General features: G+C 47.8%; 3 protein-coding genes across 6 annotated transcripts in view; 2 read left to right on the top strand and 1 right to left on the bottom strand.

Annotated features, from left to right (window-relative positions):
- Nucleotides 1–13,866, top strand: part of LOC119452327 (uncharacterized) — a 38,873-nt gene extending 25,007 nt beyond the window's left edge. For 3 of the 4 annotated variants that reach the window (XM_049667499.1, XM_049667501.1, XM_049667502.1), the window contains exons 2-4: nt 7,061–7,994; nt 10,452–11,400; nt 13,421–13,866. In XM_049667499.1, coding sequence (XP_049523456.1) covers nt 7,123–7,994; nt 10,452–11,400; nt 13,421–13,780 — 2,181 coding nt within the window. In that variant the 5' untranslated portion in view covers nt 7,061–7,122 and the 3' untranslated portion in view covers nt 13,781–13,866. Of the gene's footprint in view, nt 1–1,051; nt 1,187–7,060; nt 7,995–10,451; nt 11,401–13,420 lie in introns of those variants that run through there. The other variant, XM_037714549.2, reaches the window with a different exon arrangement.
- An 8,793-nt stretch (nt 13,867–22,659) lies between these two features.
- On the bottom strand, nt 22,660–51,597 carry LOC119453074 (peroxidasin homolog). The gene is made up of 13 exons (XM_037715066.2): nt 51,429–51,597; nt 48,422–48,666; nt 46,585–46,705; nt 39,608–39,837; nt 36,399–36,758; nt 35,161–35,262; nt 33,615–33,728; nt 32,634–32,761; nt 30,108–30,357; nt 29,114–29,441; nt 25,311–25,480; nt 24,411–24,519; nt 22,660–23,053 (listed from the first exon to the last, which is right to left on the bottom strand). Exons 1-13 carry the CDS (start codon nt 51,455–51,457, stop codon nt 22,993–22,995), a joined length of 2,247 nt encoding a protein of 748 aa, XP_037570994.1. The 5' UTR covers nt 51,458–51,597; the 3' UTR covers nt 22,660–22,992.
- Nucleotides 51,598–67,908: 16,311 nt separating this feature from the next.
- Nucleotides 67,909–71,900, top strand: part of LOC119454003 (dehydrogenase/reductase SDR family member 4-like 2) — a 35,471-nt gene continuing 31,479 nt past the window's right edge. The window contains exon 1 of the mRNA XM_037716021.2: nt 67,909–68,265. Coding sequence (XP_037571949.2) covers nt 68,087–68,265 — 179 coding nt within the window. The 5' untranslated portion in view covers nt 67,909–68,086. The remainder of the gene's footprint in view (nt 68,266–71,900) is intronic.

The following is a 71,900-nucleotide window of genomic DNA, read 5'->3' as shown; positions in this document are numbered from 1 at the left end:
TATAAAAAGAAATGTACGCAAGGCGGCGCCTTGAAGTTTCCTCTCGCGGTGCGAGTAAGCAGCAAAGTGAACAAGAGATGGCAATGCCGGCACTTGCGTCGCGCAAGCGGATGCCTGTGACGCGCGCAACGCTATCGATGATATTCGGCCGCTTCTCAGCCAGACCAGTCGGGCTGAGTCACTTGCGTTTCACGAGATAGCGATAATGCGGCCTAGAGCGCACACTCATCATCACTGGCAGGTCGCTTATGTTGTCTCAAGGTATAAAGCACGCGCGTGGGCACCAATATACGATGACTCATTCCGTTTCCCGGGACTGGGGAGGAAAACTGTTTTGCTTTATCAAGAACGGTTCAATGGGCCTCTTCGATTATCCGTCTCTGACAGTCCCGGACGGTCCGAAAGACTGCATACGCAACGCTCATTGGCGGAAAGCACCGTCATCGGGCAGTCCGGGACTGTCACGAACGGATAATCGAAGAGGCCCAATGCCTACATTACAGTTTCTTAGGCGAAACGTCAAATTTGCGTCACGTTACGAAAGCAAATCGGGGCCGTCAGCGCCATTTTGTAAGCGTCGCGCCTACGTCACGCCTCGAAGAAAATGGCGGATTATCCAGAATATAGTGGCTTAGATCGTGTCAAGTGATTGCCGCTCCGGCGAATCGTTTCGCGTAGTTTGGACACGTCTATAGGCGAACAACTCTATAGATGAACAACGTGAGCGGCAGGAACATGCGGCTGCCGCAATCGCATGTTGCGACGAAGACGATAAACATACGTTGTAATAAACAACTACAGTTGCTGAATCATATAAGAAAAAAAAAAAAAAAAAAAACGTCCTCTGAACGGTTGCAAAAGCTCCCGAACACGTGTTTGTTGATTAATTTCATGCTTCGAGGGACCCACGCACATCAGTCCGCCGAGCGCAGGTCACATGTTGGCCGGCTGCATGACGTAATCACCCCTTTATCCATCATGGCTTCGTATTTAGAATATAGAAGGCGCTGTTAGTGCGCTGTTTATCTGGCGGCATTCCCGCCTGCATTTCTCAGCCCCCACTGTGGCCGCGTCGAGGCCATGTGCAGCTGCTCGTGAGACCTTGATCACCTTTTAGGTGCGAAGCAACTCATGCGCCCGGGCTGCCGGCGTCCTCCTGTCGTACGTCGTCGTCGTCGTAGTCACGGTAAGCAAGCGGCTCGCGCTCGCGCTGAGCACGCGCTCGTGCCACTGCTCCCGCGTTCGTCATCGTCTTCCACAGCTGGCTGCGTTGCCGCTCATCATTCCAGCGTCGAATTTCACTTCTGTCGTAATGGGGAGGTCGCGTTTACGGGGTTATGAGCGATTGCTTAAGGCAGTATGAGCTCTTCAGCGGTGCATCTACTTGCATGCTTCGCACTTCCCCAGGTTTCACGTCAGCGGAGCTGAATTTCGCTCAATGGGTCATTTGACACTTGCGCATAAAATTTAATTCACCGTTCAAACCGAGCCTACGAGTTAACTCGTGCTAACTGTAATAACTAATAAAAACTAAAACGGTAAGAAAAGCGTCCATAATGGCCAAATAGCTGAGGGTGTTTCTCTGCGTGAGCGATCTTTCTTTCTTAATAATGAAAAGCCAAGTTAAAGCTAGGAAAGGGCCGCCAGCTTCGCTGTTTGCTCAGACTTCGCACCGCTAGTGTGAAGCTGCCCCCGTTTTATTGCGATAGCAATTATATGGACACTCAAAAGCAGATTTCTGCCGTCGCCGTCGCCGTCGCCGTCGCCGTCGCCGTCGCCGTGAGGTTCCGTATGACGTCAATGGAGATGAAATCGTGGCCGCGCGCCGCCGAACGCTGTAGGTGCGAGTGAAAGGGCGCGAGGGACGCGCTCTTTCACGGGGAGTGAACGCACGGCGGAGAACAAACGCGCGTTCTGCGCCGTGTCCTCCTTTACAATCACCTTAGATGTAGAGCAAACGCGCCTTCTTCTGACTTGCGAGAGTCCGTGGGGGAGGGGGGGAGGGGGAGGGAAGGGAGGCGGCGTTTAGCTGCGGCACCAAGTGCCTATTTATATCAGAGGCTCCGGCAACAGTCACCAACGCCGCACGCATTTTGAGCGAACGCGGTCAAAACGCCGACGGCGTCGACAACAGTTGTGCGTGTTGCCGGTGCTGCTGCATGTCCAAGTTTATACACCTGATAAAGCTACTATCATTACACCGTATAGCTCTCTACAAATTTGCTATCGCAATTGATGCTTCGCCTTTCAGGTGAAACTGCGACAAATTTTTTATTATTATTTTTTCTCATTGTGACCATGCCAGGCTGCTAGAAGCTTTTCATAGGCGTCAATATGAGCAAACGTAAGCTGCTTCCTTTAACATGGCTACATTCTTTTTGCTGTTCAGAGCCTTTAGTTTATGTGGGGTATGTTACTAAGCAGCCGTTTTTGGTTTTTTTTGCTGTGGCGCGTTCGTCGGCCAGCGTGAAGAAAGCACGCTGCCGTGGCTGAAGCGATCGTCCTGCACGCGAAATATGGCGTTTACTTGATTCTAACCAACGTTTATAGATTCCTTTTGAACCTAATCTAAAAACGTTGATTCTAACCGAAAATACTCCCAAAATGGCAGCGAGTGACGATAAGCGCCAATAAATTGACACAGCTAGTGATAGACACATCCTAGAGATCTACGCACTACCGTAACTACACCCTATAACGCGTATCTTGTTTCATTTCATGTGTTGTACTATCAACGTCAAATGAAACTTGAGCAGCGGAGTGCGTGGCCCAAGCATAAGTTAAGGTATAGATCGCTCCGTCCAGTCATCACCATTGACAGGCGCGCACATACGGTTTGTCCGCACTGCGTTCGTTTGGGAGTCAAACGGTCAAGCTAAAAGGCCAAGCGCGCTCGGCACGCCAACGCCGGTCACTGTCGCAGCTGCCAGCGATACCGCGCTTAGCGCAAGTTTGCCGATCGAAAGAACGAACGTGGTGCACAAGCGGCAAACCGCACGAGCGAATGTATCTCTAATCATGCTCTAATGATGACGGTGCAAGCTGCACCACGCGCACCGCTCTTCGCGGTTCATTTGACGCCGATAGCACTTGTGGTTTCGGCGCGCACCATGCGACTGTACTCACCTTACACTGCAATATTTTAGATTCTGATTTGTTTTATTTGCTCCCTTTCAAAAAGATACTTGCGAATCGTGGAAGTGAAAGTGATTAACATTATTAGTTATTTGCATGGTTGCTTTTATTGCCAACATTTTGCAAGCAAATGTTTTCGAATCGGCCGTCCGTATTATCAGTGCGGCAGGATCGACAACACCGGCTTAACGCGGAGATTATTTTACATTTTTTGCTACCGCTTGAACAAATCAGGCCGCACCAACCTCTCTTCCCTCGCTAACACAACTAAACACATTGGTTTTCCAACGTTTTCACTTCTGTCAACCTATTGTATGCATTACTTTGTCATTGTGGGTTGGAGAGAAAAAGGTATTCAAACTACACGAGCAGTTTGAGGACCGCCCGTTTCCGTCGGGTGGGGCAAAGACGTGTTTGACATTTAATTTCCTATTAAACTTACCAATACTTTCAGCCGAGCTGCTGACAGTGTTGCACACCATAAGGTGCACAAAAGATAAACCCTGCCATTTTGCTTTGCTCGACCATGGGAGATTGTTCAAAACACGGTTCCTCAACACCCCCAACGCCTGGCCGCCGAACAAGTTCAAATTCAATGCGCGGAAAAATGAAACGTCGTTTGCGCACGTCACTTGGCATAGCGCTGTAGCTTTTGATTACGAACGAAAAAGTTGCTTCGTGGACGAGCATTTTCTATCGACCAAGTATTTGCATTCCACACGCTGTATAAGAACATTGATTTGCACGAGAAACTAACACTGTATCAGTTGCTTACTGAAATATCTTTATGGGGACTGCATTAAAGAGATTGGTAAAGTAAATGTTAAATAGGGGGAGGCTTTATATTGAACCTTGTGGAACACAGGCTTGATTTGCGAAGCGCTACTGCGAAAGTTTTGAACTGAGATGTACTGAAACCGGCCCCGGAGAAATTTATTGAGAAGTGGCACGAACCCAACCCCGGAAACCCATAACCCATAAAATACCCAAGCTTACGTCAAGAAATAATGCGCACGCTACCTGGGGCCGTATTCTGAAACGTTCCCCCTAGGCGAAATTTCTTTTTTCGCTTTCAGGCGTGCGCGCTGATTGGCTGGTTGAGCAAAATTGACGTCGGGCTCAACCACCCAATCGGTTCATCCAATTTTGCTAAAACAGCCAATCAGCGCACGCCTGAAAGCGAAAAAAAAAATTTCGCCTAGGGGAAACGTTTCAGAATACGGCCCCAGGTTACTTTCTAAACAGAAATTCAGGAAGCCGGAAAAAGAATCTAAAAGCGCCTGAGTGCCTTTTCCTTTTATAAAACCATATTGATGTGGTAACAATGTGTTGCGAGTATAAAGGAAGCTATTCATAGTCGGGAGCATATGCTTCTCTAAAAGTTGTGTCAAAGCGAAATTGATATATGCCGATAATTTTCAACTTTGCCTCGAGACCCTTTCCTATACAGTGGTATATACGTTTTTATTCTTACTGGAATGTCATCATATGGCAACATGTGAATAATTATTGCGAGCGAAACGACCTTGATGTTGCGATAGTTTCTTCGAAGCTCTATAACGAAGATGCCTTCGGTACCTACGGACTCGCTGAATTTAAAAACTATATATAGTAGTTTTTATGTCACACTCAGTCGAGGCCCCATTTTGAAATGTCAAAGTAATCGCTTTGTAGGACAGAGAGCGTCTATAGTTATGCGGCCGATCAGGCAGATATGTTCATCTGAAGAAAGCGATAAAGCAGTGTCTGGCTCAGACAAAACCAGACGCGTGTTGAAGCGCAGAGGGCGTTAAACCGCAAAGAGGGTAAGTGATAGCTCTGGAGTGCTCAAGCGAAGCGTTACCACTTCAGCGTGGCCGAAGTGAACAGATAGTTCCGATACTGACAATTTATTTGTAACAAGAACAGCGATGCCTTCCCCTTTTCCTGACGGACGTGTGTATGAAAACATTTGATAACTTGGCCGAATATATTGCGTGAGACATTGAAATGGCATGTTAGTTCTGTCAAAACAAAAACATGAAAAAAAAAGGAGCGGGCACTCGAAGTTGAAGTGACGAAATCGTCCCAATGCTACCTATTTATAGCTACCTATATTGACATGGCTTATACGCAAGGCATTTCCTTCAGGCTCAGATATACATTTCTGAGCCCCCGGAAAATTTAGTGTTCACAAGAAAGCCGTAGCCCGTACGTGCTCACAGTTTTATCAAGGTCAGACTTCCTGCCTATTCTAAGCAGCGGCGCCCCTTCTGATTTCTTTGGAAAAAATCTCGCCGTTCTTTGTCCAGAAAATTTCCTCGCACATTAAGCATCGCATCCGAAAGTGCTCTCGGTGCTCCCCCTTTCAAGCGGGCAAGTTAAGTGCACTTACGGGAAGTGCACTTCGGGACCTTGAGTGACTTGAGGCTACGCGGTTCTAAACGGGAAAACAGAGCGTACTCGCAGTAAAACAATGTGGCGAAAGAGTATACGAGCGCGTTTTGTGAAGATGTAGATTAAAAAGAAAAGTACTTCTAAAAAGTGATTGTTTTACGTTGTATTACTAATAAAAACAAACTTTGTTTTTTCGACAAAATACAAAATATTTTTTTATTATTATACGAATGTGGCAAGTCAATGGCGGCCAAGAAAAATGCCTAGCCAATCCAGAATGACATAGCGGCGTGCGACGAGGTGGCATTTGATCCTGCTAGAACAGAATTAATACGAGTGCGTGTTAGGCTATTATTTGTGCGTAAGAACTGTTCAACCACTAAAATAGACTTCTGTGTCCTTTTTTTTATGCATTACATTTTGTACCATTGAAACCGCTGGCGACGAGGCTACGCACTCGGTCAGCAAAGTGCGTTCCGTGAACGCACTTCGACCGGAGTACACTCTGCAGTGAGTGACACTCCACTTGCGACGTTTAGATTAGGCAAAGTGCACTTAAACCGAGTGACACTCTCCGTAAGTGCACTTAACTTGCCTGCTTGACAGGGGTATTAAATTATCATTCAAATACAGATGTGGAAGCACTAGCCTGCGTTAGACCAGACAGAGCCCCGCGTGCTTTGAGCCATTCCTGCTTGGCAGAAAAGCCCTGCAACTGTACCAGAGCAGGTGGTGCGATGCCTCGGCTGCGCAAGTGGTGTACAGCGGCAACGTCCGCTGCTTTGAAATCATTGATCTTCAATTTCACTGAAAGTTCTGAAATGAAGGAAGTCAAATCTTCATTAGATTTGGATGGAAGGCCGTGGATTTCAATATTGCACCCGTGGCTGTATTGTTCCAAGTCATTCAACCCCGCGTTTGCTCTGTCAAGTGACGCTGCTGCGAGCTGGTTCTATCGCTCAGCACAGGCGTTCCCAGAACCTGAATATACGAGACACGGTTTCTTCTTGGTGGTTAAAAAAACTGAGGAAAAATACTTCAAGATACGTAAACGGACGCCACTGATTAGGTAGTTGCTAGCTACCATGCAACAGGCGTCCAAAAGGTCCAGTGGCTTAAGCATGCTGGCAACCTTATTGATTGCTACGCGCTTTTGATGCACGTACCGTGACTTAGGTGGCATGTGCGAAACTGGCCGGGCTCACGTAATTAATAGCAGCTGTGTGACAAAGCTCTCTGATTGTTAGAATTTTCATAAAGAGATTGATGTCAATACTGTACGCTAGTGCTGTACCTATACTGGTGGCATAAGTTTGAGCAGCAGGTGGAATAATCGTCAGCATGCAGTAAGGCGTTTTTGCGCGTACAATGCAGCACATTGTCTTTCATATATATGGACGAGAATTGGGAACATTTTATTGCTTTTGTGGTAGAAACTGCTTCACAACACCAGGCGGGTGCTCGTGAGGGGAGCGTGTCGACAGAGCTTTACTGAAAAACAACTGCTTATTCGCTAACACTGTTGTGCACCATTTATTTATACTTGCAGGTCTTACGGGACGGCGTTCCCTTGGCGCAACTGCCTTTCGCCACCCAGTGGACTGGTGAATCATGTATGAAGCGTCGCATGCCGAACATGAGGTCGACGTCAGATGTGTCCTCGAATGGGACACCGAATGGAACGCGCAGAGCATAAGATGCACAAAGGAGGGCAGTGTGAGCTGTCAATTACTGCAGCACCGTCCGGAATTTAATAAGGTACTTGTAGACGCTGCCCTGGAGCTTCGGGAAGACAGGCGAGGAAAAAGCAGAGGAAACGTGCTTATTGCTGTTGTCGAGGCAATCACTTGCGGGTATGTCTGGCGTGGCTTCTGGGAAGACTCGGGGAAAGCGAGAGCACTGGACCTTGTTGAACATCTACTCGCCGCGCACCGCTGCATTACAGCGATGGAATTCAACCCAAACTTGATGCTTCGTCCTTCGTTGCTGTCAGCAGTTAAACGTCAACCCTCTTTGACAAGCGTTACAGTGTCCAGAACAGTCTTTGATTCTTGCGACGCAGCTGAGGCATTGGAGGTCATCAAATGCATCTCGCAGCTCAAGAATCTTGCCTTCAAGGTTTACGATGTTGAGAAGCGATGGGTGACTGGTACGAACAGGATACCATTTGACCTAGGTATGAATTATCTGTCAACCCTCCACGTGGCAGACCTTCTACTGGACCGGTGTGAGGCCGGACGGCTCGTCCAGGCGCTCATTGAAAATAAAAGCCTCGCCGACCTCAGCGTCGGAGAAAATGTTTTCTGCGAAGACATGTTTCCCAGATACCTTTCCGCAGAAAAGTGCAGGCTGCGGAAGCTGGCGATCAAATCGTTCACCTGGTCCGACGACGGCTCACTCCTGAGGAAACTCGTCGATGCGTTCTGCAAGATGAACTTTTTGGAGGACCTGAATGTGGACATCGGCCTGGAGAGAACCATATTGTGAGTATTGCTGACATTTTCCTAACGGTAGGACACACCAATTGAACATTTCGCAACACATGTTGAGGTAGGGGGGGGGGGGGGGGGGAGTTTAGCTTTCTTAGCCATTTCGATGCACAACGAATCACTCGTATATGCTACTCTGAGTATGAGACCTACAAATATTAAGAGAAGGTGCACTACTTGGCTCTGGAAGAAAGGACTATTGCTGCAAACAGCAATAGTGCCTTTTCCGGGCTGCTGTCAAACTGAACAGCGCAGTTGCTATGGGCATTCTTCCGGCAAACGAAGCTCTCTTACCTTCCAAAACGCAGGTGCGCCATGGCAGCGTGACCGACACCTGACAGAGAAATGGCAGCCGGAAAAAATTTAAAAATCGCTAAAACAAGTTTAACCACGTCGCCTTGACGTGAGGGTCGGCAGATAAGGTGAGTTCGCGCGCCGTAACCAATCAGTGCACGGGGCGCGCCAGCGCGACAACAGCTAGGACAGCGGTGCGGGTGAGAGTGCGGTGGCAAAAATCTAACCGTGTCGCTACTTTCCATAAACCTGGGACTTTAGATAAACCCACCAACTCACGCCACGTCCTAGGCGATGGCCGCACAAGCAAAGGGTGCGGACTGAGAATTGGTGGCGCTGATTGAAATTCCGCCACACCTCTTCGAACTGCTCCGCTTTAGCTTCCATAAGACTAGGATTTACAAGAAACCGGCACTGTTGTGCGTGCCCTAAGTAAGTCAATCTGAATAAGACGCATGATCTGCTACAGACATCTGAATATTAACAACGTCAAATAGAACGACTGATGTTCAGTCGCCACGGTCAATCAGCGCGCACCGAGACATCCGAGGACGTGGACCTCAAACATGGCGTTAGGATGGATAGTTGGGCGTGTTGGTTAAGTATGATCTGAAGTGAAGGCGCGAAAACGACGACGGACGAAGAGAGAACACGCGCACACGCACGCACGCACACAGGGCGCCACTTCCAACAATGTTTAATCAGAAAAAACGCCACTATTTTATACAGGGAGAGCAATCAGTTTCTCAGTGTGCATTCGTGTTCAAGTAAAGTAGTTCTTAGCGTGATGGAGATATTGAGGCAACACTTACGCACTTATCACCTGTCTCAATGATCCTTTTGGCCTCAATTATTAAACGAACCCATTTGTCACGGCTTCTGGCAACCACAGCGCAGGCGTAGAAGTCTGACTTACATTTGCAGTCTCTACAATGAATTGCCAGGTGGCCCTCTCTCCCAATGTTGATTTTGTTATTATGTTGCTTCAGCCTGTCATTCAGGCAACTGCTTGGTTTGGCCCACGTACTTCCTACCACAATCTAAAGGAATTTCGTAAACTACTCTTGTCTGACGATCTACGTATTTGTTGTGTTTTGTGACACAGGCCGGTGCCTTGCGAAAAAAAAAAAAAAGCCGGCAGATCCCACGCCCTGTGGGAATCGATGTTATGCGAAGCCGAGTGCGCGGAGCCGACCAACTTAACGGAACGCCCAAGAGAGCACCAAGACGTAGGCGGCTCTTTCATGACCTACATGACACGCATGTCACGACATTCGTGTCATGACCTATCATTTATGTCCGAACCCATTTCAGTAACTTTTGAGTGTTAATCTCTTTTCGCTGAGTCATGCTCATGACCATGACTTCAACCAGCATCCTTTAGTGTTTCCTTCACTTAGAACCCACGTCCGAACCCATTTCAGAGGTTTTTGAGTGTTAATCTTTTTCGCTGGGTCATTGTCATGACCTACATGACATGCAGGTCATGACATTTGTGTCATGACCTATCACTTATGTTCGTCATACGCTCCTGTCATACTATGACAATTTTCGTACCTACCAAGTTAACGAAACGACCATGAGAGACCCAAGACGTAGACGGCTGTTTCATGACCTACATGACACACGTGTCGTGACATTCATGTCATGACATATCATTTCTGTTCGTCATATACTCTTGTCATAGTATATCAATTTTGGTACACACCAAGTTAACGAAACGACCATGAGAGCACAAAGAAGTAGGCGGCTAGATGGATGGATGGATATTGTCAAAGCAGCAAATGTTCGCCAAGAAATGCTTCGCATTTAAAAGGGTTGGTCATTCTGCAGAGCTTGGAAAGCTTGCACGGTTCAGAAAACACGGCATTTACGTTAGCTCGATTGGCAATCTTTTTCAAATTGTGCGACATGCGGTGTATGTAAGGTGTGACAGCTACCTTTTCCTTTTTTCGCGAGGTGGCTCCTGGTCCAGAAAAATATCTCAAATATCCTTAGTAGATAAAATTGGCTGCAATTGACCCTCTTACCAGCTAAGGAACCTCAATTTCAGCTTGTAAGAGGAGTTTATACTGAAGCCCGAATGTTTATGGCTTTTTTTTACTATTTAGGTAAGTTGTTTTTCATCTAATACGTCTTTTCCGTATGTGTTTGCAGCGCAGACACGCTCATCCTCTTTGCCAACTTGGTGACTCGAAGCGCCACACTGCGCAGCCTGGGACTACCTTGGACGATCTGCGACTGCCTCGCTAGAAGTATGGATCCCAATATCCCGCTTCCCGATCCCAAAGCAGCGCAGTGCATGCAGTTCTTGCTCACAGTACTGCAGAAAGCGGACTCGCCACTCAACCAGCTCTTCATCGACTTACGGGGCTTCGGCGAAGCCGATTGCCGCGCCTTCTTCGACGCAGTCGCCGACAGCGACGCTCTGAGGACGGTGATTGTCAACTATTTGCCCTGCGTCATTGAGCTCGACAGGGTCTTTACGCGGGAGCGAGGCGTGAACGACCGAGTGGTCATCAAGAGCCACAACATGCACTACGACACAATGCAGCTGCTGAAATGCCCGCAAATAAGCAGCATCGCCATTAGGAAAAGCTGGTCCGTGCGCCCCGACGACGTCGGCTACCAGGCAGTTATCTCGGCTCTCCAAATGGTCGGTGGCAGCAGTCACGTAACGTCGCTGAGGGTTCGGTGCGGTTGCTTCAATCGCAACGAATTCTCCGCCTTGGCGGGATGTATAAGGAACGCGTCCGTGCTCACGGATGTCGACATAAGCCTGGTGGGAGCCAGGGTTGCTTTGACAGACGAGGAGCTCACCGACGTGCAGGCGGAACTGGTGTCAGCGCTGGCCTCCAACCTCAAGCTAGCCAAAATCGGCATCCAGGACGCGCGGCTGTCGGACGGCGACTTGAACGTGCTCGCGGGTGCTGCTAGCAAGAGCATCAGCCTCACCGCATTCACCATGACTCCTCCCTGTGGTTTCACTGAAACCATAGGGAGGACTGGGAGCTGTTGTGTAAATGGACACTGTGGTACTGTGTCGTTGAACAAGGGGTTATCGAGAGAGTTCAACTTCAAGGACATCGCCCTGGCGGACATCCTGGTATGGCACAGTTCTATTCCTTCGCCATCACAAATTAAAAAAAAAAAACATTCAAAGAACTGAAGACAGCGCCCAAATACGACTTGCGGAACCTTTTTCTGCGAAATTTACGGTACTTTTGTGGTAGTGCCAGTGGGAGTATCGGTCTGTTCAAACGTTTTCTGACTTCGCAAATAATTTTTGCAAAGTCAGAAAACGCCAGAGATAAGCGCCAGAAATTCGCAATGATATACGCAGCCTTTGCTGCGTTTAAAAAATAATTGCTTACAAAATTAGATCCATAACGTCGTAAAAGGCGTCACCGTTTTGAGGTCACACGTATGTATGGACCAAACCATATCTATTCCCTTTCATTAAAATGGGTGTTCAATGATCGTGGCTCTGCAGTTCCCTCTAGTAATGTTTGTAGGAATCTCAAGGGACATTACTAACCGAGTTTAACTTAGCGAAGATTTGTCGGGGAATGAATTCACTTGTCGTTGGCACATACAATCTGTTGTACCTGTTCGTTGTATTTTGTCCCCACCTGTTTATTCAGTGAATTATACCGATAAGTACCTGTTGTAATGCGATCTCTTGTCCGGCATTCAGCCAATTTAATTAGCTTTTCTCATTAGGTTCGTGTCAAATGCTTTCCGAAGGCTTGACTCGCGTACCAGTGAAATGAAAGGAAATTTTAGTTGTACAGTATACAGGTAGATTCTGCTCACTTTTTCCTAAACAGTTCACAAATTGCCCTTTTATCTAGTATTCAGGTTTTTGTACATTTTACTTTATTTACAGAGGATTTTACGGCGTTCAGAACTACGTACTATCCAATTTGTTCAAAGTTGGGCACCGCTTTCCTAAGAAAGAGTAAAAGACCGTTCACTGCAATGCACGCAATTCTTTTTTTTTTTTTTTTTTTTGCATTGCCCTATCAAGCTATCCTGTTGGCAGATGCTGACTATTGTTGCCCATTTCGTTTGCCACAAAGCAAATGCGACGCATTACGGCCTTCGATATCTGGCAACGCGCCATTGCATCATGTTGAATGCTTGCGCCGTCTGTACACAAGCAAATTAAAAAAAAATTGTATGAGATTCCACTGCCTGTGGGAATGCGTGTTCTGCAAGTTCTCATACGCACGCAAATGGGATTGACCTGCGTTCAGGCGTATATTTGATTACACGCGGTTCTTTGCTTTACAATTTTTTTTCTCCACTACACAGCATACAGGCGCGCAGAGACGCAAGAACGCACACACGCACACCTCTTGTGTGATGACCGCAATGTGGTTATCTTGCTCTGCACGCTTTTCTTGGCGCGTGGCTGGCACACGACGTCGTTCAGATTCATGTTCTCGAAGCAGCATCCTTTCACGTTCTGCAACAGCTTTCGCCGCGTGACGAAGACACCGCTGTTCCGGTAGCGATTCCTTTGGTGCCTGGATCCCCGCAAGCAGTTTGTCGACGGCTTCCGCTACTGCTTGAACCTGGGCAAATGGAAGCTGCTGATTGGAGCTCGGTCTAACGCTAGTTGGAAGCGTCACTTGCATCCGCTGCGCCCTCTGTCGACGAGCACGTGAATGTGGTTGTGAAGTGATCGCGGAGGTCATGGCAGAAAACCAGGGAGAGGGGGCTAAGCAATCTTCGCTTTAAATAGAACAGTGAACACATGTATAGCGCGCACAGATTGCAATTTCTCAACCAGTATGAAATTTTGGGGCATAGACCATAGCGGTCGTATGTGACGTTTGCTGTGCATACAGATTTCTGTGTTCGAAATCTTATAACTGTACTCGGAATGTTTCACTCACGTTTCTATGACTTGTTATCGACCGTTCCCGAGGTCACCTCTGCTACAGAATCGGTAGAGCTGTGATCCATGATCTCAAACAGAGCTATTACCGTTACGTTATTGTTATCAATCCTTGTACACTTCTGTTGGCGCGGCCTCTATCAAACGCTTCAGTCAGAATTTTAGACTGCTTCAGGCTTATCATATATTCTGCTTTAACGTCTTATCTTTCTATATGCAGCAAGCGACACGAAGGAATGCCTCCACTGTTTCGGCCGCTGCACAGCTCGTCCTAGGCCATCAAGATGCCTTCGAAGGCGCGGATGCCATCGAGCTGATGCACGGCCACCCACGCCTCCTCGAAATGGTTATGGAAGGTGCTGATGTCACCAAGGCCGAAGCCCAAAAGATGATCAGCAGCGTCCTTGCGCGTGTGCGCCACTGTAGCCTTCACGAGTTTATGATGGCGGCCGGCGTCGTCAAGCGCAGGGTGGAGTGCCTTCGTCACCCCGATGCCAGGCGTCAGCTCGCCGACATTGACCACGACTGCTGGCTACACATTCGCAGTTACCTGAAGATAGTGGATGTTCTTAATATTTAAGCTGGTGTCGGCCGGTTGGCAAAGACAGTTTTGCTTCTTAGTCTAAGAACGAGGGATCCCTAAGGGAAAAAAATAAAAAAATATATGCTGCGAGTAAGTCTGAAATTCCCGTTTCTTCTGCCGACTTTTGGCCGCAAGAAGATAGATCGCTATTCAATGATGGGGCGTGTCAGGGCGTGAGTATGAACGGGCGTGAGTGCTGTTGCGATACAGTGAACGTGAGTGTGGGTGAAATGGCGTCCCCTGAGAGCAGCACGAAATACTTTTGCGTATAGTGGTAATTATTATGCTCACGCATTTCCTTGCACCTTGTACGTTCTAAAAGAGCTTGAAATGTCGGCACCCACGACACTGCAGCGTAAGCAACCACGGCGCTCAGTTGCTATACGCAAGCACAACGGTCATCTGCGTTCTCGCGAGAATGCTACGTCCTGTCCTAATGAGTGCTTACGCTGGCTATTTCCGGTAACATTTCATCGAACCCACAAATTTTGTTGAAGATGAAGAGCACGAAAAGCGATTGCCAGGTAATAAAATCAGCAGTATAGCAGCCCCCAGTACTGTGCGGCTTTAGCCGCCGTTTTCTAAAAAGCCCAGACGCTCACATAGCAGCTGGTCTCAGTGTGATGCGCCACTGTTTACACGCGCAAATTAGTACGTTTTCCAGTATTTAGCCCTTATTCTGAGCTGTACGTTATGCGCGCTATAGCGCACTGCAGTGCTCTATAGAGCACTGCACGGGCTCGGGCTTACCCGAAAGCCCGAGCCTGGCCCGGCCCTTGGACCGAGCCGGGCTGGGTAGGGCAGTTATTTCACGGGCTCGGGCCGGGCTTGGGCACGGCATGTGCTTTTTGACCCGGGCCCGGGCCGGGCTCGGACTTTCTGGTGGTGATCATGTAACGTGCAGCGAGTTATCCTCGCGCGTCTCCACTCTGAAAAACATGTCTTTGTTTGGTCTCGGGCCGCGTTCGGGCCAGTTTCGAGCCGGGCTCGGGCCTAAGGTAAAGGGGTGGCGGGCCGGTCCGGGCGGGTAACGTAGATTATTTCCGGGCCTGGGCCGGGCCGGGGCCGGGCCCGGGTCTCGCCATAAAACTTTAGGTCGGGCTCGGGTGGGCAGCCAAACGTAAAAACTGGCCCGGGCCGGGCCCGGGCTCAAAAAATCGGCCCGTGCAGTGCTCTATTGCGCGCTATTTGAAGTGAACGTTATGGCTGGTTTCAAAGTCTTCAAGGCAGCGTTCCTGCACTGCAAAATATAATGAGGAATGGTAGGACATCCAAGTTGCCCGGATGGCAGGAGCCAAAGCGGCGCCCACGCGGAACTTCCCGAGTGCAACCACCTCTCGGCGACTTAAGCCGCCGGGAAGGTCCGATCCACGCGGAAGGATGAATGGTCAAGTAACATGGGGCATACGCGGCTGGTGTGCAGTGCGCAGCAATCGATAGCTGCGTCTATGTATATACCTCTAGTGAGTCAGCGGTGGTTGTGAGGGCGGGCTCCTGTGCCACCTGACGGTTGGACTGTCGCAGGTGGATCAACGGTCGGCTGTCGCTGGCCTGTGTCTTAAGCTATGGCGGAATTTATGGCAAGGGCTATGGCATTGTTGGATTGTAGTAGTGGGCTAAGGACGCCGCAGCAGCTCCACGCAGGCTGTACGAGCTTGACTCTTTAAGCGACCAGCTATTCGACGCTGCATGGTGCTCGATTTCATCGATCGTGTTTAGCTGCGCTTCCGCCTCAAGGATCGGGGTAGGGGCGAGCCGAGGAAGGCATGCGATGGTTCGCGGTTTCATGCCTCTTGCATGAAACCGGAGATCGCGTTCCTAGACCGATCGGCGCGTACAACATTTCCGGCTCCTTGTGCGTGGTGGTTTTCCCGCCAGTTGTTCCTTGGCACAGTTGTGAAAGCGGACGTTTGACACGACTGGTAGGTCATGACATCAATAACATCACATGCTCTTACGTCACGATTAACGATGATAAAATCACGTGTGGCGCATACCCGCATTGGATATGCGGGTATAAGCCAGGGGAAAGAAAGAAAGAAGGAAGGAAGGAAGGAAAGAAATAAAGAGAGAAAGAAAGAAGAAACTGAAGAAATAGAAACTTTAATAGAAAGTTTATTGTAATGGTCGGTGGTCGGAGCCTCTCAGTCAGGGCGGCAGAGGCCCGCTGGCCTCTGCCGCCTGCTTGACCTGGCTAATTAAAGACTTTTATCTTGCCAGGTCGGACTGGGCGAGCTGTGCCTCCCACTGCTCCATTGTGTCACTGGTATTTGGTCTATGAGGGTGCTTAGCGCACTCCCAAGTTACATGTATTAGGGTAGGTATGTGTGGCTCATACCCGTGGGTATGAGCCGCCGAGAGCAGGAGCGTGAGAGATCTCACAGGAGAGAGTGAGAATAAACATCTTTATTAGGTAAATGAAGCTTTGTATAGAGGCGTCCTCATTCCAGGTTCCCGACGCTGTCATGCATTGTGCCGCGGCTTTGAACGCTGTGGCTTATGCGCTAGTCTATGACGATGGGGCGGACTTGGCGCAGCAGACGCACTACTTGGCCATCGCACCGGGCGAAAACAAGACGCCGGTGTCCTTGCTCTTTGACGAACATGCCGAAAACGCTCATATAATCAATAAGGATAACATGTAAATTCACCATAGCAATGTTCACTACGGCAGACCCACCGTAGTCGCAGCTTCGTTGGCTTCCATCTTCCGAGTAGTGGAAGGGCTCTGAATTGTATTTTCCAATTAGCCCAGTTTCTTACTGTATCACAGCAAATTCATTAAACTATGAGCGGGACTGTTGGCTCGGCTGTGTTTCAGATGTAAAGAGAGAGAGAGAGAGAGAGTAGATTTTAATGAAGAGAAGGGAGGAGAGGTCGGCCTGGAGAGCGTGTCTCTAGCCTGCTACTCCTCACTGGGGTAAGGGGAAGTGGGAGATACAGAGAGAGGTAGGAGGATAAGCGATAAGATGTAAAGGGCACTTACACTGCGTATCTGATGGTGGTGTTTGTTTATAATTTTTAGATGTATCGATTAAAGCGGGGACTTTTGTGGCAGCCTCGTCGTGCCGTTCATGGAGCCGAGCAGTAGTACCTTGATGAATGCAGGCTATCTTACGCAACCATAAGTGATGTTCTGGTTATTTCTCCGACTGCCGTCACAACATTTCGCGAAGATAAAATTAAACCACAAAACAAAAGCAGCAATGACAAGAATTTTTATCACTGTGCAGGTCTTTTAAGCTAACGCAAGTTTCACAACAAACCAGAAATGCGGCGGTGACGACAGGCACGATCTGCTGCCCGTCATAGCAGTACCACTTGGACGCTGGCGCCGGCAGCACATTAACTGTATTAACGAATTGTTTGTTTGGCTGAGGTGTTGGCTGCTAGCGGGTTTCAATATTAAAGGACTACCATACTAAGAAAATATCTTACTACCATATCACGCCCTCTGCTACAAAGGTCTCCCAGATAAGAGAGAATGCGAGGTAGGATTTCTAATCCATAAGGACATAGCGGGCAACATTGATAAATGCTACAGCATTAATGAGAGGGTAGCAGTCGTCGTAATAAAGATGAATAGGAGGTACAAAATGAAGGTAGTACATGCCTATGCCCCAACTTCCAGTCACGATGATGAAGAGATAGAACAGTTTTATGAAGATGTGGAATTAGCGATGAGAAAGGTGCAATCTCAGTATACTATAGTCATGGGTGACTTCAGTGTAAATGTGGGGAAAAATCAGGCTGGGAAGCAAGCAGTTGGCAACTACGGCATCGATTCTAGGAACGGTAGAGGAGAGATGTTGGTAGGATTCGCAAAAAGGAGTAGGCTCCGAATGATGAATACCTTCTTCAGGTAGCGTAGCAACAGGAAGTGGATTTGGAAAAGCTCTAATGGAGAAACAAAAAAAAAAATCAAATAGATTTCATACTCTCTGGCGACCCAGCATAGTGCAGATGTACAACTGTTAGGTAGGGTAAAGTGCAGTGACCATAGGTTAGTGAGGTCTAGGAACGACACGGTGAGATGTATCATACAGCGAGTTTTGCGGTGCTGTTGACTGCCGTCGGTCGACGCTGGGTAAGGCGCGAAACGAACTGTGCCCACATTGACGCCCCTGAGGAGACGTGGACACTGAATAAAGAAAAGGCAGTACATATTATGGTGTAGTATGCATTTAGTAATACCAGGGTCCTTCAGCGACAGAAAATATTCAAGGACCCTGCTATTATTATGTTATAATGTAGGGAGCTGAAAGGGACCTTTAGGATAAATAAATTAATGGTACGCACAGCACCAGTACAGGCTCTTCAGTGATCCCTGCCGGGAACATATCTACGTCCTCGATCGGTCTGCTCACTCGAAAATCAATCACTCAATCAGTGTACCTCAACTTATTTGAGACGATGGGGCTCAAGTGTTCCATGCGTGACAAACCAACGTCCAAGTAAAATGTGACGTGTGATTCCGAGTCTCGTACTGTTAACGTTTGAGTGGATGGCAGCTACACAGACTGCTTTTGCAAACACTATTCAGTGAGAATTGATTTATGGAAAAACGCGGCTGCAGGGACCCATTCTCTCCGAAAATATTTCGTTCTGCACTCGACAATGACCTAACAAATTAAAGCAGAAGCGCCGGCAGATTTCTGTGCCATTTAAATAAAAAGTGGTCGCAGTTTCACCTGAAAGGCGAAGCATCAATTGCGATAGCAAACTTGTAGAGAGCTATACGGAGTAATGATATTAGCTTTATCAACTGTATAAACTTGGACACGCAGCAGCATCGGAAACACGCAGAACTGTTGTCGACGCCATCGGCGTTTTGCCCGCGTTCGCTCAAAATGCGTGCGGCGTTGGTGACTGTTGCCGGAGCCTGTGATATAAATAGGCACTTGGTGCCGCAGCTAAACGTCGCCTTCCTTCCCTCCCCCTCCCCCACGGCTTCTCGCGCGTCGGAAGAAGGTGCGTTTGCTCTACATATATGGTGATTGTAAAGGAGAAAAGAGACGCCTACTTCTGCAGCCCTTAAGCGAGCACGGCGCAGAACGCGCGTTTGTTCTCCGCCGTGCGTTCACTCTAAAGCCCCTCGATAAAAAAAAGTAGCGACATCTTTTGAAGATTGCCGCTTTCCTCCTCTCCTGCCCGTTCTCTCGGCGCTCGGCCCTCCGATTGCCTGGCGCTGAGCCGTGCTCCCTCAAGGGCTGCAGAAGATAGCGCCAACCTTTCCCTTTCCCTCAAGAACCACTTACCTCCGATTGGCCGAATGCTGTCACGTGCTCTCGCGCGCTTTTTTTCTTGCTTGTTTTTTGCTCCCACCGCCATCGCGGTGCCAGACCATTGCGAGCCGTGTATGGAGGCACCACGCATCGCGTCTCCTTTGCTCTTTTAAGGCGTAGTGTTCGCCATGCCGTGTCGCTCGGCATTCGGATGCAGAACACGCGAAACAGACGGCAAGCGACTCTTCCGGATTCCATCAGCGAAGCGAGACGCGGCGCAGAGGAAGGTCTGGCTTCAAAGAATCAGCCGCGCTGATTTCAACCCAGCACAATGGTCCCGGCTGTGTGAGGTAAGCAAGCGATAATTCAAGATCCCTAATCTCACATGCTGCCACTTGCTGTGTGAGGCTTCGTTAGTTTTTCTCCCTCCTAAGTGCCGCACTGTTCGCGCTGCATGTTCGCGCTGCATTTGCAACTTTCGTGGCCGGATTTCATCTTGTCCTCAAACGCACGTATTTTTGTTGACTCGGTTATACAATCCATGGCGTTGTGTTTGTGTGGCCTGAATGTATCCGAACGGCACGTTTTGAGTGTATCGCAGTATGTTACGAAGCGGTGATGGTACGTAGGGAAAAATGGGCGCTTACCTGCGGAAAGACGATTAGGGCTATTTAGTTAGGGCGACTTTGCACCTTCAGCAAAAACGCAACTCGGTGGTCGGCGAAGATCAATGTTCTTGTCGCTAAAACTTGTCGCTATCGTCCTAGATCCTCGAGGACCGATAACTATCTCGAAAATGGTAGAAAGTGCTGCGCGTGAAAAGTGTGCTCAGTATTCTAGTCGTGTATCGCGTAGCAGAACAAGAGATAAGGACCTGTGCTGGCGGCGAGCTAAAAAAGGAAAACGGTATACAAGACTTCCCGGCGATATGTAGCAGAACAAGAGATTAGTACCTGTGCTGGTGGCGAGCTAAAAAAGGAACACCGTATACAAGACTTCCCGGCGATAATAACTTGTGCCGAGAATGTTGTGTTACGCCTTATACTTGAAGGAGCGAGGTTTTACGGTGACCTTGTTTTCTGATTTCACGTTTGCGCAGGATCACTTCACGGATGATCAATTTGAGCCGGTGATTCTGCAGAGCTGTGGCACAAAAAAAATTGAAGCGTCAAGCCATTCCATCGCTCTTCGTTCATCGGAAGCAGCTGAAGCCGAGGAAGCCGCCTGCCAAACGTTAGAATACACCGTGCACTTCAAAGACATTACCGTCTGCTGGCAGCAATGCTATCCACATTGCAACGCCCTTGATTATAGAGTTAACTCATTCCTGCGTGGCTTTGTCAGTGGCCAGGACAAACCTGGATGTTAACTCATCGTTTCTGGTCTGCATTTGATAAGATTACTAGTAGATACAATACGCAGGGTAGAATTTCTCGGACCCGCGCGCAGCACATGCAAGCGGCAATATGATCCGCAAAAGCAGCCTCGCATACACCTGTAAGATGACCGCTGCCGCGCTACTCAAGTCCGCAAAAAAAAAGAAAAAATGTGTGGAGTAGTGTAAGGCTTCCTGCAAGCGAGCGAAGCCACTAGCCTCATTAACGACGGACCCCTTCCGCCGAATGATCGGTAGCTCACTAGTCAGTGAAACCTGTAAGACAACTGCATATATACAGCTGGTGGATCATTCACTCCCGAAGCGTAGTCATTGTTAGAGGCCCGCTGTGCACGTTAGCCGCTGGCCAACGAGGGAATGGAGCTACTGAAACGCGGAGATGACGGCGCCAGGTCAACCAACGCCGAAGTCGCGCGTGGCATGGCTCAGTTAAAGCCTGACTTAGAGGCTTTAGGCTCACTGTATCACCGATAATAGTACAGCCATCTAAGCGCAACGGCATTTATGCGTCCTCTCGTTGTTTCGGCAGCCAGTCATAACATAACGCGAAAAATTCCGATCAAAGTACGAGTTCAAGAGCGCGAGCGACACGTAGCCACAGCGTTTCATTCGGAGAGCGTCTGCTAGAACATGCACCGCGTAGGGGGAGCCACGGTCGACAGAAGAGAGAGTGAACGCCGGCGCAGGAGGAGGAGAGAGGAGATGGCGCTACTTTTCTTCATTGAGGGGCTTTAGTTCACTCCCCGTGAAAGACGCGCCCCTCGCGCCCTTTCACTCGCACATACAGCGTTCGGCGCGCGGCGACGATTTCTTCTCCAAATGACGTCATACGGAACCTCACGGCGACGCCGACGGCAGAAATCTGCTTTTGAGTGTCCATATAATTGCTATCGCAATAAAAAAAATGACCAACCCTTCCCCTACCGGAAAATGGGGATAAGCAAAGTTTGGCGTGTGTTCGGTGTTCCTCGGAACGAATTGCCCTGACGAGTAACACGTTGTGCTCTAACCACAACCGGTCACGCGCACTGGATCTGGATCCGTTGTTCCGGTTGAGAACCTCGCGTTGAAACCTGGCCGTCGCACCAGGGAAGTTGGTGCTAGCGTTGATGAGGAGTACGCCACTGTTTTCGGGTTCCTGGAGGGCAAGACGACGCTGACGTTTGGCCACAACATCGCGCTGCCTCAAGTCGGGGTCCGCGGCTCTTCGCTGACGTTTTTCCTGGGCTTCGGAAGCCCTCCCGCTAGAATCGGCACATCGACGATGAGTCCTTTCCCGAGCGAGTTCACGGCGTCATTGCTCGAACGCAGCCTGCTCCTCGGTGGAACGCACCACGCGGGCCTTCCCAACCGGGCGCCGAGATTGATCTGAGGCGAGGGAAGCCTGGCGGAGTGCGCGCCAACCCCCTTTCCTTCCCCGCGACTCACCAAACGAGACTGATTGGCCGCGCACGTCACGTGATCCGGCGCCGGCGCAGCTGGAAGAGCTGCTCTACTCTAGGAGCAGCCGGTTTTTTTTTTTTTTTTGCGTGACCCCGACAACACCACCGAAACTTGTGAGCCAATACAAGTTTCTCTTGAAAAGAGCTCCCTCCCTTTTCCAAGCAAATTGGTCGCGATCAGAAATCCGCGTTGGTCGCGATCAAGAAATCCGATCCGGATCGGCCCCGATCGCGATCAGAATATGTACGTGTGACACTGGTATTACCCGTACGCCGGACGCAACCGGTATTTTTGCACAACTTTCTCAAGGACCAGTTCGGAACACCACGCAGCGTCTGCGAATGCCTCTGGAGGTTGCGATACAGAGGCGCAGCGTTTCAATGGAACGCTGTCACCGACCGAAGGAAGCGAGAGCGCCCTCTTTACTACTGTGTCGTGCGGTACCGCACAGTACCACCGCATGATGATACCGCTGAGTTAGACTGCACTATAGTCGAGATCGGCCCACGAAAACGCTCAGACAGGAGAAATAGCGGGTATATAGTTCCCAAGGAAAGCTAAACACTTTAAAAGTTCTCGAAGCTTGTTTTAGGCTGCGCATGAGATTTCCTTAGAGTAAAAAGGTACACACTTACTCGTTGTTATAAACTTGCAACTATATTACACCCGGCAAGATCGTGATGTGTTAAAAATTCACATCGTCACGGCATGGCCGCCTTCGAGATAACCACCTCGCTCGCCGCCCAATCTCGGAGGCCGTCGTCACGGGGAGTTGTTGACGGCGTCTCCACCTTTCCTTATTAGGCCTCAACTCACGATAAAAGTGGCTTGTATTTATTTTAGAAGGGCAACCAATACAGCTCGATCAGTACATTTAACCAATACAGCTCGAATTACTTTTTTTTCTCTTCGATGTCCTTTTAACCAGCAGTCAATGCGCAGTTGAGGAGTGTTATTGCATTCCGCTCCAGTCGGAATGCAACCGCCGAAGTCGAGAGTCGCGACCTCGTGAGTGAGCAGCATTGAGAAGAGAGATGCAACGATCGCGATCCAGGGCACCGCTCACGGTCGACGTTACGTAACACGTTACATGCAAGAAAGCGCTGTTGAATGTCTTCGGTGTGTTCACAGCTAATGCGAATATATTAATATTTCCAGAACGACAAGTTCATCTCCGGGATTCTTCTGCAGGGCCGCCTCCTGTTCCTGCGGTGAAAAGAAGAGAGAGAACAGGGATCAACGTTGGGCGAGTTGGTGCTGCGTGGTTTCTGAAGTGCGACACAGCGCGGCGCAACACGACGACTCGCAGGGAGAAGGCAATTAGCACAAGCGCTGACTAACGTTACGGACTTTATTGCAGAGAGGCAATATACGCGGCGTTTTTAGGGGCGAAGCACCTTAGGGTCGAGCCTTGTCCCTCGTAGTCCGTAGCTCTGGTTTGCATGGAGACCGCTAGGGGCGCTGCGGTGCACAAAGGCTATATAAGCGCTGTATATACTGCACACATGTACAGTATATATACATACGTGCATATATATATATATATATATATATATATATATATATATATATATATATATATATATATATATATATATATATATATATATATATATATATGTATATATACAGGGAGTTTCATTTTAGCTGCACCAAATTTTTAAAAATTGCCTGTGGCAGATAGCATAATTATAATCCTTGAGCTAAACTACTCGATGAGGCGGCCATTACTTCCACGAGAAATAAAACCGCTTAATTGAGTAATTAACATTATTACGCTAATTAAATTTTTAATTATTCACTTTACGGCACATCTTTCAATCTACGAAATATAGCCGCTGAGTTCGCAAAGCTTATCCACTTGAAACGAATTCTCAGGACTGTGCCAGTTTCGAGATATTAATTTTCAAAGTGTCCCACGAAATACATGGGCGTTCCAGTTAACTTTGTGCTTCAATGCATAAAACAGCGTTTTCCGCAAAAATTTAACTGGAACGCCCACACATTTCGTCGGACACTTTAAAAATTAATATCTCGAAACTGGTTCTGTCCTGAGAATTCGTTCCAAGTGGATACGCCTTGCGAACTCATCGGCTATAATCCGTAGATTGAAAGATGTGCCGTAAAATCATTAATTAAAAAGTTAACTAGCGTAATTACGTTAATTACTCAATTAGGCGTTTTGATTTCTCGTGGAAGTAATGGCAGCCTCATCGATTAGTTTAGATCAAGGATTTAACTGTGCTATCTGCCACAGGCAATGTTTAAAAATTTGGTGCAGCTAAAATGAAACACCCTGTATAGTGAGAACAGCCCCGTGCATGCACAAAATCCCATCGTCAACCAGTAATAAAAGCGTCAATGTGAAAACGCGTTTGCTGTTCACGCATTTGATAATCGGCGATACACAGTTCTAATATCATCCCACAAATACGTGTCCTTTCTGTAGTACCTCACGAAGTGTGGAGCATTTTGCTGTTCCGCATTCAAACCTCGCGATTTAAGTTCTTTTTTGTGTGTGTGAGCCCACGATAGTAGTAAAGGTCATTATAGTAGCACTCACCGTCTTTGGTCAACCTGTTCCATGACTCTGGCTTGGATCGTCTCGATGTCGTCCAGGTTATCGCACAGCACCCGCGCCAGCGTCACTTTGCGCAGCTCGCGCAGCTGATCTGGAAGTGATTGGCGTGTGTGTAACAACATAATCTATACACGTCGAAACCGCCGTGCACTGGGATATTTATAATAAGCGCAGTGCCATCGACGCGGAAACAACTTTCCCTCCGTGCAAGCCACAGATAATTGACAGTTCCGACAACACTGGAACGCAGTGGCCTGGGAGGTCGTCTATGCCTAGACGTACAAGAGCAAGCACTGATGCGGTTCCTAAGGAACAAATGGACCGCGCGTCAGCTTCTAAATGCGTTGTGAACACTCTATGTCGCGCGCAGTCGAACGTTGTGATGGTTTCTTATCGTATTCATCTCCCCTCTCTTTCCCAGGCCCTTATTTAGGGTGTCCCAGCTAAGTTTAGCCAAGCTGCTCAAACAAAAAAAGAATGAACGAACACGCTGCAAGACACAATTTTAAGACCTATAGTGTTCTCTAACGACCGTAGGTCTTATAATTGTATTTTGCACCGTATTCTATTTAATCTTCCTTTTTTTTTCGCTGAACCGTTAAAGTTAAAGTTAGGCTAAATTTAGCTGGGACACCCTGTATATCTATATTATACATCGGAACAGAGAAATTGTGCTGCCTATACATACAACATTTTTGTCGGCTCCAAATGCTCGGACAGATTCGCTTTGCACAAATGCGATATCCGTTCCTGTTAACTTTATTACCAGGCCAATATTTATATTGTGGCATATTATGAATAAATATTTGTTTGAATTTTTTATTCCTCCTCCGCCCAAAATGTGATGATGATGAATAAATGAAAAACGCACAGCACGTGTACCTGTGGTGAAAGACGAGGCGAGGCCCCCGTTCTCGTACCAGAAACGGTCGCCACTGCGCATGCGCACGAACTGCTCGGCGATGAGGCAGGCGAACGTGGGACCCACCACGCCACCCAGCACGGGCTTTTCGGCGATCCCTGCCGGGAACAGGTCCACGTCCTCGATCGACCTGCTCCCTCGAAAACAAATCAACGTATTAATAAATTAGTGAATGAATGAATAAATCAGTCAATCAATCAAGGTACCTCACGGAATGCCCGCGCAGGGGTCACTTTTCTTAAATGATATTTTAATTGACACGACCGGATCCGTTACAGGCATATGTAGCTGTACAAGGTAGATTGGGAAGTTTTGAGAAAGATAAAAGAAAAATATTGTTGATTTATACAAAAATTCTAGAATGAAAAGCCAAGTATAGCATACCTGAATAACTCAAGCAGGTTAGCTGACTATTTGTCACCGCCCCGTTTCAAAGCGTATGCCATTAAATCATCATCGTCATTTATCGAAGTTAGATATTTTTTATTTGCTTGTTTACTTATTTATGGTTTAATAAACGTGTTCGTCTCTTTGTTATTAATTGGTGTCCAAACTCTGCGTTTATGACGTGTTTCCAACTCCCGCAATTCTTTCTACTGCTTTGAGTCAGCAAAAGGATGGCCTTTAAGATGCGTATTTTAAATTCAGAGGGTGTCACCCTACGGGGGCGTGGATTTGGACAAAACCTATGGCCGGCACTGTTGATATGTTGGCCACCACGGCGACATGAGACCGGCGTAGTCGATTGCCCCACCGTTGCAAGACAGAAGGGTGTTCCGGCAGCTCCTTTTTATGCAGGAGTATAACTGCTTGAGCTTTGCGCATAACTTTACGCATTTTAAAGGAGATTCTAACTTTGACGCGGTGCTTTGTTCTTGATCAAATTTCGCAGCAAGATAAGATATTTTATGTTACAGATAGTTCAATATAGCCATTGGCAATGTTGCCCGCTGGTTTGTGAAAAAAAAAAAGTGTCAATTAGCCTTCCATCTGGATGACATCTTTGCAAGAAGGAAAACGCGGCGCCCCGCTCTATGAATGCTAGAAAGGCTGGAAAAGGGGTTTGTGTTTGAGTTCCCGCGTAATAATTATGTTCTCTCGTATATTCAAATTACAATCCGACGCTATCATACCTGCAGGTTGTGGTTAAGTCGTACTTTACGATTTTTCTGACGCATTTTACTTCGCGAAATTCAGTTAGTTCACCAGCGCCTCTGCGCCACGCGGAGGCCCCGCGTGGTCGGGGTGGTTCGGGATTATTTTCTTGGGCGCGGACGCCGGCTCCGGATTTTCTGCGACTCGGGGCCTTTAACGCTCTCGCCTTAAAAGTCAGAGAGTTAAAAATACAGTTGGAATATACTCGCGACACCCGCCGGCTTCCGACTTTCAAATACGGCGGAGCGGAGGAAGGAGTAGGAAACTGGAAGGAGTAGGAAACTTCATTGAAGACTACGGAGAAGCGAGGGCTACCTACCCCTGCTGCCACCTTAAGGTGCCACCAAAGGGGCGGCAACACGTGAGCCGTCGCGTAATGCATGGCGCATTGGCGAATCGGCGCCATTTGGCCACCTCTCCTAATCTATCCCCGTGATCGGCAGCCTCGTACCTCCTCTTTCTCACTTTATTTCTTTGTGTGTGTGTGTGTGTGTGTGTGTGTGTGTGTCTTCGCTCGTGTTTCGAAAGTAGCCTCATTCAATGACGGTATAAGGATGTTCGCGTTTCGCTGAGCGAGCTATGGACCAGATGTTGTTTAACCCGCCTATTAACCCAAGGTCAGCTACCTCTATCTTTGAAAGTGTATCACCTTTGGTCGAAAAAAACTACTTCTGAAGACACTGTTTCGGTGTCCCAGTATACCGCAACACCCTTTTTTTTATCCCCCGAAGACATTATTAAAAAGAAAAAAAAACAAATAAAAGAACATCGAGAGATTGGGTGGTTGCTGCCGGATAATGGGCTTTGACCGAACGGCCCCCGGTAGTTTCAACTATGCACCGCGCGCCGCCGCTGCGTCTACTCAAAAAATTAAATTATGGGGTTTTACGTGCCAAAACCACAATCTGATTATGAGGCACGCCGTAGTGAGGGAATCCGGAATAATTTCTACCGCATGAGGTTCTTTAACGTGCGCCTAAATCTAAGTACACGGGTGTTTTCGCGTTTCGCCCCCATCGAAATGCGGCCGCTGTGGCCGGGATTCAATCCCGCGACCTCGTGCTTAGCAGCCCAACACCATACCCACTAAGCAACCACGGCGGGTCACCACAATTTTCTTTATTAGTAGGCTTCGCTGCAACAGACAACGTGGGAAAGCCAGCTTACAAAGACCAAGCTTACACCAATGCCCTTAAAGTCGGCTTCACTTTTAAACAGAAATGCATTGCTGGGAAGACGTTTTTCCAGGGGCAATATAAGTCATCCTATATTAAAATGTGAAGGCCCTAGGACCTTTTTTCATTTTTTATTAATTGTTTGCTATTGCCCCGGCGCGCGCGCGTCTCCAAACCGCTTTAGGCAGACGAAGTCCCAATTGGATGGATCGATGGTGGATGGATGGATGGATGGATTATATGAGCATCCCCCTTGAAACGGGGTGGTGGGTTGCGCCACCAAGTTGTGATTATTTTTGCCGAAGATGCGAGCGCCATCTGGATAAGATTTTCGCAAGTAACCTACCCGAGAGCGCCGCTGTTGGTGTGATAGAAATGCTGGAAAAGGGGTTTGTGTTTGAGTTTCCTCGCAACAGAATTATGCTTTCTGGTACATTCAAATTACAATCCGACGCTATCATGTCTGTAGGTTGTAGTTAAGTCGTACTTTACGATTTTGCTGCCGGATTTTACTTTGAGAAATTCAATTTCTGTTCACTAACGCCTTGCGCCACGTGAAGGGCCTGTATGGTCGGGGTGGTTCGGGATCAATTTCTCGACCACGGACGCTGATGCCTACGCCGACGCCGACAACAACGCCGGATCTTCTGCGACACGGGGCCCTTATCGCTATCGCGTTAAAATCTGGTAGGCTGTATCAGGGACGCAGCAGCAGCGGCTTACGTGCAGCTTCTTGTCTGTTCTGCAGGCGGTGTATTTGGCACTGTTCGGTACAGAAATGGTGTAACCCAATACAGAAGTAATCACGCATTGGAATGCTACATGCCTAACTTATGTTACACATAGCGGGGGTCTTACGGTCAAATTTTGCAATCGTGCTCGTTACCTCGTCGTGCTTGGCTCGCTTGTTTTGCAGAGGGTGTTTGGGCAGTATAGGGTGAAGGAATGACTCCCCCTACGCAGGTGACACCCGAGACTGCCCTGCACCGCTCGGGCGCACCCCACTCGTAGATGATTGGGATTGCTGCGCTTGCATCAATGTTCGGTGCTTGCGCTCCCTATGCCGACGGTTTTTAAGGCTGCAAATACAAAAATTTGACGACTGCCCACCCCTAGCTCTGTTTTGCCAAGATTGCTTCAGTAGTGATCACTACGCATTTACAACAATACTCAAAGTGAATCTTTGGAGTTGGCCTTTGAGCGTCTCCCTTTATTTTGTTCTATAATGCCTATAATTAAATTGATTTTACTTCGGCTTATGGGCTACTAGCGAGAAAGGGAGGCGAAATGTGGTACGCCAGATGACTAAGACCTGCCCTTCCATTAGGAAAAACAGCACTCCCTTTATTTGAGTGTACTACAGGGTAAAGCCACACGTATGCGTGTTTTAGAACATACAACGAGGTGCACATTCTTCAAAACTGCATACTCACGCATAGAGTTTGCCTAGTGCCTGCGCCGCGGTGGGTCCCGTGAACTGCTCGAGGTCCTGAAAGCCGCGCACCCGCTGCAGTCCGCAGTGGCGCCGCCACGCGGTGTACGGGGGCAGCCCGTGGTCGCGACCCCTCTGCACGTTGAGCGCCATCAGGTCGAGCCCGAAGTCCTGACCCTGCGGCTGGAACAGCCGGTTGGTGACCTCGGGACTCAGCTGTTCGTCCATACCCGGCGCCGCCTGGTTGACCAGTCCCAGGACGAGGCGGTCCACGGCACCCGGCCGGAACAGGTGCGTCGGGTTGAAGAACTCCGAGTGAAGAGGGGTGTCTGCAGGGCGCGTCGAGGATAGAACGCGACGATGAAGGCAGAATGCGCAGGGATGTTCACGTCCGCATCAGGTGGGGATATGGTAATTGATACGCTGTCGAACGCTTTTTATAACGAATAGCTTGGCACCTCAAACATTCTCCATTCGACAGGTCACTTAGTTCTAAAGATAAGGAAAGAACCTTCACAGTTGTATGCCATGCTGACAACTGATACATCAAAGACATGCGAAGCTGTATGTATCAATGTTCTTTCTTTATTTCTTGCACCCGGCCAGAGAATGGAATACCCTTTCTTTTGACATCGCTCCAATCACCGAAATTTCTCGTTTTCAAAGCTGCCATTGAAGACCATCGTTTAAGTCACGCCACCTAACCTGACCCGCCATTTTTCTATGAGCCATCACTACTCGTGTAATGTCCCGTTTCGGGACTTTTGAGGTGTTATGAATAAACGAATAAAGCAAGTTCTCGTACCCTTAGGAAATCTCTTGGTGGTCTACCAAATCAAGACCATCCACCCCCACACCGTAAGAGTGGCCTTGTTTTTCTGCCTTTCTTATTTTTTTTTTTGTGGGGACGGGGGAGATAATTGTAAATTTCATGTCCCTTTAAATGCTACGCCCTCTACACAAATGCGTGCAATGCCACCTGCAAAAAAACCCACCGTTGAGCAGAAGCCTGTGCTTCTTGTCGTAGCGGTGGAAGGCGTGCGGCACCAAGCTGTGTCCGAAACGGAAGGCGGCTGCGGCGAACACGTTCGACACGCCGGGGTTCTGCGTGGGATCGTAGCCGCGCCAGTGGCCCGACGCCGGCTTGAGGCCGAAGATCTGCGCCACGGACTCGCCCAGCACGGCGGGCAGGAACTCCGCCAGGGTCACGTGCTGCACCTCGGCGGCCACCACTCGCCGTGCCTCCTGCCCGCAAACGGAGAAGGAGCGACCGTCGATCGTCATCGTCATCAACGGCAGCCATCATATATATCACTTCCAGTGCACGAATTGAAGCCATCTTTCGGTGCAGCCGGCTGCAGCGAAACTTTACCCTATGCCTGCGAATTTTACAGTCTCGTGACACCCTGCTAAATGACACCGAAGAGGGAGCGATCATCGTCATCGTCGTCAACGGCAGCCATCATGTCGTTACCGGCAGACGAATGAAGTCATCTCCCAGCACAGCCAACTTTATAAATCTCATCACACCCCTAAAATGACACTAAATATAAACATTACCTTAGCTGTATTAGTGAATTATCATACTGCAATACCACAAAGGGGTACCCTACCGCGAGAGGAGGCTTTTAATAAACCAGGAAAGGCGCGAAAATCGGAAGACAGGTGGCGCCAGCGCCTTCAAGTTCTTGCACCCTGCAGCTTTCCCGTGACGTCAGAAATTTGGACGAAGTTCCCTCGGGCCTACTTCATTTTTTAGTCGGTAAAGGTGGACTACGTTGTAAAAAAAGGAGTAAAGACTCAGCTCAGAAAGTCGCTATAACTCTTACTGCAGCACAATTACCGGCCCAATTATACCAGAGAACACATTGAACTCAATGACGTCACGCTGACTATATACAGGCGCCGTAGTTTCGGCATGAAATAAAAAAAAGGAACTTTGGTATTCAGCAGATGACGGAGCGAGCCGGAACGAGAGCCAAAAACGTCGCCATGTCGTGCTCCCGGCACGTGACCTCCTTCCGTGTCGTGACGTCACAACACGTCTACACATCCTGAGAAACGAAACGAAAACTGGGCGTAAAAACACTATTAGAGTAAATTATTTGGGATGCTGTAGCTGTCACCTCGCCAGCATTCATCTCAGGTGTCCAAGTCAAGGACTTGCTTTTAAACCAAAATAACTTTAAATAAAGAAAGCCGGCAGATCCCACGCCATGTGGGTATCGACGTTATGCGAAACAGTGCGTGGGGAGCCTACCAAGTTAATGAAACAATCATGCGAGCACCAAGACGCATAGGCGGCTGTTGTATGACCTACTTGACACGCATGTAATGACATTCATGTCATGAGTCCATAGCAGTCCCCTTAGCATGCTTAAGAAAGACCTTAAGGCGAAAGCCTTAGTCATGCTCATGACTATGACTTCGACCATCAAACTTAAGCCTTTTCCTTCACTTAATACCATATCCGAGCCCCTTCCATTGGTGTTTTAATGTTACTCTTTTTTCGCTGAGACATTGTCGTTTTTGCTGAGTCACGCTCATGACTATGACTTCTACCATCATCCTTTAGTGTTTCCTTCACTTACTACCCTCGTCCAAACCCATTTCAGTGGCTTCTGAGTGTTAATCTTTTTTCGCTGAGTCATTTTCATTTTTGCTGAGTCATGCTCATGACTATGACTTCTACCAGCATCATTTAGTGTTTCCTTCACTTAGTACCCACGTCCGAACCCATTTCAGTGGTTTTTGAGTGTTAATATTTTTCGCTGGGTCATTGTCATGACCTATATGACAAGCATGTAATGACATTTGCCTATCACTTATGTTCATCGTACAGTCCTGTCATACTATGCCAATTTTGGTACCTACCATGTTAACGAGACGACCATGAGAGCACCAAGACGTAGGCGGCTGTATCATGACCTACATGACACGCAGGTCACGACATATCATTTATGTTCGTCATATACTATTGTCATAGTATGCCAATTTTGGTACATACCGAGTTAACGAAACAACCATGAGAGCACAAAGACGTAGGTGGCTAGATTGATAGATACTGTCAAAGTAGCAAATATTCGCCAAGAAATGCTCCGCATTTAAAAGTCGGAAGTATCGTACGAGTAGAAGGTATCTTACGGGTGCTATTTTTGTAATGACCGTGCTACAGCTAAGCGATCCAAGGTCAGCAAGTGCCCGGCGATCGCAACGATGTCAACCTTCCCGAAAGCGGGCAACAACTGGCCACCCTTCCTGAAACGCTACTTTCTGTGTAGCTGCCGGCAGGCGGCGACACACGCTTGCACCGTCGCGGCATCAGTCAGCATCCCCGTAAGCGTAGACGAATTTGCAATTTTTTCTTAAAAATCGAGCGATTAACTGTGGCAAGTGTTACACTGAACGACGTAGACTCCAAAAGACGATCCCTTTGCAAAGTTTCAGCAAGAGCAGTGCAGCGGTAAGCGCAAAATCTTTTTCGAAGACGTTAAGCGAAATATGCAGGACCCTGAATATACCTGAAAGAGTCGTTCGTCGTCCCAGCCAGGATTGAGAGTCGACAGTTCGAGTGCCACTCGGTTGTGCTCGCGCATCCAGATGGTGTGAAGCGCCGTCAGACCCGGCTGCTCGTTCACTCGAGAGTCACCTGGTGACGAAAGCGCGAATAATAATTTGTATACACTGTCTATAGATTTCAGACTTATTAAATGGCCTTGCCATGTCACCGGGTGCAATTGGTAAATTGCAATATGTTACGATGACTGACTATATTATTTTTCTTCAGTTTCCTTCTCTATTCTTACCCCGTTGCCCCTCCGCAAATGTAGGGTAGCCAACCGGCCCCGTCCAGGGTTGACCTCCATACCTTTGCCTTTTCGTTTATCTCTCTGTTGCACTATGTATGCCCCAAAGTGAATTAAACACTTAATTAGCAAGGATTTCTTTAATTATATTCAATTATGAATTTTGATTTATTGTGCAAGTAATGTTCGCATCTTCGCATATTCTAGTTGAAGGATTGGAATTGTGTTTTCTGACACAGTTAGTTTTAAAAGTTCTGCAGAGAAGAAAGAAAGCACCTCCATGCATACATACATACATACATACATACATACATACATACATACATACATACATACATACATACATACATACATACATACATACATACATACATACATACATACATACATACATACAGACATACATACATACATACATACATACATACATACATACATACATACATACATACATACATACATACATACATACATACATACATACATACATACATACATACATACATACATACATACATACAAATTCTGCTAATCAATACGCAGTAAATATTCCTCGAGATTTCTCCCGTTCCCGTAACAATCCAACTGTTGCCCAAAGGCATTTTTGCATTTCGCGTACTTATGAGTAGGGAACTTGAAGAGTTGACCCTCAAATACAACTTGCTATTATAGACCAGTATACAGGAGTACACAAACCTGCCATGAAGCACTTGGAGTTCCGACCCCTCTCCTGGCATTCGAGGATCTCGGCCTCGGAGCCCGGAGGCAGCAGCGGCTTGGACCACTTCGTGTCCAGTGTACGAAGCATGCCTGCGCATCGTAATGGAGGTGAACGGCAATGTGCCGCGTTTGGTTTATATAACATCGATGCAATACGATACGTCAAGAAACGCGGCATCCCGAAACAACGAGCCAACTGCAGTCGACGACAACCTCGTCATACCACGAAGCAAAATACACCGCTGTCCGAATCGCAGATAATTTGCATAGATGCGCTAGCCAGTTACGTTCGCGCATTACCGTGACGTCATTGCGGAGGCGAACCGTTTTCGATGTCACCATCCATCGATAACTATATACAGGGTCTCCCAACTACCATGCACCAAGATGTACAAATATGAAAATGCCACGTAGCTGGACAGAACCAAGGTAATGTTGTTTGCCGTCGCTTGGAGATGCTCAAATTATTTTTTGGGTTTTGCCTAATTACATAATTATTCTTCAATAATTAACCAACTTCTTAAATATTATAATTAGATGAAAAGTGTCAATGAGAAAAGTGTAGAGCAACAAGGGAAACTCCCGATGCAGCTTTCTGTTGCTCAATACGTGCTACATAAAAGTGTTTTTCCAAACGTCAAAGAAGCCCGCGCATACACGCAATGTTGCCGCGCGACTGGCCGCTCGAGGCACTTCCAAATTTTCTTTTACTTACATTCTCTTGTAGTTATTTTATTTATTTTTTAACATATCTGTGCGTCAGCACTTGGGTATTACGCTTGTTTCTGAGCACGTTGGATACATTACTGATTGAGTGATTTATTGATTGATTGATTGATTGTTACTTACAGCGTAATCGCGCTGCACGGACCCCTGGTCACAAATACCCCAAGGGACAAGGAATTCAAAGTCAAGAGACAGACATCACAGCACGCTCACAGCGCATGCGTCCGCGTCAGACGACGCCATGTCACCAGCAGACTCTTGCTTCTTCACCACTGCATTCTTACGCTCATATCAACGGCGCGTGGAATATGCAGGGCCGGCGCTCGCAGCATTGAGATTTTTCTGAAGAGAATGGGTAGAGGATGCCATTTCTGTACCTTTACTCTTTCATGGCAACTCATTAAGCCTGTTTTTCATAAAATGAACATCCAAGAAGAAATGCTCTCCAAGATAGTTGCCATCGAACGAGCAAAGAAAACTACAATTACTGGGAGCCTTTACGGAAAGGCGAGGTCCATTTGTTTCATTGAAGCCCTTCGATTTGACAATGAGTCAAGCTGAGCCTCAGCGAGAACCATTGAAACCGAGATATTCGTTTAATGAAATGATCTGCACGAAAGCTTATCGCTTGCTAAAGTATATGGTGACCAGGTGGGAGAGTCTTTTGACCTGATCGAACTGTCGCAAGAAGAGAGAGTGACGGAGGCTTCAAAAAATAGAATTTTAAAAGTGATAAAAGTCCACGCTCGAAACTTCCTTCCACTTCGAAACACGGATGACGTGTGCATCCACTAACCTTTCCGGAAAGACCTCAGCTGGCTTGTTTCCTCGGCCGTGGAACCGTACACCGTGGAAGCGTCGATGAACGCGGTGACCTGATTGGTGTGATCGCGTGCACCTGTAAAAGCCAAGGGTACAATTTGAGTGTGTATATATTTATACACTTTTTCCATGGCAACTGGTATACCGCAAGAAGCACGATTCACCAGTGCGCCTGCCTATCCTATCCTTTTTTCACTCTTCAAGTATTTCATTTTTTACAAGTGTTGTAAATGCCACAGATGTCTAGCTTCCAACTAGTCCAGCATTCAACTTTAACTTTGCACCCCTGCTTATTCGTGAACACTGAGCTATCACCTATAGAGGTACTCCCCACGTTCGTACGGTGCGGGAAAAAACGCTTACAAGAGCAGAGAACGCGTAGTCAGCTTTGCCACCACTGAGAGACTCGCAGCTCATATCCGATAACACCAATGGATCATCATGTCGCAAAGGCCTCTCCCTCCAATCTCCAATTACCCCTGTCTTGCGCTAGCTGATTCCAACTTGCGCCTGCAAATCTCCTAACTTCATCATCCCACCTAGTTTTCTGCCGTCCTCGACTGCGCTTCCCTTCTCTTGGTATCCATTCTGTAACTATAATGGTCCACCGGTTATCCATCCTACGCATTACATGGCCTGCCCAGCTCCATGCTTTTGTCCTATTCACATTTTCCACAGCGCTCGTGGACATGAGCTGATCCAGATAACGCACAGCTTTCCATGGTGCTGGCTGTACAATATTACGACGCCCCTGATGACGCCAGCAGCAAGCAAGTTTCCAACAGTCCAAGCAGCTGTGCTTTTCGGGCGCTTCGTCCAACAGGTTGGTCAGTTCGGACGTTACGTGTGTATATCCCGAAGAAACGAAACACGAGCTTACAAATAATTTGATTCGCCGTACTACTTAAGGCATCCAAGAAGATACCGACAAGTTTCCTATACAGACGCGTAGAAACCATCCGATTCGTCGTATACGCCTGGTCGCATACAACAAGCTCGTTGTACTTTCCTGTCACTTTACCTCCCCCTACCCACTCTCCCCAGCGTAGGGTAGCAAACCGGATCTTCCCATCTGGTTAACCTCCCTGCCTTTCCCCTTTCTTCTCTCTCTCTCTCTCTATACGACCAGTCGTGGTGCATGGTGCGTCACACTCGGGTTTTGACGCACCGTGCACGTTACGTCTTTAACGCCGCAGAGACGTCGTGTCGTACCCAACCTGCAGCCCCGCCTGGCAGCGGGCGCCGAGCGGCTGAACTCCATGCAGGTCGCGTCGAACTTGCGGTAGAACTTGTCGCGCCACGACACCGCGATCGCCATGCACTCGGGGTGCACGTCCTCCGGCGACATCAGCGGCCGGCAGCACTTGGGCGGGAACCCCGAGCGCGACACGGACAGCGTGGTCAGCGACACGTCGTGGTCCACCAGCTGTCCCCACTGCATCAGCATCAGCGTGGCCCGCGGGTCGTCCGAGCTGCCGCCGCCCAGCCGGTCCAGGGAGGTCAGCGTCTGGCTGATCAGCCGACCGCTGGGCAGGGGAGAGCCGTTCGAAGCGACACGTGGTCTGGATACCCCTGCGAATATCGCCGATGACAGGACATATTGTTTTTTTTGTTGTTTTTTTTAATTGCGTAGCTTGCACTAGTGGGGCAAGGCTAAAGAAACAGCGGAGCTGATCGGCACCTAGCTGGTCCTGGCCTTACGGGTTATGCTCGGTTTTGCTAAATTTTTCAAGGTGATGCTTGGTTTTGCTAAGTTTTGCGAGGTGACGCTCGATTTTTGCTAATTTTTTGAGCCATGCAACTGACCTTGCTAGGCAAGGACTGTAGAGACTCTCACTTAGCTAGGTCAGCAATCACAGAGTCAAGTGAGATTCAACCACATTTATTATGCACAATTACATTTTCCGGAATTTATTGATTATTGATCGATTATCGATTAGCTATTGTTGATATCGCAAGGTAATGGCCACGTATTTCGGCTAGGCTAAGCACTACCAAGTCATCCCCAGCATTTTCTGGAATTTATTTATTATTGATCGATTATCGATTACCTATTCATTTTCTATCGATTGGCTATCGCAAGGAATGGGCCACGTATTTGGGCTAGGCTAAGCAGTACCAAGTCATCCCCAGCATTTTCCGGAACTTATTGATTATTGATCGATTATCGATTAGCTATTCATTGGCTATCGATTGGCTATCGCAAGGTGAAGCGAGGCGCAGCTGTGCGCAGTGAAGTCATCGCTAGGCGAGTTTTTGCGAACGCCACGCCGGGAAACGAAAAGCTTAAACAGCTCCGCTGTTAAAACTCGGAGCTCAGAGAAGGCCGCTTCTATTTAAATTGCTTCGGTTATACGTATAAAAAATTGAACGAGAGGTTTACCTGGAAACTTGATAGAACAGAAAATTGGGCTAGTTGGTTTACACTGAGCATTACAGAAGTAGCCCGAATAAACTGCGCACAACAACGAAGAAGAGTCTCGCACAACGAAGCGCTGCACTTCCAGCAGATGTTTATCATAAAAACCCGAGGCTTGCATATTAAAAGCATTGTGTGTGTCCCTTCGCTCTTTTGTGCAACATGTTCGCGCATCCTGCTCAGTTTATCTGGAGACATTTGTAGACTGTGTCTGGTTGCTATGTGTAGGTGCCAGCCTTTCGGCTTCTCTCATTACATTACTTTTAGACACAAAATAAAATCGGGTAGTCCCTATAACTGCACCTGAACGAGGGCCTATGCGAAAGCATAGGCGGGATCCTTCTTCCCTACAGCATGTGACTTCTTTGTTTTACTCTGTTGTTTGTCCTGCCCATTCGGTAAGTCTACCCGTCGTGGTCCATTCCTGAGCTCCTTATTGAGCGACCACCAAATTGTAGCGCATGCCATCCGCTCAAGTGCCAGATGCGGCGCGCCCCAGTACCCACAGTCAGTCGTCTTGCAAAGTATAAGTAACGTTTCACTCACTGAGCCGTAGACCCACTCGTCATCCATGAGCCTACGCTTCGCCACCCTCCGCGCTTCCGCTGGTGCGTCTCGGCTAGAGCACTGCATGGGCCGATATTTTTCAGCCCAGGCCCGGCCCGGGCCCGTTTTTACGTTGGGCTGCCCGCCCAAGCCCGACCAAAATTTTTATGGCGTGACCCGGGCCCGGGCAATCTACGTTACCCGCCCGGCCCGGCCCGCCACCCCTTTACCTGTAATCCCATCCCATTTTCTTACACTCTAACGAGCGGCCTCCGTCTCAGTGCTTCCAAAAGTATTATACTTGAGCGAGAGGTTCGTGCCGAGCAATCTGGCCGTTCCTATGCACCTGGTTGGTTTCCGCTGTCTATTTGTTCCCCACAGTGTCCCAGTAGTATAAGAACACTACTCCCCCACAAGGTCCCTAGATGAAGTTTCAAGGTAGCGCCATTCTTTCATGTAGCAGAGAGTGACCGGGGGTATAGCCGATATTCTAGTTGAGGTTACGAGGAAGAAATGGGGCTTGGCTTGCCACGTAATGGGTAGGGTAGACAACCGGTGACCTATTAGAGCTACGCAGTGAGTGGTAAGGAAAGGGAAGCGCAGCGGTGGAATTCAGAGAATTGAAGTGTGATGAATTTAGGAAACTTGCAGGCACAACTTGGAAACAACTATCGCAACACAGGGGTAATTGGCGATAGCTGGAAGAGGCCTTCGACCTGCAGTGGACATGAAGATAGGCTGGTGATGATGATGATGAAGACAGACCGGTCGTGCACCGGCGAGCGCACCCCATCAAATTTCCTCTTTACCCGCTCACCAGCGATCCAAACTCACCGGCGCCCTGCTCCTCTCGCCATCTCATCTCTCCTCCAATCCGCAGCACGCTCGACCATTTCTTTGCTCTTCCGGGGTTCAGGGAGGCATTTTTTCCAAATGGATTGCAGAAATAGGCGCCTTGCACACTCCCAAATCACTATCGACACCAGAACTGAAATAAGCAAGCGCGAACTTCCAACGGCAAAGAAAGAAACAGAGAGACACCGGGCAGGCGCTATCCAGTCCTGTGTCTCTTTCTTTCCGTCCTGGTTTGAAGTTCGCGCTTGCCTTTAATCCATACAATTACGTACCAACTAGCCCACCAACGCATTTTGCTAATCGTCATCAGAAATTGCCGCGGTCCGCCCACCTTCCCGTATAGCGTTATCGCAGGAAAATTCGTAGCGCATGCGCAGAGCCATTATGGGCGCAGTCGTCAGCACAAAGTTGCAGAAGGGAACCAAACCCTCATTAAATGTTTCCACTAGATGTTCTATGCCTTCTAATCATGCAGCAGAGTACGCCGTTACACATAGGGAGTTATTCGCTTCATCGGGCGTCTGCTGGCGAGCGCGCACCGACGACGAGGCATGGACAAAGAATTGGGATGCCACGGCAAGTGGCGAGGCGGAGGACGTACCGTCGGCGTACCTGGCGGGCTGGAGTCTCACGAGCGTCGAGAAAGTGACGCCCCACGACGGCTTGTCGAAGTTGTTGCAGGTGCCATCCGGACTTCGGTAGTGCAGCGCCTTGCGCGGGCACACGATGTCCTCGTCGATCAGGTCCTTGGGACAGACGCGGCCCAGCGCAGTGTCACGGACGTCGATGCATGCGACCGCACCGTGCACGTCGTCGGGCGCCAGTTTCAACCTGGACGAGCGTCGAATAAGTGTAGAGGGAATGCATCGTATGGAATGACGCGCATACTATCGGCACAAATTCAAAGGCGAACCAATTCCGAAACTACTCCGACGCGTTGTTTCGCTTGCAGGTTCACCCGCATTTGTATCAGGCACTGCAGAAATCGCATCGCCGCTTCCTCCACCGGTTAGGTTAGGCCTCGAACAGGTATATGTGTGTCTATATATATATATATATATATATATATATATATAAATGAGGATGTCTGCCGTCAGTTAGCTTTAGTTTTGTAGGTTTTGAGATTTTTCAGTTCGTTAGTTTAAATGTCTGCCGTTAGTTTTTCCTCTAAGTATTCTCCGACCCTGCGAGTAGACCAGCTCATGAACTAGAATTGTGCTATTTGCCACAGGCAACCTTTAAAAATTTTCTGTAAGAGTTCACTGAAGCACGCAGTTTATATAAATATATATATATATATATATATATATATATATATATATATGTCCCCAAAAGTCCATGAATTCTAGTTCATGAGCTGGTCTACTCGCAGAGGCGGAGAATACTTACAGGAATGACTAATTCTACTAATCTACTCATTCACAAAACTACACTAATTACGCTCCTACCTATTTAGCTTATGGCGCCTATGCAATTTAAAAATGTCGCAGTTTCACCCGAAAGGCGAAGCATCAATTGCGATAGCAAATTTGTAGAGAGCTATACGGAGTAAGGATAGTAGTTTTATCAGCTGTACAAACTTGGACATGCAGCAGCACCGGCAACACAGAGCTGTTGTCGACGCCGCCGGCGTTTTGCCCGCGTTCGCACAAAACGCGCGAGGCGTTGGTGACTGTTGCCGGAGCCTCTGGGGGCGGCTCGGAGGTTTTCGACGAGATCAGAACGGGACACTCGTCGAGCAGCGTCGGAAGTCTTTACCACCTTCTCGCCTCACAACGTTTGTATATAAAAAGTTGTCGCAGTTTCACCTGAAAGGCGAAGCATCAATTGCGATAGCAAACTTGTAGAGAGCTATACGGAGTAATGATATTAACTTTATCAGCTGTATAAACTTGGACATGCAGCAGCATCGGCAACACGCAGAACTGTTGTCGACACCATCGGCGTTTTGCCCGCGTTCGCTCAAAATGCGTGCGGCGTTGGTGACTGTTGCCGGAGCCTCTGATATAAATAGGCACTGCGTGCCGCAGCTAAACGTCGCCTCCCTTCCCTCCCCCTCCCCCACGGCCTCTCGCTCGTCGGAAGAAGGCGCGTTTGCTCTACATACATGGTGATTGTGAAGGAGAACAGAGACGCCTACTTCTGCAGCCCTTAAGCGAGCACGGCGCAGAACGCGCGTTTGTTCGCCGTGCGTTCACTCCCCGTGAAAGACGCGCCCCTCGCGCCCTTTCACTCGCACATACAGCGTTCGGCGCGCGGCGACGATTTCTTCTCCAAATGACGTCATACGGAACCTCACGGCGACGGCGACGGCGACGGCAGAAATCTGCTTTTGAGTGTCCATATAATTGCTATCGCAATAAAAGGAATTTTGTGCCGCAGCTAAACGTCGCCCCCCCCCCCCCCACGGCCTTTCGCGTGTCTGAAGAAGTCGCGTTTGCTCTACATATATGGTGATTGTAGAGGAGGAAAGAGACGCTTAATTCTGCAGCCCTTAAGGGAGCACGGCGCAGAACGCGCGTTTGTTCTCCGCCGTGCGTTCACTCCCCGTGAAAGCACGCGTCCCTCGCTCCCTTTCACTCGCACATACAGCGTTCGGCGCGTGGCGACAATTTCATCGCATTTGACGTCATACGGAACCTCACGGTGACGGCGACGGGCGACGCGCCGACGGCAGAAATCTGGTTTGGAGTGTCCATATAATTGCTATCGCAATAAAACTGATCCTATATAGAAACCACGCTCATGGCCAGCGCCACAGCAGAAGCTTTAAGAGATGGCATGCAAGAGGTGAATGCTATACTTTTTCTGCGCCTTAAATAGTCCCTCGTCGCTGAAACGCTGAGCAGAATACAACCAATCGCATGACGGTTCTTTAACCTCTTCACGAAAGCTTCGCTCCTCAGGTTCTAACATATGTGGGTGATATACGTATACTTTTATAGCGAAAGCAATTATATGGACACTCCAAAGCAGATTTCTGCCGTCGGCGTCGGCGTCGCCGTCGCCGTGAGGTTCCGTATGTCGTCAACGGCAATGAAATCGCCGCGCTCCGGACGCTGTATGTGCGAGTGAAAGGGCGCGAGGGACGCGCGCTTTCACGGGGAGCGAACGCACGTCGGAGAGCAAACGCGCGTTCAGTGCCGTGCTCCCTGAAGGGCTGCAGAATTAAGCGTCTCTTTCCTCCTTTCCATATATAGAGAGCAAACGCAACTTTTTCCATCGCGCCAAAGGCTGTGGGGGGACGGGAGAGAGGGAGGGGAGGCGACGTTTAGCTGCGGCACCAAATACCTATTTATATAAAAAGACCACGCGCGTTCGGTGCGAACGCGGGCAAAACGCCTATGGCGTCGACAACAGTTCTGCGCGTTGCTGGTGCTGCTGCATGTCCAAGTTTATACAGCTGATAAAACTACTATCCTTACTTCGTATAGCTCTCTACTAACTTGCTATCGCAATTGGTGCTTCGCCTTTCAGGTGAAACTACGACAATTTTTTTTTACGAAGGATATATTTGATCCACATGCATTTAACTTCGCACACAAATTGGCCATAGCGTTTCCCGCATATTCGCTAAATTTGACCTTAGTGGCGCCTGTAGTTACGCCAAAGCAGCGGGCTTAATATTGCGCCGCTCGTATAACACACTCATAACGCTCCGGAGCACTTGAATACGAAATTTATTGCAAAGACCGTAATAAGCGCACACACTTCGAACTTCGCATATACGTTACCCATAACATGCCCCTTAACTTCGTTAAATACAAACAAGGTGTCTTGTTTAGTTCCCAGAGGGCACCGGAGAAACCAACTACGAACTTCGTTAGACGCATAAAAATAAGGGGCAAATGAGGGCTCAGAAATTATTTGCAACGCTGGTATTTAAGCGAGGCACGTTAAGTTTTCGTCACACATTGAACTTAACATTCCCACAAGTTTCACCTAATTTGAATTTGGTGTCTTGCGCAGTTGTTTTAGGACTTTTGGGGACGTCGCGGATAACGGCAGTGTGACACTCTTAAATTCTCGAATAAGTAACATTCTACAAAAGCTGTAATCAACCTATCATATATTTATAGTTTGTAACTCACAACATGCTCCCTAATTCGACGAAATATAGATCACATAGTTCTCCTCACATAGTTGACAGGAAACCGGGGAAACGCCAACTACATGCCTTGTATAACGCCTAGAAATTAGAAGACGAGTATTCAGTAATTATTCTCAAAGCATGTAATTATTTAGACACTTCATGCTTTCGGTAGGCGTCACACATAGCATGGCCTCCATTTCCTATAACTATGAAATATCTGCAGTTTTCGATCCACCCAGGGAAGCCGGAAAAAAATTGAGGACGCTTAAGCTTCGCCTTTAAGAGTGTAACGCGATATCATTCAAAGTTCCCTAACTGCTTCTCACGCTTCCCGCCAGCTGCAACTTACGTAAGCGTAATGTTTACCGGGAAACACTGGTGGCGAACGCTATTCACGAAGGCGAGCTTTCTGGTAGAAACGCGGCCTCTTGCGTGGGCCGATCCCAGAGGTAGTGCACAGCCGCGCCCGAAAGATTACATAATTTTCAGGTTTCCGTTATCGTCTCACACTTTTAATATTTCAGCCTGAGAAGATTTAGCATAAAAGGCATGCGCTGTCGGTGTTTTGTTTCATGACATTTGTTTTTGGGCTGTCATTCTCAAAATTACGAGGAATAACTTTGTCGAGAATGTAAGGCAAGGTCTTATGAGCAACTTTTGTGATAGAATGGTGTGGCAATATAACCCGCATATGCCGCATGATGATGATGATGATGATGATGATGATGATGATGATGATGATGATGATGCCGCATGTCATATAGCTAGGCATGATATATACGTATACCTAAATATATACGGCAATTTTAGCTCTCGAAATGCCGACGTTGACACCGACACCGAATCCGGATTTTCGGCGACACTGCCATCATATCCTCACTGCATCAAATACACGGGTTCAGGCGCATCATTCCTTTGAATAAGCGAATGGCTGTCTAGAAGCGTTCGGTTGTTCGCTAACTTTGACAGCCATCGTTGGTGGCTTCTGCGAATATACTTTTTATTATATTTTTGATATGATAGGGAAAATACAGGTCTCTGCATGTAGAAAGCTCGTGTACAGTAAGGCAAATAAAACGATTCGGTTATAGCGAAGGAATTGCAGAGAACATACTGAGGCGTTTGTTTTCGTCTTCTCTTCTAACGGCGAGGCAGAATTGCAGAGTGCCACTTTCAGTCAGTCTGCTTCTTGAGTTTAGGTCGGTTGATTAAAAGACTTGCCTAACCAACGAAGTCTTTCGCCATAGTTCCTGCCTATTAAGGTTGGCAAAGTGTTAACTATATAGCTAAAAAAAGTTTGTATGTACGCTCAGTGAAACTAGGCAGGGTGTGGAAGGTGGCAATTACGTCGCACTGCAGGCTACGTTCGGCTCCGTGAAGCGGCCGAGCTGTGAAGTTGACGAAGGAAATTTTTTGAATTAACTTTTTCTAAACATAGGGTCCAGTTACTTTTGTGCTTCAATGCATGAAACGACGTTTTGTTAAGAAAGTAACTGGAGCGCCAGTGGATTTATTCGCAAAGTTCGGGAATTAAAATCACAGCGCTTGCATGTAGGCTCCCTAGTTCGAGCGCGAGCTTCGCGAGCCCTCAGCTCCGGGTCCGCTTGCCGGCGTTGCCGTTTTGCTGCAGCTTCCCGCGTCCTAGACACCGGGTCCGCTTGTTGTCTGCGTCGCCGTGCTGCAGCAGATTTGAGAGCCCTCGACTCCGCTTGCAGTTGAGCCGCCACTCTCGCCTTTTCATCCATAGCGGGCGCGCCGTTATCAGAAGCGACCGTTATCATCCATGGCTGATAAGAGAAAGAGAGCGCGCGTCGGGAACGACCGCAGCGCCCCTAGCGGACTCCATGCAAACCAGAGCTACGGACGACGAGGGAGGGACAAGGCTCGGCCCTAAAGTGCTTCGCCCCTAATATCTCGAAACTGGTGTCATCCTGAGAATTCGTTCCAAGTGGATCCGCCTAGGGAATTCCACAGCCACAATTTTGAAATTGCAATAGGGGCCATAAGGTGATTAGTTAAGAACTTAATTAGTGTAGTTTTGTTAATTAGTAGATTATGCATTTCAGTTGTTCCTGCAAGTATTCTCCGCCTCGAGTAGACCAGCTCATGAACTAGCATTGTGCTATTTGCCACAGACATAACAATTTCTGAAAGTGTTCGCTGAAACACGCTGTATATATATATATATATATATCACAATTTCACAATTTGTGAAAGTGTTCGCTAAAACGCGCTATATATATATATATATATATATATATATATATATATATATTGTGATGTGGAAGAACGGCACCGGGGCTGGGCTTAATGCGCGAGGAGCGAAGTAGAGGAAGCGGAGGTGGGCAGATAATAGAACAGCTGGCCATATATATATATATATATATATATATATATATATATATATATATATATCCAGAAGATAGTAACCGTAGTCATTGGTCGCGTTTTCTGAGTTCTCGTTCGTAACCTCAAGCATGCACCCACAAATGGCATTGAACAAGTCATCGAGCACAACATGGCAGGTTATTAAATGCGAAGCATTTCTTGGCGAACATTTGCCACTTTGACAGTATCTATCTATCTATCTATCTATCTATCTATCTATCTATCTATCTATCTATCTATCTATCTATCTAGCTAGCCGCCTACGTCTTAGTGCTCTCATGGTCGTATCATTAACTTGGTATTTACCTAAATTGGCATACTATGACAACAGTGTATGACGAACAGAAATGATAGGTCATGACATGCATGTCATGTAGGTCACAAAACAGCCTCCTAAAATGACAATGACCCAGCGAAAAATATTAACACTCAAAAAACATTGAAATTGATTCTGACGTGGGTACTAAGTGAAGGAAACACTAAATGATGGTGCTAGAAGTCATAGTCATAAGCATGATTCAGCAAAATGACAATGACTCAGTGAAAAAAATATTAACATTTAAAAAACACTTAAATGGGTTCGGACGTGGGTACTAAGTGAAGGAAACACTAAAGGATAATGGTAGAAGTCATAGTCATGCGCATGACTCAGCAAAAATGACAATGACTCAGTGAAAAAAATAAACATTTAAAAAACACTTAAATGTGTTCGGACGTGGGCACTAAGTGAAGGAAACACTAAAGGAGGTTGGTAGAAGCCATAGTCATGACAGTGACTCAGCGGAAAAAGCTTAACACTTAAAAACCAATGGAATGGATTCAGATGTGGTACTAAGTGAAGGAAAAGGCTAGAGGTCAATGGTTGAAGTCAGTGTCATAAGCATGGCTAAGGCCTTAAGGTCGCTTAGGCGTTGCTAAAGGGACTCCTGAGGTCTCATGACGTGAATGTCATGACATGCGTGTCATGAAAAGGCCGACTACGTCTTGGAGCTCTCATGGTCGTTTCGTTAACTTAGTAGGCTCCCGGCACCCTGCTTCGCGTGACATCGATTCCCACAGGGCGTGGGATCTGCCGGCTTTTAATTAATGCATTATACCTGCGAGCGATGTATTCGGTGGCGAACTGGGAAGCGTAGGCCGCAGTTTCGTACTCTCTGGCCCCGGGGCGTCGCCTCAGCCTGGGCCACGTGACGTTTTCGTACTTGGACTTCTGGAAGCCTGCGAGAGTGTGTGCACGCGAAGAGTCAGTTGCAGGAGTCGCGTTGCTGGAAGACAATGAGTTCACACTGTCTTTGACGAGGTCTTTTCAAATTGCCTGTCCTATAGGAAAATTACCAGATAGCCTTAGCCGGTCCGCAAGTGGACTAAAGTTTACGAAATATGCAGGGTGTCCCAACTGCCATGCACCAAGATTTAAAGATATGCAAATGTCGCGTAGCTGGACAGAGCCAAGGTAATCTTGTTTGCCGTCGCTTGAAGATTCTCAGATTATTTTTTTGCATTCCGCCTAATTACGTACATAATTAGACTTGCAGACAACATTGCCACGCAACTGGCCGCTGGAGGCACTTCGCGTGTATTAGCGGCCTTCTTTCGCGCTCGGAAAGACACTTTTATGTAGGACGTATTGAGCAACACAAAACTGTATCGGGAGTTTTTCATGTTGCTCGACAATTTTCTCCTTGACACTTTTCCTCTACTTATAATATTTGAGAAGTTGATTAATTAATGAATATTAATCATGTAACTAGGCAGAATGCAAAAAAGTAATATGATTATTGCGGTGACAAAGCATATTCTACTTAGCTGCTGCTGAAAAGAGTCGGCAGTGACACTATTCTTATTGTGCAGTCTTTTTTTTTTTTTTTCCTTCGACGAGAAAACCCATGTAAGACAATAAACGTTTCTAACGCATTGCAGTATAGAAACAAATTGTCACAAGAGGTCGCCCCCAGCATTGCTACTGCCATCCACGTCCCGGATAAACTGGTAACAGTGGGGGCAATCTTAGACCGTGTCATGGTCGCCCACGTGTTCTCCTGAAGGTAACGTATTATTACAGAAGATAACAATAGGCTTAACAATCACAAACACGTCACGAAATGAAAGTGCGATGTATGACTGCCAGAGAAAAAACGCATAACTGCAGACAGCGTGCAATGCTGCTCCGGTATTAATGATGCAACGCGCAAGCAAGTCAAGGTTACAGGGCAACAAACAATAGACTCGGGCGCGTGTCAGCGGCTGGTTACAAGGAAAGTTGGAAGCGACACGTCAGTGGCAAGGAGTTCTTCGCGGTCACACATGATATTCGCTTGTTATTGCTTTCGTTAAGGGTCGGGTATTTACAGCGGCCAAACTATGCCCTCCAACAAGCACCAACCATGCAACCCTTAAATGTAAGTGCAAAAAGTGAGTACGATGCAAAAATGTGTTGGCAGCGCATCATGACAGCGCGTCAGTGACTCATTGATCTCGCTCGCTCGCTCACACTCACTCACTCACTCACTCACTCACTCACTCACTCACTCACTCACTCACTCACTCACTAACTCACTTATTCATTCACTCACTTATCCACTCACTCATTCATTCACTCACTCCACTGCACTCACTAACTCACTCACTCACTCACTCACATTTACTCACTCATTCATTCAATCATTCACTCACTCACTCATCCACTCACACAGTACTCACATTTACTCACTCACTCACTCACTCACTCACTCACTCACTCACTCATCCACTCACACAGTACTCACACTTACTCACTCACTCATTCATTCACTCACTCCGCTCACTTACTCACTAACACACTTACTCATTCACTCACTCACTCACTTACCCACTCACCCACTCACTCACTCACTCACTCACTCACTCACTCACTCACTCACTCACTCACTCACTCACTCGCTCACTGTCACTCACCGTGCTTTTGCAGGTACTTGACGCTCTCCCTAACTCCCTGGTGAACCGCCGACAGGAGCAGGGTGACGTTGATGACTAGATCGCCGGATGCCGGCGAGATGACGCCGTGCATCTTCGGCCGGCGGCCAGCAACGGCCTCGCAGGAGCCGAAGTCACTCCTCGGCGGAGGCCTAGGTATCTCCACGTTCCACAGAACCGAAGACGTGGACATGGCCAGCGCGCACAGCGAGGCGATCCACAGTTTCCTGGAGCGAAGAGGAAGACAAGATCAGTTAAAGGAGACACAAGAAAATCCGGCTGAGCGCATCTCAGCACGAACGTCGGCGCAATTTAGTGACACACACCGTGTTGCCACCGCCGAAACTCGTCATGCATGAATCGTGTCTGCAGCCTGGATCCTCGTTCTCACATCCTGATGGTGATGATTTCTTGGCATCCTCTTTGAAACGGGGTGGTGACAAATTGTCACCTAGCCGGCTTGAGTCAACGAGGTATGCTATACACGTTTTTCATTCGAGCAGTTTTGTATACATCTCCTAATATATTTTTTTTCCTGCAACGCTTCTCTATCTGTAACAGATCCGGTCGTATCAATCACTTCCCTGCTTTTTTTTCCCCCACCAATACTCTAAACCTCTAAACGTATCCTACTTATGTCGAATGCTGACCGGTTGATGATTCCGTCCACTTTATATCCAAGCACTTCTGGAAGGTGCACGTTACCTGTACGGGTCTCAATTGCTGAATCTCTTCGCATTCCATTAGGATGTGTTGAGTGCTCTCCGGATCTTCACTGCAGCATACACATGCCTCATCTAGTCCCGAATATTTGCTCCGGTATGTTCTCGTCCCTAGGCAACCGGCTCGAGCCTCAAATAGCGAGGCAGCTCCCTTCCTGTTATCGTACAGATTTCCCCTTCTAATTTCTTTCTTCTCATTCTTGTATATCTCATCGGTATTTTTTTTAATGTTTCCATTCTTTGAATCCAATTCACTGTCTTTGTTTCTCTCACTTTCTTTCTGATGACTCCTGGTTGTCTATTTACACTTTCAATAACCCTATACTTGGTCGCCAGCTTTCTTCACCTCTTCCTCCATTCTGTGTCCACGCTCTTCGGGTACCTCTCAGCACCGGGATATTTTTAAAGGAATTTTTCTGTCATTCAGGGCCGGCTCATACCTAATGACCCAAGTTGGCGTTAAAAAAGTTAATTGAAGAACGGCACATACCCAAGTAGGCGTGAAAGATGTTCATTGAAGAGCGGTACATACACAATTTCACATGCTCAGGGACCCAATTAAGTTGGTCCAATGGTTGGTTTCGTACGCGGTTTCCTCAGCAAAGCAGCCCGGTGCTCTACTCATTGGACCGTGGACTACCCAATGACCCAAGTTGGCGGGGGAATGGTTAGAAACATTGAAACATACCGGAAAGTACGGAAAGTATCATAAGAATGCTAATCGCATTAATAGGAAATTGTTATTTTAAGCTGCAGTGTATTGGTAAGTTACGCTTCCGCAATAGAAAAGGAGCCACTTCCACTGTGAAAGGAGGAAGCGAGAAAAGACGCGAAAGGGGAATATCGGTGGCTTATACGCCTTCCCGGAAATTCCTGCACCAGTTCGCCATCACGTCTAGGATTTTGATAGCGTCCACTGGGAGCTGGTTAATGTCTTATTCGTAAGGTATTCCTAAAAGGAATCAAGAACACAAACCAGGAAATTTGAGAACCTTTTTTTCGCCAAGCCCACTGGTGGATCCAGAAGGGAGCCATGGCGGTCGGCTGGTATTTTTCTTCTTAATAATGACTTGCAACATACCGTATAGAAAGGTTTCCTCGCGCAAACCAGCAAAGGAAAGCACGTTCTGATCGAAATACACTTGAACCAATCCCACCATTTCCGCATCAACTGCAACATCATGCATTTTTACGTTTCTAATAAATGTTTCTCTTGAGCAAACTGTCTTAGGGTTCCTTGACAATCATATACATATAAACACCACCTTGATACATCACTGCCCATCGGTGACGCCACTTGGAACTTACGAAACTACCGTGCAACATTTATAAAACATCGTTCTCTTTCCTCTTCGAACAGGTCATCTGCTCGGGCTTGCGTTTTTAACAGCGCCAGGAAACGACGCCGCTGCGCAGCAGCCATTTTTACGCGTCGTCTGTTTGTGCGTGCGTCGTCTGCTATGCAACACAGCAGCCACTCCCACGGTCTCGAAACCACGCTTCGTAGACCGTAAACAAACGAGCGCTTTCTTCAGAACCATTTCAAACCACGTAAACATATAGCATACGGATTCATTGACGATGGAACACGCCATAGTTCTTTGCTTCCAGCGGCTGGTGTCGCTTGCAACACAGCTACCGTGAAACCTTTAAATACACGACATCGTTTCTGTCCACTTCGGACGCGTCGTCTGCTCGGACTTCTGCGTTGACGCAAGGAGCGCCAGCAGACGACATCGCTGCGCAGCAGCCATTTTCGCGCGTCTGTTTGTGCGTGCGTCGTCTGCTATAAGCAAGACAGCATGCCACTCCCACCTGCCCAAAGCCGCGTGCGTCGTACTGGGTTGTACGAGTCACTGCGGCGCATGACCGTAAACAAAAAAGCGAGCGCTTGCTTGAGAACGATTTCACCCCGCACAAAACATGTTTGCCAGCAAACACAGGCACTGCAGGCCATTCACGTCGATCATTTCCTCCAATCTCGCGTCGCGACCCACGCCCCGAAGGCGCGGCAGTCAGCTTTCGGTTCATTTCCTTTCTTTTTCTTTCTTTTTTTCCGCCTTCAATAAACTGCGCGTTCTCACGCAGTTCAGTCACCTATTGACGACCGCGGAGGAAAGAATTTGCTCTCATCGCGCACTCCAGACGGACTATAACGCTCGCAACTTTCCCGTAGACGCGATATATCGTCGCCTCGTTAATAGCATCGAGGTCTGCCACCACCAATGCCGGTAATGCGAAAAGCGCGTGGCGCGCTACAAACCCACCTGAGCGCCGCAACGTTACCTTGGCCCATGTTGTTTTTGCTCCAAGGGCACCAACCACACTGCTCGTCGACGCGAATTTCACATCTCGCGTTGTCTCAACAACCCACCGCGAAGGACGAAGCTTTCCCGTCGGCACTGGCCGGGCCCTTCCGAAAGTCGGGTGGCTCGTCCGTCGCACTCCGCCATCTTCTCTCTCTCTCTCTTTCGTTGATATGACACCCTTTCACCGACGAGCGCCGATCTTTAAACACATAGGTAGCCACTGTCAGTAACGAGAAATCACGTTCCAAACGCAACCTTCATTTTAACGCCTAAATTTGGTTGTACGAGATTGACGCGCCATCTTGTAGCAAACAAACCAATCAATTTTACTCAAGGTATTTAAAAGCAAAACGTCGTCTGCTTAATCCTCTCAAGATTGAGGGCGCGAACGTCTGTTGTGTCTCAAATTTTAGTGGCACATTTGTGCTCGCAACTTCACGACAAAGTTTTCACCACTCACGCAGTCACGTAACTCCGGTGCGTCGGACCTTTTCCTGGCGTCCTTTTTGGATCTTAAGTGTGTTGCTTTGTTTGACGCTGCGGGTGTGTTATGTGTGCGAGAGCGGGGTGCGTGTGATAGCGGTCGTCTGCTCGAGCTTTTGTTCCGCTTGAGGTCCTTGTCCAATCAACTTACCTTCATTCTTGTTCTTTACTTCCCAGACGCAAGGGCGAGCCTGGCGGGAAGAGGTGGTTGACTATACGGAGGGGAGCCATTCTATTGTTCTCTTGCGTGTGATTTTTTATGCCTGGCCGCTTTTATAGAACGGCAGGAGGAGAAGTGAGGGTGACAAGGGCTCGGCACAGCGGCCTGTGGCGTTTGTAGCAGACGACCGCGGCGCGCTGCGGGAAGTGTCGTCTGCTATCCCGGGGCTACTGGATCCGGTTTTTCTTTTTTCATTCACCTGGCTTCGATTCAGTTGCATCGACAAATAACTCTTCTTCCGTGCAAGCGCGCGTAATGCTTCTGCCGACTCCCAGCCTCAATAAATAAATAAATAAATAAATAAATAAATAAATAAATAAATAAATAAATAAATAAATAAATAAATAAATAAATAAATAAATAAATAAATAAATAAATAAATAAATAAATATGCAGGCATAACATCAGTAAAAACAGAAGATGAAAACCCCATAGTTCTTTCGTCTGCTACTTGACATCGTTTTTTGTTTTCAACTAGCGATAGTCTACCTATCGTTTTTTTTGTGCCGTGTGTCCGACGCATATCCACCGCGTTGTCGTGGATTATCAAGGAATAGGTAAGGCCGGCAAGGAATATTTTAATTTGAATCGCATTAACTCGTTAGCTTGTTCAAAAAGTGGTCGCAGTTTCACCTGAAAGGCGAAGCATCAATTGCGATAGCAAACTTGTAGAGAGCTATACGGAGTAATGATATTAGCTTTATCAGCTGTATCAACTTGGACATGCAGCAGCATCGGCAACACGCAGAACTGTTGTCGACGCCATCGGCGTTTTGCCCGCGTTCGCTCAAAATGCGTGCGGCGTTGGTGACTGTTGCCGGAGCCTGTGATATAAATAGGCACTTGGTGCCGCAGCTAAACGTCGCCTCCCTTCCCTCCCCCTCCCCCACGGCTTCTCGCGCGTCGGAAGAAGGTGCGTTTGCTCTACATATATGGTGATTGTAAAGGAGAAAAGAGACGCCTACTTCTGCAGCCCTTAAAGGGACACTAAAGAGAAACAGGAAGTTCAGCTGGAATAAAAAAGGGACCTTCAGGAATGCATGCCGTTTTTGTTGGGTGCAAAAATATGAGTTATTAGCGGAGAAATTTGTAAACAAAGACCAAATATCTCTTCCTCAATTTCTCTCACCCTAGATATGGCGCTGAAGCAGTGTCGTCACAGATTGCATTGCTCTCAGCGAATCAGAATGCGCCATGATACGTCACCGCTTGCGTAAGCGGCCGAGGCATGGGCTGGATGCATCATGGCTGCATGCATGGTCGCTGCATTTGCGTTCGCCGCGATGGATACCGTAGCTGCCGCTGAACCTTGCAACGAAGAGCTCGCCAGGAAAGCAGGACTGCATTTCAGCGATATTCAGTGAAACGGAGCGCGAAATGATCCTCTGTGCTCGAGCAGTAGGTGTTTCCGCGTGCGATGGCGGTGAGCCGCCGGCCGCGCCGGCGGAATGCAGAGCTTCGTTTTCGTCGACGGGAGGAGAAGCGTCCGGTCCGCCAGGCGACGATGTTCCCGACAGAACAAGCGTAGAAAGTTGTGCACGTACTCGGTATGGTTATTTTGTGGCTTTATTTAATGACATTCAGCACTCACCAAGCCGCCAATTTGCTGCTGCAGGGGCACCGGTAGGAGGTTTGATGAAGGCCGCATTGAGGGAACAGCTGCTCGAGAAAGGACTGGCCTCTGGGGCACGCCAAGATACTTTCCGAGGGCAAGATTATACACATAATCCGAGGGCGAGAAATGCAGAGAGCACACCATCGGTTTCTCTGGCTCTTTTGCCGTTTTATCATCGGCATCAGCACTGAGCCATTGCGAACGCCGGGGAGCCCGGGCTCTCCGAGCGACACCACATGAAAGGACACAATCGAGTCAACACTGCCGCTGCCCCTGATCAAGCGCCTTGGGCCATTTATACAGCCCTCAACACTACACACACGAGGCATTTTCTGGCTGTTTCCCGCGAAGTCAACGTTTTTCGAGCCACGCAACACGCAACCAAACACCGTAGAGCGGAACAGGCGCGCGCGACGATGCATTGACCAAAAACGAAACTACGAAACTATCACGGCCGCATGTATCGGCATGCCATTTTTTTCTTATTTATTTAATTTCGTGCTAAACTTGTACTTCCTCGCTTGAAACGGTTTAAAAAGTTGGCAAATGCTGTTTATGTAGGTTTAAGGTGTATTTCATTTTGCATTTTATTAACAGCGATAAATCGCTCTCGACCAATCGCGACCGGCCTGCGTTTGTAATCTCCGACGTCACATCACGTAGTGCGGGAATTTCGAAGGGGCGTCAGCACCTATTCTTCAGTTTTTCGCTATTTTCTCGCTTATTAAACGTCTGTTTGCAGTAAGAATGGTATGGCTGTGATCGTGAAAGGATAATCTACCATTTAAGCTCAACTTCCGGTTTCTCTTTAGTGTCCCTTTAAGCGAGAACGGCGCAGAACGCGCGTTTGTTCTCCGCCGTGCGTTCACTCCCCGTGAAAGACGCGCCCCTCGCGCCCTTTCACTCGCACATACAGCGTTCGGCGCGCGGCGACGATTTCTTCTCCAAATGACGTCATACGGAACCTCACGGCGACGGCGACGGCGACGGCTACGGCGACGGCGACGCCGACGGCAGAAATTTGCTTTTGAGTGTCCATATAATTGCTATCGCAATAAAATTTCCTTCGTCAACTTCACAGCTCGGCCGCTTCACGGAGCCGAACGTAGCCTGCAGTGTGACGTAATTGCCACCTTCCACACCCTGCCTAGTTTCACTGAGCGTACATACAAACTTTTTTTAGCTATATAGTTAACACTTTGCCAACCTTAATAGGCAGGGAACTATGGCGAAAGACTTCGTTGGTTAGGCAAGTCTTTTAATCAACCGCCCTAAACTCAAGAAGCAGACTGACTGAAAGTGGCACTCTGGACTCTTTAATTCTGCCTCGCCGTTAGAAGAGAAGACGAAAACGAACGCCTCACTATGTTCTCTGCAATTCCTTCGCTATAACCGAATCGTTTTATTTGCCTTACTGTACACGAGCTTTCTACATGCAGAGACCTGCATTTTCCCTATAATATCAAAAAGTTGTCGCAGTTTCACCCGAAAGGCGAAGCATCAATTGCGATAGCAACTTAGTAGAGAGCTATACGGAGTAAGGATAGTAGTTTTATCCGCGGTTCAAACTTGGACATGCAGCAGCACCGGCAACACACAGCACTGTTGTCGACGCCGTCGGCGTTTTGCCCGCGTTCGCATAAAATGCGTGCGGCGTTGGTGACTGTTGCCGGAGCCTCTGATATAAATAGGCACTTGGTGCCGCAGCTAAACGTCGCCTCCCTTCCCTGCCCCCCCCCCCCCCCCACTCCCACGGCCTTTCGTGCGTCAGAAGAAGGCGTGTTTGCTCTACATATATGGTGATTGTAAAGGAGGAAAGAGACGCCTACTTCTGCAGCCCTTAAGGGAGCACGGCACAGAACGCGCGTTTGTTCTCCGCCGTGCGTTCACTCCCCGTGAAAGCGCGCGTCCCTCGCGCCCTTTCACTTGCACATACAGCGTTCGGCGGCGCGCGGCGACGATTTCATCTCCATTGACGTCATACGGAACCTCACGGCGACGGCGACGGCGACGCCGACGGCAGAAATCTGCTTTGGAGTGTCCATATAATTGCTATCGCAATAAAATACAGCCGAGGTCATGGAGAAAGCGCGAACAGGGCGAGGGTTAGAAGAGTGGTTACGGCTTGCGAGTGATGCTTCATGCAAAAAATGTTGGATTTGTTGGAAAACTTTCAGTCAGAATTTCGGCAAAAAAGGGGACCTACGCAAGATGGTGGGGAATTGTGAGAACTATGCAAGGCACGACTAGGAAAGTTGCGAAGAAGGCATTAAACATTGCAGGAAGTTCTTCCACACCAGACCATTTGTCTATACGACTTAAGTCGTCTCGGCTATGGCAGAAAGTGTTGAAAACCGAAGTTTCGTATATTTTCAGGACGAACGCATCGAGCTCTAACGGTAACTGTTCTCCCCTCTTTTCTGTTTACAAAATTGTAAAAGAAAAACGAAAGTCGTGGAATGCGGGCTTTGAGCACTGACAAGGGCTACAAACGCGGTTACTATATATGTCGATGAGATGCCAGGGGAGTGGGCGGCGCTGGTGCCGCGCGGCCAAACTTTAGGTTGCCTCGTCTATACGGCACGTGGCGACGATTTCATCGCCGTTGGAGTTCATACGGAACCTCACGGCGACGGCGACGGTGACGGCGACAGGAAAAATCCGCTTTGAGTGTCCATATAATTGCTATCGCAAAAATTGGCAGCCAATCCACGAAGTGAATGCTGATGATGCTGCTCGAGCTTTCGCTTCGGAGTCTTGCTGCCGTTGCCGGCGTGCTGCTGCTTCTCGTGCTCGTAGCTCGGGGTTAGCTTCGCGGCGTTGCCGCGTCTCGTTCTCGAAGTGTAGGATCAGAGTCACGACGTTTGCGCTTACGTTCGCGCTCCTCCATACTTCAGTGCTAAGTCGGCACCGGCGCAACGCCTGCGCATGGTCGGTATGCGCGCTGCGTGCGCTCTGCGAACGGTTCTGCGCATGACGTCGTGCGCTTGCTCGGAGAGGGGTTTCGGAGCGTCGGTACAGTGGCTAGCGTCGGTATGCGCTCTGCGTGCGCGACGGGGACCTACGACGACGACGGACATAGTGAGAGCAAATGTTACGCAAATGTTACACGTTACACGTTTTTAAAAGGTGAAGGCGAAAGCTGAGTGCATACTTGGCACACAGTTCCTACAATAATTCTTCCTCATAAACGTATCTTGATCGTGACAAAAAGTTTGCCAAGAGTGCAATCAGGCTTTCGTCTTAAGGTTTTACAAACGTGTAACACTTGCTTTTTTTCTACCTCTCCTTTGTATATCCCACGTTCGGCTAAAAGGAGCACTTCAGAAATGAAGTTTTTCGTGATTGTCTGCATAGCTGTGGAATCTGACGAATATTCAACAAATATTTTTTTCGAAAGCCACAGTCACGGCCAGAGTGTGTTAGATGGCTCTTTAATGTGACATGTGGAACAAGCGCATATTGGACCTTTGGCTCCGTACACACGTAATGTCTGGAGATCTGTGGTGGTCCGTTCCCTGTCGAGAAAATGTGGGTAAACGAAGCTTAATTGTCATGCGTGTATTTGACCTTCGTCAGGATACCGTAAAGTTCACGACACGTCATAGTAATAAACCATAAACGTTTATTAAATGTATACATCGAGGGAAGGAAAAGTTGCACAAAAGGGAAGCAAAAGTAGAAGGAAAGGAAACGAAAAGTAGTAGGAAAGGGTGGGAAAGTAGTAGGCCAAGTACACTCAAGTTTCACTTGCCCCCATTTTCTCGACAGGGGAATGGCTGGTGATTTTCTTTCTCTCTTTCTGTCATGGAGCAGCATATTTTCTCGAGTTTTCGAGTGGTTTTGACGCCAATTAACGGCCCCCAAAAACATGGTTCCTCACTGTGCGGCGTATAATTTCGAGAAGGCGACACGCCGAATTACGGGCGTCAAAAACGTCGTGGCCTCACGGGGTGGCATTTCGTTTCGAGACGCGACACGCCGATTACGGACCCGAGGTGTACGTGGGCGTCCGCGTGGTACAGTGCTGGGGCTCGACCTTGGTCCTTGACCTTGGCAGAGAGGGGAATCTACCGTCCTTCGTCCATGATGAAAGGGGCGCGGCCAAGACCTTTGGGAGGAGTCATGAATTAATTAGGTGAACTCTGCATACCGATAGTTCCCCTACATAGGGAACTAGGGAAAGGAGAGGCTATTTAAGCGCAGGTTTTGGGCCATGCTAATTAGTCTAGAAGCTGAGCCTACAACCTGCGGAGAAGCAGTTAATGAGCTAATGCCGTCCAGTATCGCCTAGCCGCATCGGAACTCCAAGTAACTAGTTGACGTACGAGACGTCAAACCAGCGTCTGCAACGAAGTTCTCGGTAGTTCGCCTCAAGTTAGCTCAACCTGCTCGAGGGGAGTCGTCGGATCTAGACTCCCAGGAAACCCAGCCCAGCAATCGCATCCACCTCGACAACATCGGCCCGCCAGCATTCTTCGGGAAAGCTCTGCGCTCCGACTTCACGGTTTATGGATTTGCTGCTGCTGCCCGGCCATGCGTATGACACCATTTGTTTTCTTTTGAACTTTGATTTCTTTTGAACTTGGTTTTAGTGAAATCCTGTTAAGTGTATTCTTGTGTGTTTGATCCTCGCACTGTTTTAATTTTATATCTACTGTTAATTGCTCGTATTTATTTGTCTTCATCATTCTTTATATATTATATTAAGTATTTATACATATATATTAAGTTCAGCTGTGTTAGTCTGTCTTGTGTTTTTTATTATTTTATTTTATTAATTTCCGTATATTTATCAGCCGATAAATATCTTGTTTTTTGTTTACTCCCGACTCTGACTCGCTCACTGTGTTCGCTCGAGTACGGAACGACCAACCGGCTTGTCTACCCCGTCGATCGGCTTTGGGACGACGACGAATCGGGGACAGCAGTGACACTTTCTCTTTCTTTTATTTCTATATTCCTATTTCTTTCTAACTTTCTCTCTCCCTTTTTCTTTCCTTCTTTCTCCCTCTCTTTCTTTCTTTCCTTCTCTCTTTTTTTCTCTATTCCTTTCCTTTTCTCTTTCTTTCTTTCTTGTCCCTGGTATGTGGCCACTGAGCTTGCACCCTTTCTGCACTATCATCAGGATCGGCCCACTTTTCAGCGTTACACCACCACCGCCGCCGCCGCCGCCGCCGCCGCCGCCGAAACTTGCGAGCCTATAAAGCTTCGCTTAAAACATAACCGCCCCTTCCACTCCGTGAAGATGGTCTAAAATTAGCAAAGCCGTGAACGGAGCTACTTACGGGGATGGGATGCGTCGGCGTCCACGGGCGACGGCGTTCCTAGCGCATTCCTCACTGCTTTTTTTTTCTACGACGTTCCCAGTCAAGAGTCCTTGGCCAAAGCTCTGCATATACAACCAACGCTAACGCGAACTCTTCTCCCACTCCACTCCTCCGTTGACCTACTTTTTTCCTACACCGCCAATTGGTTGGCGCGCCTCACGCTCTCCCCCACCAACGCGAGTATTGGACGGCGCGGCTTACGTCAACCCCCCTCTACCTTCTCCTGTTCATCTGCATCGTCTCGGAGCATTCTCACAGGGGGAAAGGGGTCACTCCAACCTCTTTCCCCCTGTTGTGCTCTTCTTTTCCTCTACTCTCCCGCTAGGTCACGTGCCGCCTTTTTAGAGCTACGACAACGACGCCACAGGGTCCGCATAAACAGCTTCGCAGTAAAAACCGCTGACGACGGCTTTCTGTGGCAGCACACTCATGACGTCATGACCAGACCAGCGTCGTGGCCGGTCATGATATATAGACCTTTTCATCGGGCGAGGAGGAAAGGGCGCGCGACGAGCCTTTCCTCCTCTCTGGCTTGTGCGAGCCGGCGCGGAGCGGCTTGAATGTGTTGCCGGTCGCGCGCTGCGGAGCGAGTCGGAGGTGTTTTAGCTAGTTCCGAGTACAATTTACGGGATGTCAGTTCTTACGAGGTCGTCGAACAACCACTGTGTAGCCTTTAGGTGCAGCAGTAGCTACAGTATCTGGAAATTTCTCTTGCATGTGCAAAAATGCGACGCGCATCATCAGTCGTGGTGTGCGTATGTGTTGTGAACTATGTCGGATGTATCGGTTTTCACTCGACGAAGAGTTGTAAAACATTTACATCAGCCACCGGCATCGTTGTCACGCATTTTAAGCCTAGTTCACTTCAAATCACTATGTCTTCGTTAGCCACCTGCAAGAGGCCGAATGCTTTGCTCAATACAGCAAGCACTGCGGTTGGCAAGCCAACATGATACACGCAATTGCTTTGTGCTTAGATCAGCATTGCCTTTTTTGCCCTGTAAGGCACAATACACAAAGGTGATCGCATAAAGAGAATCCAACAGCTATCTGTAAGTACACAATTTCCGTAACGTGAGTGAATGCGTCGTAAATGACTGAACTTAGGAGACTGAAGAAAAAAAAAAGAGTTCATATAATGTCCTCCTTTTGCGGCAAACTAAAACAGAACACGGCATAACGACGCAACAAGACTCCACATGGTCGTGCCGTATGCTTGGACCACTTGGACCATACGCTATAGAACAAACAGATCTATAACACAGCACCTAGTACTGCCTCGGGTGCTCGCACAGTCTGCAGCTGGTCGATCGACTACTCGAAATGTGTGATTCACACTGTACGGTATGCGGCTATTATTAAGCAAACTATTATTTTTTTGCAGGCGGAAACCTTGCCCAGCAAACAAGGCAGTCGCCCAGTGTATCTACGCATAACAACTTTAACGCTTGTCAAAGTAAACAGCACGACTTATTCTCCAGCAGAACGGTACCCACGCTGTTGGGATCGTCAAATGTTTCGTGACTACTCGTTGCAGCTAAAGCAGAGCTTAGAATTACAGTGATGAGAATGCTGTAGTAAGGTAATATTCGTGAAACGAGTTTTCAGAAATACGTAACTGATATCCGAGGCTGATTGTAATCTCAAACAAACGCGCGCACCTCGCGCTAGGTGCTCCGTCCGTCCTAACACTAGCAGTCACTCAAGCCGCTTAATTACTTCAGGCTTACATTCATTCACTACGCCTCACATGACCATTTCCCACGTAGAAGACGCCATTTCATGCTAAATAGACCGCCCGAGGGCGAAAAAATCCACCAGAAACTGCCGCCGGACTTACACAACACGGGCGTTCGCCCAAGCCAGCATGCCAGCTGCCCATAGATGGCGCCACTGCCTACGCAATGGCGGCGCCCATGAAAAAAATGATCTATAAGCTCGCTCCGTTCCTGCGAAGGCGAGAACCGCGCGCAGCTCTGTTATTTTCTGTAGTAATTTACCTTGGAACGACCATCTCGATTATCCGTGTAAAGCATCTTCTGCTGATGGTATTATTGCACAAATGCGATATTTTCTTTCTACTAAAGTTACATGTTATGCTGTACAACTCGTTGGTGTTCTCATTGTTTCAATCCCTTGTTTGGTGCACCACGGGTATTACAAATTTGTATAGTTTAGGTTTACTTCAAAGAAGAGTGGTTCATGGTATAGCAAATGTGCCTTTGTCTTGTCCAACAAAGGCTCTGTCTCTAAAACTTAATATTCTTCCTGTGTTTGCATTGTATAACTATAGGCTAACACTGAGCTATAAATCCTTCCGCAAGTTTAACTATTCCGTTGCTATTTCACTATATATATATATATATATATATATATATATATATATATACCTGGGAAACAAGGCACGAAGAAAACGGGCATGTTCGCAACCCCCGCGCATATTACAGCAAGGAGTCCTTGACGGTGCCCCTCTCTGCTTAATTTGTACGTCAAAAATGACTTTTATCTTTTATGAAGTACGGTCACTACTATTAAAATGATCTGCCCGAACATGACTACACTTGAATAAAGGTGTATGAGTTATTTTATGCTAGGGGGCCGTGGGCTCCTGCCAAAGCTGCTTTTAGTGGCAGCTTTTAGCCAGTCTTTCTCATATTTTTGATCGAAATAAAATTGTATTGTATTGTTTGTGTGTCTAATATGTCAACCTAATGTATATGCCGCCTATTGGTCACTTTTGTTAACAAATTTCTACCTTTAAATGCCTTTATTTAGTGTACGAGTAACATGGGTTCACTGTTCATGTGTTTTTATAAGCTTATTATTTGATTTATGATACGGCAAGTATGCTATTGATATTTTTGCGTGTATCCGGAGGGACATTTTTTAGGCGCGAATATTTTTCGAACTCCTATTAGGTTCTTCTATTAGGGGAAAGATTATGTTTGCTACGCAGGCTGTTGACAGTAAACGGGGGCAGGACCCTCGTCAAGCTGTTTCAGATTTTGGTCCTGTCTCCTCATTGCTGTCTCTGCTGCGGGCTAACTAGTGTGACCCATCACTCCTAGATGGCACCGCCGTCCCGCAGCCCATAGGGTGCCTCGATGCCCAGCGCCGCCGCGCTGGCATCGAGGCACCCTAGCAGCCCAGTGTGAGCTATTAGGCGAGAACGCACGAGCAGCAGCAGCAGCAGCAGGCAGCCACGGTCAGCCAGAGAAGCGCAGGGAGATTACGAAAGAAAGTCCACCAAATGTTGAGGCTATAAAATGCCTGCTGTAGGATCCTCTGTGTGCAAGGACACTCAACATGAAGTGTTGGACCCAGCAGACGTTTAAAATATATTTTAATTCGCTTCCAAAGAGTGCCTAAATGCTCGTTCTCACGATCGAGGCCCATGGCTAGCGCGATTGACACCGACGTCACTGTGTCGGAAGCGTAACGAAATCTTTAGTGACGTCACACCACAGTAACGTGAATTACAGCGAGCGGTGACCCACAGCACCGGGCAAGCCTAGAGAGAGCTTCTAGTTATAGAGCGCAGTGCGCCGCATCGGACGCAGACGTAGAGTCGGAATCGGAGCTGCCGCAGCTAGCCATGACAACTGTCGGCGTGGTTTTGTTTGCCTGCGCTGGTACAGAACGTGTGTGCGAGAGCAGACGATGCAGCAGTGCATGCGTCACAGCTTTGTGGACCCAGGTGACGAAGCTTCCTAGACAGTGACGTCACGGCCCAATTCGGCGCCCAGAAACTGAAACCGAAAATCGTTCACATAAATAATGCGATATTAAGTTATTTACCGAGGTATCATGCATGGAGCAATAAGAAACGTTTGAAACAAAGAACGCGCAAGCCACAAAATTGATGTCTCAAATCCTTTCAAAGGAATGCATGAGCGACAGTGGAACTGGAACTGAACGTCTGCCTTCGAGTGCCAGCAGGCCCATGCTCTAACCACCATAGAACATGATCACACACGTACTCCTCCCGTGCTAAAGCCAACCACCTCTTTGAGTAAATTGGCAACGACGACAAAGCAAGCGGAACACGTCCCGCCTAAATCGGGACATGTTCCGCTTGCTTTGTCGTCGTTGTCTTACTGTCGCACGGCTAACGTATGAGAAGGTGCTTTGTCCCGCTTTGACCTCTCGGAACTCATGTTTTTCCGCAATGCCTGCCTGGTGGTGCCGAATCGGCTCATCACTTTTTCGGGTGTGGTGGCGCCACCTTTGTGAGGCAGAGTTTGCAAAGCGAACTGTTATTTGTTTGGTCAGATGTGCACTTTTTCTGAAGAAAAAAACCGCGATTCTGATCAGCCACGCGGACGCAACCGAACGGTTCGCTTAACCGATCCGTTACGAGATTGCACCCTTCCTTGAAGGCGCTACCGATTGCGGCTCGTATGTTTTCTCGATCCGGCTACAACGAACTTCTCAGTAGGTTGGCTAACAAGTCGTAGCCAAGCCAAAGCACACTGACCACTGTCTTCGTGCCATCTTCGTGCCATTGAGTGGGCTCGGTGGCACCGTCGGGCGCACAATGGAAAAGAAGTTACTCCTTGCATGTTTAAATTTCTGACTTAAGATTTCGCGAGAGCTCAGCTATATCTTCACGGTTATCTTCTTCCTCTTTCTCTTCAGTTTCCGTTCAAGGTGAATTATCCGGCGCGTCATTCAAGGGGACCTTCGTCTAGTTCTTTTGAGCTTTGTTGGTATGAAACTTTTTTCGAAATGTCTAATTGTTTGTTTGAATTTTAACCACAGTTCATTAACAGAGTCGCTAGGATGAAGTGAGATATCATCTAGCACCTCATCTAAATAGTCTATTATGCTCTCATCAGCAGCTCGGTTGTAGTCTTTAATTGGGATACGCGAAGTTTTATTGTTATGATTGGTGCTTACGTCTAAGTTACGAACTATCAACACTAACGTTTTGTGGTCTGAGATACCTTCTTCTATGCTAATATCCATTGATAACGATCCAGACACGAGAGCCAGATCCAGCACTGAGGAAGTGCTTTCCTGCACAAGTGTCGGTTCTTTGATAATCTGGGATAATGAAAAACTGAACATTATATCTAATAGTCGCTCACAGCTGTGCTTTTCTTTTGTACCTACAGTGAGTTGCTCCCAGTTTATGTCAGGTAAGTTAAAATCACCTGTTATTAGCATCTTGGTACGAGAATCCGTTTTGCTGTGTAAATAATCATGCACTTCTGATAAATATTCCTCAGGAGCTCCTGGGCATCTGTAGATAGCCCCTATTAAGAGTGAATAGTCATTAAGTTTAACTGAACACCAGGTACGCTCGCGGTTTGCTATGCCGGTTTCCCGCTGGAAAAGTAGGCGATTATTTATCGCGATAGTTACTCCGCCTCCGCACCCGTTTCGATCAGTGCGCATTAATGTATACGAGAGCAGCCTTACTTCCGATTCATGATTTTATGGGTAGAGTTAAGTTTCAGTAAATATAATAACATCCTGGGAGTACAGCAGTAAAATTTCTTCCAACTTGCCAGCTTTATTAACAATGCTACGGACATTAAAACAGAGTAACAAGCGTGGTGCCACATTTTCTGTACATCAGAGGGCTGTAACATTACTACGTGTAACAATGCCTCCCTGTGCATGTCTTACCGAGATTCTCTCTTTTTTTTTTTTTCTGGACCATCCCACACGTACATTGTTTATCTTTATTTTGTCGAATACCAAGGTTACTTTTTCGCCGTTTGCACGGTTATCTCTGACAGACTGCCATAACTTTTTCCGCTTTTCGCGAACATCCGAAGAGTAATCGTCCGACATAGATAGGTTACTATCTTTCTATAGGTTAGAAAGTATCCGAAATAAAGCACTACGGTTCATTTATGCTAAGTATTTTCGCTACGATAGCGTTAGTGCTCTCCGGAATGTAGCTGGAATACCCACACTTGCTTGTCGACGACGTGTGGCTGCAATGAAGTTCATCGTCATGCGTTATCAGGACTGTGTTAAGATAGATAAAAACCAGCACTTGGACCCCCCCCCCCCCCCCCATCTCGGTGGCCATACGTCACACGCTGCTACATATTCAAATTCTCTTTTCTTCTGATGTCTATACAGATATGGAACGCGTTACCACGGGACATTGTCGAAACGGACTATGTTGACAACTTCGTGGCTAAAATTGAATCCTACTTCGGCACACAATAAGCATAGTGATATGTATTGATTTACTTGTCTGTTTAGTAGGCGTGATAGTAACCGCTTGTATATTGTCACTATTTGGCCTTCATTTTTTTACGAGGCGTAATGGCTTGTTTATTGTACAAGTTGTTGTTGTTGATGCAAATATGTGTACCACATCTACTTATGCGTGTACTTTATGTCCCACCTCCTGTAAAGGTCCTGTGCAAGGCTGACAGTATTTTTCAAATAAAATAAGATCTCTTTTGATTGTCACGCTGTGGGGGTGGAAACAGATGGAATAATGCCGAAACGCAAGACCAAATTTACTGAAGAGCTTGAAAAAGAGCTTGCCTTCCCTGTAAACGAAACTTGGCATAAATGTTGAATCTCGTTTCTATTGGAAATTATTTCTAGTAGAAATCACGCCGTCGTCACATGCACGCTCGCGTTAGACACGTATAGGGGCCCCCGAATACTTTCAAGCCACCGTCTTTCGCTCGCGGGTTGCGTAGATTGACGGTTGGAGAGATTAATGCAACAACAAAGGCAGCTATAGGTGTTATTCAGCAAAATATATTTCAGCAAAAGAGTGTTATTCAGCAAGAGAGTTATTCAGCAAATATATTTCAACATAGAAGAAGAAAAATGCTTGCCCTGAAGTCAAATTTTGCGCTGTCTTATGTCCCCGTTTCTTTCACCCACTGACGAAACCCCTCGCAGCCAATAGCGAGAGCCCGAAACACCTACGTAGCGGTAGTTCGCACTGCACGGTTGCCGACATGTTCGATGTTCGCGGACTACGGTTACTCCGGTGTGCTGATGACGTTGTTACCATAGTAAAAAAAAAAAAAAAAAAACTAGGGCCAGCTTCCCACTAGGGGTGCGAAGACTGGGCAAACAGCGAAGCTGGCAACCTCACCTAGCTTTACCTCGGTTAGGCCAAGTTTTTGCGAGGTTATGTTTCGAGACCGGCCATGTTTTGCGCAAGATCACCCCGGAACCATAGACAGCCGAAGGAGCAACGAACACTGGGTCATTAAAGTATATAGATGCTTCTGGACTTGCCTTTGCCTGGTTTGCCATAATACAAAAAGTTCAGCAAACAAAAATAAAATAAAATCTTCATTTATCACGTCGTTGCTGCAGTGAAGTGGCTAACTGCAGCTTTGTTTTATACTTCTGGTGAGCGCCACTGGGCTATGATGCGGTCAGCGGCGATGGAGGGATTTATTTGCAGGATTGAAGTATTAAACATTTCGATGTCGGTGCTTCGACCTACGCTGAAAGCATCTCCAATCCTCAGTCTATACAACCTGCACAAAGCGGTGGCTTGAAAAGTGATCGAGGATTAAAAAAAAAAAACAAAAAAACACGTTGGTCTGCATGGTAACACTTAGCGTAATCTCTAACGATGCTGCAGGGGTAACCACTTACCAGCAAAGTGCTTCGCATAACATCGATTGTCACAGTACCTGAAATCTGTTTTTTTTTATTATGAGCAACGTCGTCATACTTAGCCTTATTACTGATACACGACTTCAATTTTTGCTCTTTTGCTCGTTGTCATGACGTCACAGTAATGTATATCACCACCAAGTCCGGCGCTTCAAAACAAACTATAGTATCGAATTAGAAATATTCTTTCTAAGCGTCGTCTTTTCGTGTGCGATAAGGAACTTCGAAAACATATGTCGGTATTTGTAAAAACCTCGTCGCGCGAAGTGTCCAGCGCAAGCGATCAATTTCCTTTTTTTTTCCGATGACCTGGTCACTTATTTTATTTTATTTATTTTATTGCACACAGCTGTACATAGTCGCCTTCCTCATGTAATATTTGATAGATAAACAAAAAAAAAAAAACTGTCAGCCCTTCCACTGGGGTGGAGATGGAAGATCAGCGAAGCTGTACTATGGTGGAAATTATGTATTTTCAATTATGACTATTAAGATGTTATGGTGTAATTGGTTATTTGAACTATTACGGAATGAGAAAAATATATTATCCGGTGGTTTTCATTTATTTAGTGACCACAGGGACCATGGCCTTATGGTCGCTACGGTACACCGCCATAGGGTGTACGGCAAAGGTTGGCACGTTCTTCATAAACACGTCACCAACGCCGCGCGCGTTCGGTGGGAACGCGGGAAAAACGCCGCCGCCGTCGACAACAGTTCTGCGCACTGCTGGTGCTGCTGCATGTCTAAGTTTATACAGCTCCTCGGTATTTTGAGACAGTTCTGCGCGTTGCTGGTGCACTGCCGGCAGTCCAAGTTTATACAGCTCCTCGGTATTCTGAGAATGACAGCCCAGAAACAAATGTCATGAAACAATACACCGGCAGCGCATGCCTTTTATGTTAAACCTTCTCAAATATTAAAAGTACGAAACAAAAAAATGTTTGAACCAATGAGAGTTTTTTCTGCACGCGGACACAACCATCTGAGACTGAGCCCTTAAAAGCTTAGCTGTAAAAAAAAAAAAAAGAAAAAAAAAAGAAACATCACTTATGACTTCTTTCAAAAAGCCCGCGCTTCTGCCGACGCACCAGAATATTTTTCCTGTCTCGCTAGTTGTTAGTTTGTCCGCGTGACACTCTAGCGGCGCTGCGAGCGTCAAGGACTTTCCACATGCAGGTTGAGTGCAGCAGCGGATAGGGCGAGTCGTATGGGCGAGTGGGCTTGTTCGTCCGTCTCTCCTCTGAACTTGAACAAAAACGTCTCGTGACTGCCGCGCTGGTGGCAAAAATTGAGCCAGCGTCGTTGCAGTCCGTTCGTCTCAACCGGTGCGCGGTTCGACCGTTGAATGTTACGCGGTGACTTGATCAACGAAGCTCGCAACATGGGTACCGTACACATGCTCTCCACTTTGACTCGGATTTCTTCGTCCAGCGCCACGCCGATTGCCCGGGCGTCGATGTCGACCGCTTCGAGCGCCAAGAAACTTGCCGGGAAAGTTGCCATCGTAACGGCGTCTACGGAAGGGTGAGCGGACGGACCTTTCGAGCTCTGACGTTTCGCGACGTTTCTTTAGCGTACGAGTACGACGGGAGGACAGTGCCCGAGTGGGTATCAACTAATCTTTTCCGTACATATTTTCCTTTTATCGCCGCCGGCTTGGTTGCCGGCTCTGGCGGGCGTTGTTTGAGCAGCTGACGACAGCGCGTGGACGGGAACCGTGCGATAGAAGGATGTTTGCAGTTTTGTGACTGTGGCAGTGGCAAGTCACACCACACAGAAGCGCGGAGTGGCGCCGTTTCCCTTTCGTCGTCGAATGCAGCGGTCCGTGCGATTCGGCAGTTTGCTTTCTTTTTTTTTTTTGTTCGTAACCGTTCGAGTGCGACCCCTCGCTTGACTGACGTAGCCGCTTCGGTAGCGTGCCGAGAAAGTTGGGGGTTTGTTACGGCGGTCCGAAAGTGTTTTTTCGGTCACGCGGTGCTTTGCGGAACGTTCGCGACTACGACGACAGGGGGGTTTGTTGCGAGCGTACTGTTGTAACAGTCGGCGTTAAAAGTTTACGGGCCGCCGTGTGTGAGAAAAGTTTTGAATTTCCGAGCAGTTTGTGACCGTAGTGAACGAAACCATAGAGCACTACGTTGCTTCCACGTACTACTCGTACTACCCAGGTGGTGGAAATACGTACTGTTTCTTGGGTACAGCGGTGCATAAACTTTTGGAGTGTACTGTAATACGTACCACCTGAGACAGCCGTCTCAATACATTCTGCCGTGTGGATATTTTTTTTTCTTTTTCTCTCGTTTTCGGTGTAGCACTTGAGGAATCCTTGATAACGCTGCGTAGTTGATAACCGGGGCTGCCGATAAGAACTCGGGTTACGCGGGTGCATGTATCTAACGGCGTGTAGCCAAAGCAGTGCGTACATCGAAATGCGCAAGTTAAATTTTCGGGCGTCTACTGCGAGCTCATCGCCTGAGTGCTTTGAACAGACGAATGCTTTCGTTTTAGACGCCGATTAGTAATACACTTTCGGCGAAGCAGACGACGAGAAAGTCTGGTCTGTACACGTACGAGATGCAAAACACAACTTTGCTGCCGGTGATGCAATCTTGGACGCCAGTTCGCCCTTGCTTCATGCAAATGCCCGGCGGCGAATATATGCTTCGCTTAAGCTGAACTTGGCCTGCTTTGCATCTTCCTGTAATTTTCCCGGTTTCAGCTGCGAGCAGAAGGCAACCGATAGCGAACTCGCCGCACTAGAAAAGGGAGACGGAAAGCTTTTCGCGCTCTTCTAGTTGTGGCTGCAACGTGCCGTAGTTGACCTTAATTGTTATGCAACAGATATCCGCCTGGCGATTTGACATCGGAAACGAAGTAAGTCTGCAGTCACAGACCTTGAGGGGGATTAGGGTAGTGGGGGAGTGTAATCGGGAAGGTTGATAGTGCGCATAAGCCTCATTGAAGATCTTGCGATTTTGCGTTCGTTTTCCTAAAGGCTTGTGAAGCGCGAGAGCAGTCTGGTGTTGGTTTCAAGTCAAATCTGCGGCTGATCGGCTTAGATCGGCAGGGCGAGTAAGCTACCTTCTACATACAAGCTATATTATTTTGAAGAAGCAATAGACTAGCGCGATTGTTAACATTATGTCGAAGCCTTTCTTGACTTCTTTCACTGTCACACATTTTACGGCGGCCTTTCACATTTATTTTATCAGTCGAGTGCCTCAAGGTGTCATCGACCTCCGAACGAGTCTGAAATGGTTTGCGTAGCCTGCACACGCCTAGACGATAACGTAAAGTCAATAAGTTCTTTATCTAACCTAAAGCTCCAGCCTTTCAGAACTTTTCACATTTCTTTAAGCAGCCCAGTCTTTCCTAGATCTTGTCCCCCTCCGACTGAGACTTAAATGGTCCGTATGCCCTATACACACATCGACGGTAATGTAAAGCCAGTTAAGTTCTTTCTCTGGCCTAACGCTGCGGCATTTTTAGAGCCTGTCAGGTTCCTTTAGCAGCCCAAAGTCTTCTAGGTGCGCCTGTCGAATTAATTATAGGAAGCGTGGTGCACTAGTCGACGCGCTCTTGTCCATCGCTTTCACCAATGACTTTGTCTTACGAAAGGCCGTAAGAAACTGTCATACAGTTACGAAACTAAGACTGCTTGCACACACGCTAATGCAACACTCTTATTGCATGACCGTTTCCTCGACAACTATTCATATACGACACGACAGACGAAGGCATTTAGTGTCAGCGTTTCCTCGTCTTCAGTGAACACCCGATCGTTTTTCTCTTCCTGACCGACTTTCGAGTATGTCAACCGCGCGTGTCGTTGTGTGACTTTCGTAACCCTGCATACACTCAGTCCTTGGTACAACGCACCTGACCCTCAGTTCCGTTTATCCATTTCTGCGCTCATATCCGATTCGAAACGCCCGACCTATCAGGTGTCCTTGCGTCACCCCTAGCAGATCGGCTCCGTCGATGGACCCCGTATGATCTTGGGCACTCGCGTGGATATATCGCGCCCTTGAGCGAGCGCCCAAAGTACGGGGTGATTAAGATCGTCGTTCTAAATCGTCGTCGATTGCTTCGGGGAACGAATAATAAGAAATACAAGTTCCCCCCCGCCTGTTTTGTTATGCAACAACGTTTTGAAATTCGTCCTTGAAATGGACGCGGTAGGGAGGGGGACCTTGCGACGCAGCGAAGCTGAACGAATAGTTCTCGCAGTTTTACCTTCACATTTGTCTGTTCATTCTTTTTTTTTTTTCTGCACCTCTCGCTTAGCGCATGCAGGAGCGGAAATTTTTCTATTCGCCTGGTGCATTGCGTGCGGTGCTTCGGTCGGCGTGAAATCTCGAAGAGCCGTGCCGCATGCAATGAGGGTGCTGTTGGAGAAATAAAATAAAGAAGGCGCTAAGGCAAGACGAGGAACAGACGATGAGCAGAAGAAAAACAGACGAAGAGCAGAAGTGCGTGCCCGTATGCGCGATAGGAAACTTGTCTGCTTTCCGCTATATATAGAAAGCACAATGAATACCTATTCTTTTTGTTTTCTAACCTTCAATAGACGCTCTCAAAGCGCCGTATCCTCTCAGTTACCATGCTTGGAAAGGTGCGAAATCTTGCTCAAGAATGTAGCGACGTAGGCGGCTCGGTTCGAGAGAGAAAAAAAAAAGTTATAAAATGCCTTGTGTGAACTTTTGCTCAAGTTCAATAGTTTGCACTATCGAATGACGCGGAAATAAAATTTAGAACTAAAAGAACATTGTGGTGCTGGTGGACTTGGGGATGGAGGTGGGGCACAGATGAACGCCTTGCACACTGCCGGAAAGTTTTCGTTTCTTTTCGGCCCGGTCGTAAACAATGTTTCAACCAATCAGTCAATGCAAACTTCATTACATATTTAGGAAAATATCTGCAGCTAACTGAAGGTGCTGTTTCGTGTTTGACGTTTCGTAGGAAGCTCCTCGGGTTATTGTAACCGAAACTACGCTCGCCTTGTACACCTTCTGGTTGTCCTTCGAAGTGTCTTCTGTTTCCCGCTCCCCCCCCCCCCCCCCCCCCCCGCTTATTGTCGCTGCTAGAGTGTTATTAATGCGTCGGTCGAGGAAACCTCGTGAGGTCAGTAGTGGAGATACCAGATCAAGCTGAGAAAGACC

Source organism: Dermacentor silvarum, chromosome 5 (assembly GCF_013339745.2).
Source record: "Dermacentor silvarum isolate Dsil-2018 chromosome 5, BIME_Dsil_1.4, whole genome shotgun sequence".
Lineage (NCBI taxonomy): Eukaryota > Metazoa > Arthropoda > Arachnida > Ixodida > Ixodidae > Dermacentor > Dermacentor silvarum.
Note: the sequence above shows the minus strand (reverse complement) of the source record. Positions and strands in the feature narration are given on the sequence as shown.

Coding starts and splice junctions, on each gene's coding strand:
- LOC119453074 (XM_037715066.2), bottom strand. CDS start 51,457: ATGGGCCAAGGTAACGTTGCGGCGCTCAG. Junction 39,838..46,584: donor ACCGAATACATCGCTCGCAG/GTATAATGCATT, acceptor ACGCTCGTCCAG/GTTGAAACTGGCGCCCGACG. Junction 33,729..35,160: donor GCTGAGGTCTTTCCGGAAAG/GTTAGTGGATGC, acceptor TACGATGCGCAG/GCATGCTTCGTACACTGGAC.